At 39.9% G+C, this 72,089-nt stretch overlaps 1 protein-coding gene across 1 annotated transcript; it reads left to right on the top strand.

Annotated features, from left to right (window-relative positions):
* The first annotated feature begins 25,701 nt into the window (after positions 1–25,701).
* Positions 25,702–70,522, top strand: SUCLA2 (succinate-CoA ligase ADP-forming subunit beta). The gene is made up of 11 exons (XM_055542102.1): positions 25,702–25,857; positions 32,652–32,832; positions 40,003–40,102; positions 40,284–40,446; positions 52,225–52,353; positions 55,157–55,295; positions 63,443–63,604; positions 63,695–63,837; positions 65,304–65,424; positions 65,920–66,008; positions 69,592–70,522. Exons 1-11 carry the CDS (start codon positions 25,768–25,770, stop codon positions 69,664–69,666), a joined length of 1,392 nt encoding a protein of 463 aa, XP_055398077.1. The 5' UTR covers positions 25,702–25,767; the 3' UTR covers positions 69,667–70,522.
* Positions 70,523–72,089: the final 1,567 nt, after the last annotated feature.

The following is a 72,089-nucleotide window of genomic DNA, read 5'->3' as shown; positions in this document are numbered from 1 at the left end:
AAAGGAAAAGTCAGGATGCAATTTAGCAATGGTAAGATTCAAGATCTTACAGAGCTTGGGACTTCGCTGGTGATTAACTCTGCACTTTCAATGCAAGTGGCATGGGTTTGATCCCTGGTCGGGGAACTAAGATCCCGGATGCTGGTGGCTTAGCAAAAAAAAAAAAAGGTATTTCAGAGCTAAACTGCTCTATTAACAATACCTGAAGTTGTCATCCTTGTGGGTGGGGTTGTGGAAATGATGACATCTCCTGGAAAGCTAGCGTTACGCTGGAGATAAGGGGAGGCAGTTTCCTCTGCTCACTGGGCCTTAGAGGATTTAGGGAGCCTGAGCTCTGGTGGGTGATGTTCATGGTCACAGCCCTTCTTGGTAAGGAGGGTAGCCTACTCCTAAAACACAGTAGGAAGTCTGGGGCTAATAGGAGTGTAGATAAGGAGATTCAGAAGAAGTCACATTTAGTAGCCAGTTTGAAGTTTTCCTTTGTTCTGTGCCCAGTTGTGTCCAACTCTTTGCAGCCCCATAGACTATAGCCTGCCTGCCTGGCTTCTCTGTCCATGGAACTGTCCAGGCAAGTATGCTGGAGTGGGTTGTCATTTCCTCCTCCAGGGGATCTTCCTGACCCAGGGATTGAACGGCTCTTTTATATTCTGCATTGGCAGGCAGATTCTTTACCGCTGTGCTACCTGGGAAGCCTGAAGTTTTCCCTTACTATGCTGTAGTTTCGTTTTACTATCCTGAAGCCTTCAATAAAATCTGGTTATACGTTACAGCCTGGTCTTAACTTGCCTTGACGAGTTAGAATGGGCCTGAGTTTACCCTCCTATGAAGGAATAAAGGAAAAAGAAGGGCATCAGGCCAGAGAGCTTTGAGAGAGCATCAAATGTCAAAGCCATTTGATCAAAGTCTTTGATCTTACTGCACTATGTACTCGGAGCTGTACTTAACACATTAGTGCCCTATACTTGAATACTTGAACAAAAGCTACTGTCCACATTATCATTTAAGGAAACTAGAAAAAAAATTTTTCTCAAAATCTTTATGCTGATTGACATGAAATACAAATGGTTATGAAAGGGAAAAGGCACCGACCTGATATTTAGGGATCCTACAAGAGAAGTATAAATCAGCCCACATGGATGTTGCTTACTCTATTTGGACAATCCACATAGCACAATTCCTTTCTGCAGGACTGCCGACCCATTGAACAGGGCATACCAATAGTTACTGCAGCATTAGAACCTGACAGATCTTATCACTGCATCTCTTCTTAGTTTACCTAGATTCTCAGCTGAAGGGTAAGGCTCTCAGGCACGGGGGACTCCCATGCCCAGTTCCAGGACTTCCTGGGAGGGCACACTTCTCCTCCCACCCATCCAGGCAAAAATATTGAATACCCACCATGGAGGGTGCTGGAATTCCCCCAGACTGACTATTTTGTCCAACTTCAATACATCGTTATTTTAATGAAAGTCTTGTTTATTTTCCATACATTTTCTATTTATTATAATTGAGTCAGCTTTTTACCAGAAGGTTATCTGATCTTCCCCAGTGGCTCAGATGGTAAAGAATCTGCCTGCAATGCAGGAGACCCAGGTTCAATCCATGGGTCGGAAAGATCCCCTGGAGAAGGGCATGACAACCCACTCCAGTATGCTTGCCTGGAGAATTCCAAGGACAGAGAAGCCCGGCGGGATATGGTCCATAGTGTTGCAAAGAGTCGAACACTACTGAAGCAACTTAGCACCGGCGGGATATGGTCCATAGGGTTGCAAAGAGTCGAACACTACTGAAGCAACTTAGCACACATGCGTAGACCAAAGGAATAGAACAGAGAACCAAGATATAAACCCTTGTGTGGTTAACCAGCATTGTCCAGCTATTAGCTCCTTCAGATCCTCCCACCCTCAGTGTTTCCACTGAGGTCACCTTCTTGTGGTGTTCCTCAGCCAGTGACTGAGATCACAGTTAGAGGCAGAGGTACAAGGCACTTTATCCCACATAGAATTTATTTAACAGGCTGTTTTTGCTCCAGAGCTCCCTACTGGGTTAGCAGTCTAGTGGTCAGGTTATTGTTTGATGGCTTCCCTGCTCAATCTTTTTCCCTCACTGTTTCTTAAGAAGCATCAATAAAGCTTCAGCACTCCCAACTCAATCTCTGTATCCACTTCATGTGTCTGTTGTCAGGCGGTGGTTTGTCTGGTGACTAGATGATGTAGGGTGGCCTCCCTTACTTGTGATTAGCAGGCTGTGGTTGGGATAAGAGGAGGAGTGAGTCATGTGTCGCTCATCATTCAGAAGGGCAGCCTGGACTTGTTCTCACGGTGAGTGATTCAAGAGCAGCAAAAAGGCAAGTCTCAGCACACAAGCACTTTTCAAGCTCTTTACATTTATTAACGTTTCATGTGCCAAAGCCAGCCACGTGGCTGGCCAACCTGATTTAAGAATGGAGAAAATAGCCTCGGCTCCTCAATGGGAACGTCTGCCAACTGAAACTGCGAGGTGTGGATGCCAGGAGAAGACTGTGGCCATTTTCATAATCTACCAGAGAGACCTTGGTAGAGTTAGCCAACTCCAGCTTTCTCTTAAGTAAAATGAGAATAATGAGTGCCTATGACAGCTGAAAGGGTTATTGAAAGACTTACATAGGACACAATGAGTAGAGGGTCTCCTGTGGTATATGCCTCACAGTGGGGCTTCCCTGGTAGCTCAGGGGTAAAGAATTACCCCCTGCCAATGCAGGAAACACGGGTTCAATCCCTGGGTCAGAGAGATCCCCTGGAGAAGGAAATGGCAACCCACGCCGGTATTCTTGCCTGGGAAATCCCATGGACAGGGGAGCTTGGTGGGCTGCAACCCTTGGGGTTGGAAAGAGTCACACATGACTTAGCAGCTAAACATCAACAACAAATGCCCCACAGCAGGCACTCTTATGTAGCTGTGCCTTGTGCTCCTAAGATACAAGAATGTTTGCGTCTTCATGGCATGTGTAAGTGACTATGTTTTGTAAGAGGTTGTATTGTTATTCCCAAATATCCACAGATCCCTTCCTTGTAAAATTATTATACACTCCTGTCTACTGCGCTGCATCCCCTGGAAGGAGTATAGGTGCCCTGTCACTAGGCTTAGCCATGTCACTTTCTTTAACAACAACAACAAAACTCCACAAAAACCAAAACCAAACCAAAAGGAGATTACAGTGTGCTAGTTCTTAGGAGAAACTTTAAGAACCATTGCTCTTTTCTACTAACTCACTTAATATTGTCCTCTGCCATGAGAATGTCAGGTCCGGATAAAGACTATTCCTTCGGCGCCAGTCCTAGAATGAGAAGCAAAATGGATGAGAGCCATAGCCGACCTGCAGCCCTTCGCATGTAATATGAATGAGAAATACACTTGTTGTAAGCCATTGAGATTTGCGGGGCTGTTTATTACTGCAGCATGATCTAGCAAAATCAAGTACATATTTCTTGTTCTTAGTTGGAATACAGGGTGTATCCTTGTAGATACTTCAAGTAAGAAAAAATTCTGTTTAATTTCAGAATTTCTCATCTAGTTTCAAACTTGTAGAACTCAGACTATTTATAATAATAGTTTAGTTATTTTCCCTTGGGTAACTTGTCATTGCCTGAGATTAACTGAAAATGTGTCTTTCTCTCATTAAAGTAGCAAACTTTCTTGTAGCCTTGAATTTTCCTTCTTCTATACTGTAGATCAATAGCAATATTAAGCCACACAGCTGGTGTTTTGCAAGTTGTTTACTTTTCTAACACATTTCATTTTATTAAATGGGTATCTATTGATTCTTCACAATTGCACCACTGCTGAAGTGACTAGAGATTATTTCCTTTGAAGTCTTATAATCCCTTTAGTTTGCAGCCAATTTTGCCCTGAGAGTAGATAGTCTGAGCCTGTGAGAAATTTAGAAGAGGCATAATATTTTTCTAGTGTTTTTCTAAAAAAAAAAATCAGTCAGGTATATTCAATATAGAAAATGTAGCCATGAAGAAATGTACAAAGAGGAAAACCAAATCTACCAGCCAGAGATGACTATGGTTAGCATTTATGCTGTATATCTCCAGTTCCTCTCCTAAGACACCACTGGAAAATTAATAAGCATCTTATCTATTCTCCTTCCTTCATATAAAATGGTAAAATCAACTGGGGCTTGAATACACCCTCTTCTAACAGAGCCAACTCTCTCTCCTTTTCTCTCCACCCTCCCTCCCTCTCCCCCACTTTAGCTACTGCTCGGCCTCTACTGTAGTACTTGAAAACTCATCTTGGGTGGAGGTATCCCGGGGTACAGCCCACTTCTGGAACAATGACTTTGACCTGGAACAAGGGCACTTGGCAGAGCTTCTCTTGAGGGCAGAGACTTTCCATTTCCTTTGCGCTCTATATCCACACCTTATTTCTACTGATGGAGGTGTAACGTGTGTGTCACTATTTTTGCTCACCCATTTCCCTTCCTTTTTTAAATTTTTATTTGTTTGTTTGGCTGTGCTGGGTCTTCTTTGTGGCACAAGGGATCTTGAGCTGTGGCACGTGAACTCTTAGTTGTGGCATGTGGGAGCTAGTTCCCCGACCAGGGATCAAATCCCGGGTCTCCTGTGTTGGGAGCTTGGAGTCTTAGCCACTGGACCACCAGGGAAGTCCCCATTCCCTTCCATACTACAACTGTAGTAACCGGAAATTCATTCCTACTTTTAACAAACATGTTTCAGGAACTTGCTATCTGCTAGAGATAGTGCTGGGCCCTGTGGTTAACAAGATGCAGCCTGTCCATCCAGGTTTCAATCGAGAGATAAAACCTTAGCTCTAAGTTTTCTCTTAAGTGAGTGAGTGACTATTTATTAGACTGTACCCTGGGCTAAACCCTAATCAGCGTTTCTCTGCCATCCCTTCCATCTCCTTGTCTTAACTGAAATCTGACTCTTCCTTAGGTTAGCACTTTCCCAGCCAAGATCACAATGAACCTGGAGGTTGCATTCGGCAGACCTGAATGCCATGCCTTTTGGGCTGATACAGTCCACTGGGTCACATTTTATGGAATGATTCTTCTCATGTGTCCCTTTGCCTAGATTAAATGTTGGCTGTTTATGCCCTTATACTCCACTGGCCTCAGGAATCAGCATTCCCAGTGCTAAAGAATCCACCTGCCAACGCAGGAGACACCGGTTCAATAAGATCCCTGGTTCGATCCCTGGAGAAGGAAATGGCACCCCACTCCAGTATTCTTGCCTGGAGAATCCCGTGGACAGAGGAGCCGGGTGGGCTACGGTTCATGGGGTCGCAAAGAGTTGGATCCACTGAGTGACTAAGTTTCTGTCTGCCTTCTGTTCACTGCCTCTTCCAGACCATTACTCCCTCACTCTCCGGCAAAAAAAATTCTCCTTTACTAAGGTTCATGCCTTTTGATCTGCTCTCCCATCTGTCTTCAGGTTCCTGTCGTATGCCCTTGTGGTTGTACTCTGTCATTCAGTGAAGACTTTGATGCTCAACTCACAGCCTTCTCTACCACATGTGCCATCCCCCTCCACGGATGACCCTCCAAGACTCGATTCATTTTCAGTGGCCTTTTCTCCACTTCTGTCAGAAGCTCCTATAGCCACACCCCAAATCTTACCATCATTTGAAACTATTTCCAAAGTAACAAATTTAAGCACTGATAAATGTGTGCATGCTAAGTCACTTCAGCCGTGTCCAACACCAGGCTCCTGTGTCCATGGGATTCTCCAGGCAAGAATACTGGAGTGGGTTGCCATGCCCTCCTCCAGGCTATCTTCCTGACCCAGGGATTGAAACTGGGTTTTTTGCAAATCCTGCATTGCAAGCAGATTCTTTACCACTGAGCCACCAGGAAGCCCCCTGATAAATGTGTAAGGACCTGTAATTGTGTCCTTCCCTCTTTAGCAGCCTAGTCAGGTTCAACACTGGGAAGAAGAACCCTGGGAGAGGGTAGTGTGTGGGCTGAGGTCTGGGGCTTATCATGCTCATGGTTGACAGAGAAGCAAAATCGAAGCTAAATAAGTTAACTCTTAACCACTTTATTGATGGCTTGGTCCTCTGCCTCTTTTTCATGCTGGTTCCTCTAGCAGTGTTTCATTATCTCTTAGTATCTGTGTTTTGTGGAAGAGGTTCTATGTTTGGAGGATGTGATGAAGGGTAGCTGCCCCATCCCACCATCTTCCAGCTCTGGCCCATCCTTCCTTCCCACCTTCTGTTCAGCTGCTCTCACTGTAGTTGTTCTTCCTCCTCCTTGGGACCTCTGGTCCACTGACACCCCTCCCACTATCTAATCCATCAGGCTTCTCGTCTTGGGTTCCATGGTTTCTTAGTTCCATAACATTCTTAACATTATATTAAACTCCCTTCACCCACTCGCACTTTCTCATCTCCACGTGGCAAAAACCCAGCCCAGAGTGAAACCAACTGTGTGCTGTCACTGTGGTTGCCCCTGAGCCTCCGTGTCTGCTGGAGAAAATGACACAATAGGCAGACTGTTGTCAGTATATAGTCAGCATCACCTCCTTCAGATGGGTTCTTCTTAACACAGCCCAGCCATCCTGGGGCTTCTCACTTGACTTGCTTTCCTACAGTCCATAATGAAAGCTTCAAAGCCTCTCCAGTCTCTTCAGATCTCTGACTTTCTCACCTTCTGCCTTTTTTTCCAGTAGACAGCTGTGACTCCTCTCCCTCAGAAAATCCAAGCTTTTGGATCAAACCTTATTCAGTTTTCTGGTACAAAACCTGCCACCCTGCTACTTCCGTATCCACTCTCTCAATGCTCCCTCTTGTGGCTTCAGAAGAGGCCAGTCCCCCCACGAGGGTTGTAAGATACCCTCTCCAGAAGTGTGATGTTATTTAATTGTCTTCTCTCCTGTATATTATTTAACCTCTTTCACTCAGCTGAATTGTTCCCATCCAATCTAAATATACTCACATCTTTTCCATCTAAAACCATGCAAACAAATATGAACAGAACATAATAGTCTAGATCATGGTCCTTTTTAACTGCTCTCATTAAACTGTGTTCCTCATCTTCAAAACACACATTTTAGTTTCAGTTATTTATTCATTACTGTGGGTATTTAGCTCATGCCTGCTCCTCCAATGGAGTATAAGCCATATGAGAGGTCATTGCTGTGTTAAGTTTTTGCTTTCCATTGTCTTCCCAGGTGCCCAGATCCACAGCTGCTTGAACACAGTTGACATTCAATCAATAGATATTTTGTGTTGAATTCCTTCATCCATTCAATACTTAATTTTTTTTTCAATACTTAATTTTTGACCAGCTTCCAGGCACTGAATTAAGCACCAAAGATAAAAATTTGCCTTGCCTCCAAGAACTCAAGTTCAGTGAGGAAAAAAGATCAAACCCTTGAGTGATTTCAGTATAATGTGATATGTACCATGAAAAGTCATACACAGGTTTCAACTTCAGCCTGGGTGGGAGTGGAGAGTGAGAAAAGGCAAATAAAGGCAGTTGAGAAAGGGTTCCAAGAAGAGGTACCTACTGTGTTGAGTCCTAAGAGCCAACGAGGTGGCAGTTGCCCAGTGAGTGATGAGGAAGACAGTGAACAGCATGTACACTGGCCCCAGGGCCATGACCTTTAATTGCAAAAGACCTCTAACTGTAAGGAGTTCAGTGAGTCTCCAGACTGTGTAAGAAGGAGCTGGGAGATGAAGAGATTTGGAATGCCAAGGAACCACTGATGGTCTTTATACTTGGAAGCACAACCGCACCTCTAAAGCTATTGTTGAAAGGTTGTTGTTGAATCACGCGAAGACACTGGGATTCTTGCCCCCGGAGGAGAAGAATTCAATCCGGGGCCAGAGACAAGGCTTGATCACTCAGAGCTTTTGTGTAATATAGTTTTATTAAAGTATAAAGTATTAAAGTATAAAGGGGATAGAGAAAGCTTCTGACATAGGCATCAGAAGGGGGCAGAAAGAGTACTCGCTTGCTAATGTTAACAATGAAGTTATATACTCTCCAATGAATCCAAAGAATGTCTGGAGGTTGTAAAGACCTCACCAGACCTACTCCCATAATTTACATTTTAAGATAACAGAATTAGCCAGAAGGTTTAATCCAGAGACTGTCCTCAGGCAGGATACATTATTGTTATATAATCCTTGTAAAGACCAGGTCTACTCCCATAATTTACATTTTAGGATAACAGAATTAGCCAGAAGCTTTAATCCAGAGACTGTCCTTAATCCAGAGACTGTCCTCAGGCAGGATACATTATTGTTATATAATCCTAAGGAATGTAGAGAAGGAAAAAAAGTTTGTCCTTTCTTCCTCCTTGAGAATTCCAGACCCCTCTCTCCTTGGGGACCCCTAGACTCCTTATCAACCTGCCTAGGAAATGACTCTCTCATTGTGATGCTGTATTTGCTATATTTGGGCTTCCTAGGTGGCTCAGTGGTAAGAAATCTGCCTGCCAAGCAGGAGACGCAGGTTCAATCCCTGGGTTGGGAAGATCCCCTGGAGAATGAAATGGCAACCCGCTTCAGTATTCTTGCCTGGGAAATCCCATGGACAGAGGAGCTTGTTGGGCTACAGTCCATGGCGACAAAAAAGAGTCAGACATGACTTAGCAACTAAACAACAACAACAACATCTGCATTGATTACTCCTCTGTGGGGGATGGACGGAAGAGTGACTGGGAGAATCTGGAGACACCTTTTGGGTTCCTCTTCTTCTTTTCAAATTTATTTATGTATGTGACTGTGCCCTGTCTTAGCTGGTTGTGACATGAGAACTCAGTTGTGGCCTGTTTGATCTCTTAATCATTCCTTGACTAGGGATGGAAGGAGGGTCCCCTGCTTTGGGAGCATGGAGTCTTAGCCACTGGACTACGAGGGAAGCCCTAAGTTGACCTTTAACTGGCAACATCAGACTAGCTTCTTTCAAGGTCACAGTTAAATCTTCAGCTTGCTATCTTTTAAGATGTATTAAAACCTTAAATGAGAAATAAATGATGTTCCAGGTCAAGAGATAAAAAGACCTACATTCAGTGTACCTCCTAATCCAGGCTTCAAAGTATATCTCTGTACTAGCCTGGGTATTTGGGTTATCAGTGTATTATTCTCCCCACCTCTCCAATGTCTATTTATTTTTTGTTCTGTTTTGTTTTTATTTCTTAAGCTAAATTGACCTTTGAATTGAGGGCTACATGAAACAGCTCTAGGGAGTATTAATACTACACTTACTCTAGTTCAGACAGTCGTTGAGTCATGTCCGACTCTTTACGACCCCAGGGACTGCAGCACACCAGGCCTCCCTGTCCATCACCAACTCCCGGAGTTTACTCAGACTCATGTTCGTAGAGTTGGTGATTCCATCCAACCATCTCATCCTCTGTTGTCCCCTTCTCCTCCTGCCTTCAATGTTTTCCAGCATCAGGGTCTTTTCAAATGAGTCAGTTCTTTGCATCAGGTGGCCAAAGTATTGGAGTTTCAGCTTCAGTATCAGTCCTTCCAATGAACACCCACGACTGATCTCCTTCAGAATGGACTGGTTGGATCTCCTTGCAGTCCAAGGGACTCTCAACAGTCTTCTCCAACACCACAGTTCAAAAGCATCAATTCTTTGGCACTCAATTTCTTTATAGTCCAACTCTCACATCCATACATGACTACTGGAAAAACCATAGCCTTGACCAGACAGACCTTTGTTGGCAAAGTAGTGTCTCTGTTTTTTAATATGCTGTCTAGGTTGGTCATAACTTTTCTTCCAAGGAGTAAGCGTCTTTTAATTTCATGGCTGCAGTCACCATCTGCAGTGATTTTGGAGCCCCCCAAAATAAAAGTCTGTCACTGTTTCCATTGATTCCCCATCTATTTGCCATGAAGTGATGGGGCCAGATGCCTTGATCTTAGTTTCCTGAATGTTGAGCTTTAAGCCAAGTTTTTCACTCTCCTCTTTCACTTTCATCAAGAGGCTCTTTAGTTCTTTGCTTTCTGCCATAAGAGTGGTTTCATCAGTATATCTGAGGTTATTGATATTTCTCCCAGCAATCTTGATTCCAGCTTGCGCTTCATCCAGCCCAGCATTTCTCATGATGTACTCTGCATATAAGTTAAATAAGCAGGGTGACAATATACATCCTTGATATACTCCTTTCCCTATTTCAAACCAGTCTGTTGTTCCATGTCCAGTTCTAACTGTTGCCTCTTGACCTGCATACAGATTTCTCAGGAGGCAGGTCAGGTGGTCTGGTATTCCCATCTCTTCCAGAATTTTCCACAGTTTATTGTGATCCACACAGTCAAAGGCTTTGGCATAGTCAGTAAAGCAGAAATGGATGTTTTTCTGGAACTCTTGCTTTTTCTATGATCCAGCAGATCTTGGCAATTTGATCTCTGGTTCCTCTGCCTTTTCTAAAACCAGCTTGAACATCTGGAAGTTCATGGTTCATGTACTTTTGAAGCCTGGCTTGGAGAATTTTGAGCATTACTTTACTAGCGTGTGAGATGAGTGCAACTGTGTGGTAGTTTGAGCATTCTTTGGCATTGCCTTTCTTTGGGATTGGAATGAAAACTGACCTTTTCCAGTCCTGTGGCCACTGCTGAGTTCTCCAAATTTGCAGGCATATTGAGTGTAGCACTTTCACAGCATCATCTTTTAGGATTTGAAATAGCTCAACTGGAATTCCATCACCTACACTAGCTTTGTTTGTAGTGATGCTCCCTAAGGCCCACTTGACTTCGCATTCCAGGATGTCTGGCTCAAGGTGAGTGATCACACCATCATGATTATCTGGGTTGTGAAAATCTGTTTTGTATAGTTCTGTGTATTCTTGCCGCCTCTTCTTCATATCTTCTGCTTCTGTTAGATCCATACCATTTCTGTCCTTTATTGAGCCCATCTTTGCATGAAGTGTTCCCTTGGTATCTCTAATTTTCTTGAAGAGATCTCTAGTCTTTCCCATTCTATTGTTTTCCTCTTATTTCTTTGATTGCTGAGGAAGGCTTTCTTACTTCTCCTTTGTAGTCTTTGGAACTCTGCATTCAAATAAGTATATCTTTCCTTTTCTCCTTTGCCTTTCACTTCTCTTCTTTTCACAGCTATTTGTAATGCCTCCTCAGATAGCCATTTTGCTTTTTTTTTACTTACTCTAAGGATATTGTAAAAAATGATTTTCAGAAACTAACAACAACCAGCCCCCCAGTTCACACACATATACACACCGAACTCGTAGAAAAAGAGATCAATTTTGTGATTTTCAGAGGTGAGCAGTGGTAGAGAGCCGGGGTAGGGGGAATTGGAGGAAGGTGGTTGAAAGCTACAAACTTCCAGTTAATGTTAAATAAGTACTAGGGCTGTAATACACAATATGATGACTGTAGTTCAGCCTGCTGTATGGTAGATAGGAAAGTCATTAAGAGGGTGGATCTGAAGGGTTCTCATTACAGGCAGTGTTTTTTCTTTCTATGGTATCTATATGAGATGATGGATGTTAGCTAGACCTTTTGTGATATCATTTCACAATATATGTAAATCAAACCATCATGCTCTACACTTTAACTTATACAGTGATGTATATCTATTTCTCAGTAGAACTGAAAAAATATGTTTTCCATTATGTCCCATGTGACCTTACACTGATCCCTGTAAGAAACTCTTGCCTGATCTTAATATCAGATGTAAAGGTCCTGAGCAATGACCTATTTATGTATCTGCAATCAAATTACATAATTCACTAGTTGCATACAGAAAGGCTTATGGATCTGGTTTGGGTCCATTCTTAATAGGGATCATTATTGTCAACATACTTTCAGTGCTATTCCTGACCCAAATGTTGACCTTTTCACTCCTCTGTTTACATTTCACTTTAAGGTGAGAAGGTGAGTCAGGCAGCTTATGGGTGAAGAGCATTCTCGGAGGAAGGAATGACAGCTGTCTAAAGGTCAAGGCAGAAACATGCCTGATGTGTTTCAGAAAGAGCATGGAGGCTGGCATGCTCAGAGTGGAAAAAACAAGGGAGAGTAACAGGAGATTCAGTCTTAGTGGTTAGTAGGTCTGGACCATGGCTTTGCAGGTCATTTCGAAGAAGTCTGGCTTTTACCCTAAGACGTGCAAAGTGGCACGATTTAACTTGTATTTTCATAGGACCACTTTGGCTGCTGGGAGCAAGGGTAGAGCTGGGTTATTAGTTAAGAGGCTGTTGCAATAATGCAGGTAAGAGATGATAGTGACTTGGACAACAGTGGTATTTCTTTTTTTTAATTTTAGTTATTTGTGCTGGGTCTTTGTTGCTGCATTGACTTTTCTCTAGTTGCAGCAAGTGGGGGATACTCTCTAGTTGCGGTGTGCAGACTCCTCATTGTGGTGCTTCTTTTGTGGCAAAGCACACGCTCTAAAGCATTTGGGCTTCAGTAGTTGTGGCACTATGGACTCAGTAGTTGTGGTGCATGGGCTTAGTTGCCCCATGGCATGTGGAATTTTCCCAGACCAGGGATCGAACCTGTGTCTCCTGCATTGGCAGGTAGATTCTTTATCACTTGATACCAGAGAAGCCCAACAGTGGTATTAATGGAAGGATTGAGAAGTGCTGGGATTCTAGATGTATTTCGAAGGGGGAGTCTATAGAATTTGCTGATGGATTGGATATGCAAGAAAATGTGGGATGTGAGCAACTAGAAAAGTATACTTGACATTAACTTTCAGGAGGAGCAGGCTCAGGAAAGAAACCCAGGAGCTAAGTTTTGGATGTGGCAAATGCTACATAACTCAGTGAACCAGTACTTTTTTTCAAATGATCAATACATGCCGGTACAAAATCATGCATAGGTAAATATTCATTCAACATTCACAATAGATCAATGGATTTCAAAATAACAGGCTGAGAAATTCACTGATAGAGTTTCAGATTCTACATTGCAGCACATGTTTAAGGAACTATCATCCTTTGAGTTTCAGGGTAGTGTCAAAGACAAATATCCATAATTATCTGAAAATAATAAAAATAACAAAATACTCCCCTTTCCCCCCAATTACATATCTGTACATGTTTTCTTCACACACTTGAACCAAAACACATGTTGCAGTAGATTGAATGCAGAAATATATATGAGAATCTTACTGTTTAACATCTACTGTTAAGCCAGACATTCAAGAGCTTTGTAAAAATGTAAAACATTGCCACTCTTCTCATTAATGTTTTTTCTTTTGGAAATAATTATTTTTCATAGAAGCATACTATTTATGTTAACCTGTGATAGGTTATTTTAGTTATTTTTAAAGTAAATAAATCTAAATTTTCTCAATTCAAATTAAGATGGTACACAACATTGAGAGATAAAACCACAGAAACAAAAATTCTTTGGGATCCTCAACAAGTCTCAGGGTGTAAAAGCATTTTGAGACCAGGAAGTTTGAGAACTGCTGGTTTTGTCTGCTTTGCATAGCTAGCCTAGATTCTTATAATGATTGTAAACTTATCTCCTTTGGAATTCTTAGTCCTCATCAGGACCAGAGCCAAAGAGTTAGGGCTTACACCAGCTGGTTCTGTTACTATTCATAGGCGACAGAGTGGACACTAGAGACTGTGCCTTTACTTCTGTAGCCTTCACTTCCCAGGGTGCAATGGACCGAAGAATACAACAGCACCTGATCATGACCAGGAGCCAAAGGGAAGCCATTCTTCATGTTTATGAGATGGATTCCAAACCTTCAAACCATTTGGAATTGTCTTATGAAGCAATTTTAGATAAAGTTTCCTAAACAGAGAATTAATTTAAAGGCTCATTTAGAATAGGATATATGTACAATTTTAATATCCTATACTCCATTGAGAATTAAGTAAACCTCTTTTGTCCATTTTTCAACGGAGTTGTCTTTTTCTTTTAATGCATTAATTACCTATAATATTGCTAATTGTCACGTAAGTACCTTTATAGTTTGTAATATAAATGTGTTATGTTTCTACAGGTCAATCGACAATAATTAAAGTTAAATTTAAGGTCTGAATGGATTTATTTTCAAATGCCTGCTGATATCAACTGTACAGGAGACAAATGAATTCATTTATCAAGTTAGATACAACCTCAGAAAAGTAACACAGGAGATGTAACAGTTAATTCAGGCATATACTATCTTCTGTAGATTTGTCATAGAAATGATACTTCTGTTTCATTTGTTGCATAAATTCTATGATCAGTTCTTGAACAACGTATAGGATGGCTGCAAACCATTTCTTAACAGTTTTTCACAATGCTTGGATCACACTCTGAAATACTTTGGTTATAATGCACTTGCCCAGTGTTTTATAATTCCATGCTGAAAGTGAAAGTTTCTCAGTCGTGTCTGACTCTTTGATCCCGTGGACTATACAGTCCATGGAATTCTCCAGGCCAGAATGCCGGAGTGGGTAGCCTTTCCCTTCTCCAGGGGATCTTCCCAACCTAGGGATAGAACCCAGGTCTCCCTCATTGCAGGCAGATTCTTTACCAGCTGAGCCACAAGGGAAGCCCAAGAATACCGGAGTGGGTAGCCTATCCCTTCTCCAGTGGATCTTCCTGACCCAGGAATTGAACCATGATCTCCTGCACTGCAGGCAGATTTTTTACCAACTGAGCTATCAGGTCAACATCCCCATGCCGAAATGTCCTACTACTTATCGGAATAGGCTTTATAAAATTCTTGATCAGATAATAAAAAGACAAGAAATTAAAACGACAAATTCCCGTTACCAGTTTCATGATAAAATTCTTAAACTCAAAATTGATATTTACATTCAAGTCAACAATCTGAAAATTACCCGTGCAACTTGGCTAACCTGCTGTCTAGATTAATTTCATTAATTAAGTCATTGACTTATTCAGTGAACATTAATTGAGTGTCTAAAATACGTAATTGACTGTTAAAGGTCCTTTGTGCAGCAGGCGTGCTCAGTTGCTCAGTTGTGTCCGACTCTTTGCTACCCCATGGACTGTAGTCTGCCAAGTTTCTCTGTCCATGGGATTTCCCAAACAAGAATACTGGAGTGGGTAGCCATTTCTTTCTCCAGGGGATCTTCCTAACCCAAGGATCGAGCCTGCATCTCCTGCTTGGCAGGCAGTTTCTTTACCACTGCACCACTTGAGAAGCCCTGTTAAAGGTCCCAGTGTAATGAAAAAGACAAAATTCTTATGCTTATATTCTGTATTCTAAGTATAATCATGTAATTCCTAAGTGGGGTATTTATTTGGAAACTGAAGAACTATAAATGAGAATAATGACAACAGTAATAAGGAATATATTTTGAGAGCCATGTACCAGGCACTGTTCTAAATACTGTGTATTTCTGACAAGGAAATTCTTCTAACACATCACTGCACTCTCCTAGTTTCAGCCTCTTTCTAAAGTAACACCCTCATTATATTAGGGTGGGGAATGGAGGAAAGACAGCGACTTCTTGCGGCTATTGTTGTTGCTATTGTTGTTCAGTTGCTAAGCTGTATCTGAGTCTGACCCGTGGACTTCTTGCTGTGACTTCTACCATTTACCTTGTATGAATATGTATGTGTGTGTGTGTATGTGTGTGTGTCTGTGTTGGGGAGGGGTTGGAGAGGAGGGAGACTAGATTCCCTGTTTACTTCCTTCTTGGTAATTTTTGGTATTGTTTGTTCTTCACCACGAACTTACATTTCTGGTTTTACTAGTCACCTGGCTCCTTGGGTTTCTCTATTACAGGAAACCCCAAATTAAATTGCTCTTAGTACTGCCTAGGGGAAGGGCAAAGAGCTTTCAAGACAATGGGAGTAGAGTTGTTTGTAACAGGCAGCTCCACTTAATAACCAAACACAGAGAAACACAGCATTGTTCAATCTTGTAGTATCCTGGTACCATACCAGTCTTCTGTTTCGGGGGAGGAACTAAAATATAATCCATTTTTCAATGGAAACCATCCTAACTGAAATAAATCTGGATTCCAGAACTATTAGCTTCATATTTTCTTTATGTTCCTTCACAATTTGGGCTAACATTTGTCGAGCACTTATTCCAGCCACTGTTTCAAGCACTTTTATACAATTTAACTCACTTTGTACGCATGATGACTTTAGGCCTGGTTTTCATGTACATCTATTTCAAAGGCAGGGAAATTGGACTTCCCTGGCAGTCCAGTGGTTAGGACTCCATGCTCTCGTGCAGGACTCACAGGTTTAATTCCTGGTCAGGAAACTAGGATTCCCCATGCCACATGGGCAGAATAAATGAATAAACACTAGAGAACATGAGGCATGAACAGTTGAAGCAATTTCTCAAAGTTATAGAGCAGGCAAATCATACAGCCAGGATTTGGGTCCAGGCAGTCTAGCTCTACATCCCATACTCTTATCCACCTGATAGATGCACTGTGTCGTTGTGTTCTTTTCATTATATCACACGTGTGTAATTAATGCACTGACAAAGGTGCATGTTCAGAAGACAAACTGAAATTACCATGGAGTCATCACAGTGCAGGCAGACAAAAATGGAGTGGGGAGGCCAGTTCTTCCAGTTCACAGAGTCTTTGTTCTGCTCCCATTCTGCTGTTGAGCCTACCACCGAACTTTCTTATTTTCAGTTACTGTATTTTTCATTCCTAAAGTTTCCATTTGGTTCCTCCTTATATCTCCAATGGTTTGCTGAGGGATTTGATTTTTTTCGTCTGTTTCGAGCATGTCTATAATTGCTCACTGAATCATGGCTGCTTTAAAATCTTTGTCAGGTAATCTAATGTCAGTATCAACTCTGTGTTGGCATGTATTAATTGTCTTTTATTCATTCAGTTTGAGATTGTGTGGTTCTTCATAGAATGGATGCCTTCAGATGGAAATCTGGACAGTTTGTATGATGTTATGAGATTCGGGATTTTATTAAAACCTGTTCAGCTGTTTGTTTTTTTGACACTGCTCTGCCAAGGAAAAGGGGGTGCTGCCTAGATACTGCCAGGTAAAGGGAGAAGACCAGATTCTCCTCTTGGCCTTCACTGACCCCCAAGGTGGGGAGCTCCTTATTATTGCTGGGTGGGAATGGGAGTCCTGATTTCCACCAGCACCAGGGAGGAGGCAGTTTTATTACCACTGTACAAGGATGAAAGTACTGACTCTCTGTCGGGTCTCTTCTGACACCACCCCAGTGGGGAAGGAGGGAAGAACCTCAATACTTTTGGGTTGGGGCAGAAGACCAGGTTCCCCATATGATCTCCACTGAAACTGAGGGGTGAGGGGGCTCAGTGTCAGTGAAAATACGGTTCTCAGTGTTCTTTTCTGACACCACCTTAGTGGGGTGCTGGAGCACCTACCTGTAGTTTGCAAGGATGGAATCCTACTGCCCCCCCCCTCCCCGCCATACTTATTTATTTAGTTGGCTGTGCCAGGTCTTAGTTGCAGCATGTGGGATCAAACCCAGGCCCCCTGCATTAGGAGCATGGTGGAGTCTTAGCCACTGGATGGCCAGGAAAGTCCCAAGGATGGAATTCTTGAGGCTCTACTCAGACTTTGTTGGCATTGGTGGATGTGGGCCCACGGTTTTTCTTGTGGCGTTTGGCCAGAGCAGAATGTTGTCTGAAAATTTTCTATCTTGTTAGGCTGTACACTGCTTTGTAGTTACAGAGAACAGACTTTGGTGGGGGTGCTTTTTTAATTTTGGTCTGTACCCAATGGCATTTCTGGCTTGCTAGCTTCTTTAGCACTGATTTGGGATATACAGGACAGAAAAGAAAATCCAGAGAACTCACCGCCATGTTGTTCCTTGGTTCTAGGGATCCCTGGCTGGCTTGTCTTCTCTCCTGCTCTCAGAGTCTTGTTTTGATTGTTTTATATATAATGCCTACAGTTTTTAGTTGAACTAATTGGGGAGAATAGGAAAAGTACTTGCACTCCATATTCCCCACTGTTATTTATTTTGCTGTTCAAATTGTCTCATAACTGGCCACTGGGAGACCCTTCATACTGGCCTCTGTATATTTCTGATGTACTTCCATCATTCTTTGAATACACCCTAACTTTCTGGGCTAACAAAATATTCCAGGCTCATCATATACTTTCCCTGCTCAATCCTTAAGCAGCCATTTCTCTAAGAACTCTGAGTTCCTTCCAGTGGAGAAGGGTGGTTATACATGGGCACTAGATGTGCTTGCTGGTATTGATGGTTGCTGCTCTCAGGTCTTCTCCGTGAACAGAGCACACATATATATTTATATCTGTGATAGTCAGTCTTACGTGTCAATTTGCCTGGGCAATGGTGCCCAGATACTTGGTCAACCACTATTCTAGATGTGTCTATGAGGGTGTTTTTGTATGAGATTGACATTTAACTCAGTGGACTTTGAGAAAAGCAGACTGTCCTCCGTACAGTGGGTGGGCCTTACCCCATCATCTAAAGGCGTGACTAGAACAAAAGACTCACCACTTCCGAGAAAACGGAAATTCTCCAACTTGATGGACTTTGGACTTGAACGAAACATCTCTTTCATGTGTCTGCTGTCTGCTGGCCTTTGAACTTGAACCACTGCGTCAGCTCTTCTAGGGTTTCCTGCCTGATGACTCACTCTGTAGATTCTGGTCAAATCCAGAATCTAGCTCCATTATTGAATGAGCTAGCTCAAATGGTAAAGAACCTGCTTGCAATGCGGGAGACCTGGGTTCTATCCCTGTGTTGGGAAGATGCCCTGGAAAAGGGAAGGGCTACCCACTCCAATATTCTTGCCTAGAGAATTCCATGGACAGAGGAGACTGGTGGGCTACAGTCCATGGGGTCTCAGAGAGTCCGACACGACTGACAGACTAACACTTTCAATTTACCAAAATGAATCTCTCTCTCTCATTCATATCCTATTGGTTCTGTTTCTCTGGAGACTCCTAACAGTATATACTCCTAACACATATTTATACTTATTTATATATCTGTATATCGAAAACCATGAGTTTATGTAACAATTAACTCCAATTAAGAGAAAACTCTTTCCTTCTATATTTTAACTTCCTTCTTTGATAGAGAAAAACCTGGATCCCACAATTTTTAATATATTCACTATTTGCTTAATTCCTCGTACAAGTCTTTGAGAGATGGTAGTATGTATTTTGTTAATTTTCCAACAGGCAGAAGCGAAGTGTCCTGAGGATGGGGTCACTTTGCTTTCTAATTCGATAGGAGACTATAGATGTGGGGTGATGCTGGTTCGACCTCCAGGGAAGATATCCCAGGAGAGGAGCTGGGAGGTTGCCAAGGGCATAGCACACGCCCCTGGGGGTTTTAAAAGCCAAGTCATGGAAACTGGCAATAATGATTACAGGTTGTACAATATTTGTCTAACATTTTAAAGGAACTTTCAAATATTTGTTTTAGTTTGCTCCGAATTACCTTTACCTTACTTTTTTTTTTTTTTTTTTTACCTTACACAGCGAAAAGTACTTGGCCAATCTGATTAAACTAGGGTTTTGAGATGAGATCATCTTGGACTATGGTTGGTTCTCAATGTACGTGTATCCTTGTAAGAAAAGAGCAGAAGGAGATTTGACACAGATTGAAGAGAAGGAGGCAGAGGTTGAAGTCACATGGCTACAGGCTAAGGAGAGCTAGCATCCACTGGAAGCTGGAAAAGGGTTCAGAAAGCCCTGGCAGACTCTCCCAAATACTGAGAATATGATTCAGCTGCATCTGCAGGGAAGCACCAGCCTGCCAGAGGTTCCCACCCTCGTGCTATCCCTGGAGTCAAGGATTTTCAGTCTCCTTCTACTGCTCCTTGTTTTAGATTCCTGAATCTCTGTGGGGATAGAATTAAGTTTTGGCCTGGAGATGATGGCCTTGGCAAGTACACAGCAAGGGGACCTTCCTTAAGGAACCACCAGAGTGTCTTTCTTTCCTTCTACGTTCGTCTCCATTTTCTTGGGGGGCAGGATCCTTCCAATTCCATTTCTGAGGCATAAACTTTCCCTGAGTCCTACTGGACTTTGAGTTAAAGTTCCGTCTCTTGCATTTCAAAGCTCTTGAACTTGCAGTTCAAAACCTATCCTCTGCTGATCTGCATTATCATCCTTTTCTTTAGATGATGAATACTTTTAGCTAAATAGTGTAAGTAGTAAAGGATTAAAGAAAATAGGAGGGTATAAATCTCAGTTGTTCTCTCAAATACTCATCCTGCCACTGAGAATTGGGTTTGAATATTGTGCTGGAACAGCTGAGTAAAGCTATGACACTGGACAAGTTACTTATTGTTTCTGAGCCTTAATTTTCCCTTCTGCAAAATGCAGGATTTGTTGTGAGAATTAATGTGCAAATGTATGTATCTTGCTCTGTTGGTATTGCCATTCAAAGGTGGTCTAGATGAGTGTTCCCCCTTTTAACATTTCTGAGACTTCAAGAGAACTAAGAGAAACCTTGTGTAAACATCCAACTGTCTCATGTTGTGTTACTGATCTTCCTTCATCCCCAGACTTTAGTTCAAGAGACTGTATATATCCGGTTAGTTTCTCTTGCAGAGGCTGGATGGGTAAAATGGAGTAAGATGAAAACCAGAGAATTCTGGAAATGTCTCATGGCAAAATGAAGGATAGGAGAAAAAAGAGAAAGAAAATATGTAAAAGAATCTGGCATTAGGGACTTACCTGGTGATCCCATGGTTAAGATTCCGGCTAACACTGCAGGGGCCATGGGTTCCATCTCTGGTCAGGGAACAACAACAAAAGATCTGGCTTTAAGTGTTCAGTGAAAGTGAAGTCGCTCAGTCTGTCTGACTCCTCTTTGTGACCCCGTGGACTGTAGCCTACCAGGGATTTTCCAGGCAAGAGTACTGGAGTGGGTTGCCATTTCTTTCTCTAAGGGATCTTCCTGACCTAGGGATCGAACCTGGGTCTTCCGCATTGCAGGCAGACACTTTAACATCTGAGCCAAGTGTTCAGTAGATGGCTTTTATTCATCTCAGCCCTCAGAAGTTTGGGTTGAGGTAAGCAGATATATTGCAAGTTGTTTCTATGGCACTTTGTAATTCTATTACTTCTATAGTTAACATATAACAGTTTAGCCAAGGCTTTGCTCTGGGCATCAAAATGTGGAGGGTATATAACTTTAATGTTTTTAAAGAAATATTAAAAGATTAAAGACACTCTGTCTCTCAGAAAATTTCTTTTCCCTTTTCTCCCCTGCATACCATCCTACCATTAATTTCCTAGTAGAAAAAAGAGACAGACAAAGTGGGAGACTAAACGTGGAGGAAATCATTTCTAATGGGGTGGATGAAACTGGAGTGTATTATACACAGTGAAGTTAGCCAGAAAGAAAAACACCAATACAGTATGCTAACGCATATATAGGGAATTTAGAAAGATGGTAACCACAACCCTATATGCGAGACAGCAAAAGAGACACAGATGTATAGAACAGTCTTTTGGACTCTGTGGGAGAGGGAGGGGGGATGATTTGGGAGAATGGCATTAAAACATGTATAATATCATATAAGAAATGAATCGCCAGTCCAGGTTTGATGCAGGATACAGGAAGCTTGGGGCTGGTGCACTGGGATGACCCAGAGGGATGGTATGGGGAGGGAGGTGGGAGGGGGGTTCAGGATGGGGAACACGTGTACACCTGTGGCGGATGCATGTTGATGTATGGCAAAACCAATACAATCATCAGATCAGATCAGTTGCTCAGTCGTGTCCGACTCTTTGCGACCCCATGAATCGCAGCACGCCAGGCCTCCCTGTCCATCACCAACTCCCGGAGTTCACTCAGACTCACGTCCATCGAGTCAGTGATGCCATCCAGCCATCTCGTCCTCTGTTGTTCCCTTCTCCTCCTGCCCCCAATCCCTCCCAGCATCAGAGTCTTTTCCAATGAGTCAACTCTTCGCATGAGGTGGCCAAAGTACTGGAGTTTCAGCTTTAGCATCATTCCTTCCAAAGAAATCCCAGGGCTGATCTCCTTCAGAATGGACTGGTTGGATCTGCTTGCAGTCCAAGGGACTCTCAAGAGTCTTCTCCAAGACCACACTTCAAAAGCATCAATTCTTCAGCACTCAGCCTTCTTCACAGTCCAACTCTCACATCCATACATGACCACAGGAAAAACCATAGCCTTGACTAGACAAACCTTTGTTGGCAAAGTAATGTCTCTGCTTTTGAATATGCTATCTAGGTTGGTCATAACTTTCCTTCCAAGGAGTAAGCGTCTTTTAATTCCATGGCTGCAGTCACCATCTGTAGTGATTTTGGACCCAGAAAAATAAAGTCTGACACTGTTTCCACTGTTTCCCCATCTATTTCCCATGAAGTGGTGGGACCGGATGCCATGATCTTTGTTTTCTGAATGTTGAGCTTTAAGCCAACTTTTTCACTCTCCACTTTCACTTTCATCAAGAGGCTTTTGAGTTCCTCTTCACTTTCTGCCATAAGGGTGGTATCATCTGCATATCTGAGGTTATTGATATTTCTCCTGGCAATCTTGATTCCAGCTTGTGTTTCTTCTAGTCCAGCGTTTCTCATGATGTACTCTGCATATAAGTTAAATAAACAGGGTGACAATATACAGCCTTGATGAACAAAAAAATAAATAAACGTGGAGGACTGGAATGCCACTGTACCTGAAGAACAATTCTTTCTTTCCCCTGTTCCTCAAATAGTCTTCCTTCTACCTCCCCCAAGTTAAAAAAAAGCAAACCAAAACCCCTTAGCGTCTATTTTACTTAATCGTATTCTGCTATCCTTTACAGCCCGCTGTGTGCGTGCTAAGTCGCTTCAGTCGTGTCCAACTCTTAGCGACGCTATGGACTGTAGCCCACCAGGTTCCTCTGTCCATGGGAATCTCCAGGCAAGAATACTGGAGTGGATTGCCATGCCCTCCTCTAGGGGATCTTCACCACCCAGGGATCAAACCCATGCCTACTAGTTTCTAAAATCCTTGCAGGTAAGGACTGCAAAAGTTTTTGCTGTGCCAAAAGTAGTTTCTTGACAAAGTGATTTCATTTTTTAAGGCTGGTTGTGTGGTGATGAAGCACTTAGGTAGGAGGCCCACCATCACGTTACCTACTCAGTTCTTTAAGGAGGTATCCAGAGGTAGAGAGGTCTGAGCAGAGCCAAGAAGTACTGTGGGAGGAATCTGCCCCCTCCCCCTGCCTTGTGTAGGCTTCCAAAAGAGCTGGACCCCAGGGGACCTGCATGTTCTCTTTCTCACTCCTGCTCCTATTGGGTACTTCTGCTGTTGCTGTTCTTGCTTTTGAGCCAGTATTACAGAGGGCATGGCAGTGGAGATGTTTTCCTTTAATGAATCAACTATGACCGACTTGAAGCTTGTGAAGCAAAGTTAACCCAGTCAGGATCCTAACAGGGCTATAGCATTACATCTTATTTTAGTATGCTGACTTATTCTCGTTTTCCCCGGGTGCCCTTTAAATAACTGGCCTTGGGCTCAGATGGTGGGTGGTACTTGGTAGCTCAACTTCTGTGTCTACTAAGAGTTAAAAAGCTGGTTTGACAATGTGCGAAGTCACTTCAGTCGTGTCCAACTCTTTGCAACCCCATGAACTGCAGCCCGCCAGGTTCCTCTGTCCATGGGATTCTCCAGGCAAGAATACTTGAGTAGGTTGCCCTGCCGTCCTCCAGGGGATCTTCCAGACCCAGGGATAGAACCTGTGTCTCCTGCACTGCAGGTGGATTCTTTACCGCTGAGCCACCAGGGAAGCCCCAATAAGTATGCTATATTCATATCTAATGGGATATGTGTTCCTAACAGAAACTGGCAGGTCTCAATGCCGATTTGGGGGACTGGTTATCCAGATTTTATTTGATTGGTTAGATTGGGCAGTAGAAAGGAGGAGCAAGAGACATCTGAAGTACTAATGTCTGTTTTCCGTTTCCCTGTTTCTAATTGCAAAGAATATCAGTTAGTGCTGAGCCTTGAGGTCAGTCCCCCATGAGTGTCAGTGAAACAATAAAGTCCTTAAGACCTTCCCTGCCTTTAAGAACTTAAGAGCTTTGGGGGATGCAAAAAGCTCCTCTCCATTCTCTAAATCGATAGTCTCCTTGTTTTGGATTCACTTCCTGACCCCGCTCCATAGATGGGTTCTGGTGAAGGTGTTTTTCACGAAAGTCCCCAGGGACTTCCTTGGTGGTCCACAGGACTTCACCTTCCAATGCACGGAGTGCAGATTCAAGCCCTGGTCAGAAGCTAAGATTTCACATGCCTGGGGCCAAAAAACCAAAACAGAAGGAATACTGTAACAAATTCAATAAAGACTTTTAAAATGGTCCACATAAAAAAAAAAAAAAAAGCTTTCCAGGTGATTCTGGTATACCCTCTGGGTTGATAATGTGGAATGTCACCCCCTGATTCCACTTCTAAAGGATCAGGCTATCCTAAACCACTGCAGCCTTGCACAGGCACACACACCTCCTCTCCTTGGTGTGCCCTGAGGGGAAATCAGGATGGCAAAAAACATTCTGTGCTCTGGATACTGGCTCTAGATAGTTAAGGGGCTTCCCTGATAGCTCAGTTGGTAAAGAATCCACCTGCAATGAAGGAGAACCCCCCCGCCCCCACCCACACCCCCTTCAGTTCCTGGGTTGGGAAGATCCCCTGGAGAAGGGATAGGCTACCCACTCCAGTATTCTTGGGCTTCCCCTGTGGCTCAGCTGGTAAAGAATCTGCTTGCAATGCGGGAGACCTGGATTTGATCCCTGGGTCCGGAAGATTCCTCTGTGGAGAAGGGAAAGGCTACCCACTCCAGTTTTCTGGCCTGGAAAATTCCATGGACTGTAGGTACAGATAGTTAATATGCATTTCTGAGGAATAATTTCAATAAACCGAGATCCTTATATCTTCCTATACCTAGAAAAGCTCTAAAATCATTAACTTGAGATGTCTGTTCTTTAATTAGCAGTGACTGTTTTATGTTTAACTGCATGGTCTTTTCCCCCAGCAAAAAAAGTCCTGTACATCCTGGCTCCTCTTTACCTTTTGGGAGCAGTTCCTCAGAGCTATCTGAGAAGTTATGTCCTGGCTAGGATCCTCAGTAACTAGTGTTTGATCATCTTCCCTTTGAGGACAGAATCATTCTGTTGTACGTATTCAGTCAGTTCAGTCGCTCAGCCCTGTTCCACTCTTTGTGACCCCATGGACTGCAGCACGGCCAGGCTTCCCTGTCCATCACCAACTCCCGGAGTTTACTCAAACTCATGTTCATCCACTCGGAGATGCCATCCAACCATCTCATCCTCTGTTGTTCCCTTTTGTCCCGCCTTTGATCTTTCCCAGCATCAGGGTCTTTTTTCCAGAGTCAGTTCCCTGCATCAGGTGGCCCAAGTATTGGATACTTTGGGATACTGGACAAAGTATGGGATATTTTGGGACAAAGTACTGGATATTGGATTTGGGATAAGGCAGTATTTGGCACAAAAACAGGAATGCAAGTTCTTGTTTTCTGAAGGAACCCCGTTTTACAGCTGAGGCACCTGAGACTCAGTTATGTTAAGATCACACAGGTAGTGGCCTTGATCATCTCCATTACATTTCGCTAGAAAAGCTCCGGGTTTCTGAGCGCCGACCTCAGGTCTGATGTTCAGGCTGCGGTGTCCAGTTACAAAGGTTAAAGTTTGCTCTCTGTCCGCCTACGCGAGCTTGTCAACAGTAACACCTGCGGCACTCGCCCAGGGCCACCACTGCAGAGTTAATCCGAGGCTCCGCCCCCTGGGCGGGGCTAGGGGCGGTGCGCGCGTAGGGAGCCGCCGCGTCTCCGGCCGTCTCGAGGTTCTGCGCCTGCGCGCGGCGCCCAGGGGACTTGGTCGGAGTGAGAAATGGCGGCCTCCGTGTTCTACAGCCGGCTCTTGGCTGCCGCCACCCTGAGGAGCCACCGACCCCTAACGGCGCTGCCGGCCGCCGCCCAGGTATTGAGGCCCTGCCCGCTCTCGCTTTGAGGGTTGGCAGGAGAAAGGGCGAGGTGGAGGGCTGGCTCCTGTGGGCGAGGTGTGAGGGGGCCCGGGGCCCGGCTCCGGGTCACTCCGCAGTCGGTGACATTGGGTGATAGGGGGGTGCCCCGCCGGAGTGGCGGGCGGCTTGCCCGGGAGTGCTGCCCGCCAGGCCTGCGAACCGGCTCATGTTTGCGCCTTTTTGCTGCAGCCTGAAATCTGCGAGGAGCTCCGGCTATCTGGCCAGGGCTGCTCACCTTGTTACTCAGAGGGCGGCGGCGGCGGCGGCGGCGGGGAGCCCTCTTTTTGGAGCCCTTTTGGGGGGGGGGGTGGGCTCCGAAAGGAGAGGCGGGGGCTGGGCACCTTCTCCTGCTTGCTCCTGCCTCCCGCGCGTTGAGCCGAGGCTTCCGCGGCTCTTTGAGGAGGAGGGCATGCCCTTCAGATACACTTTTGTGTCTCTTGGATGCTTCGCAGAACCAGTACTGCTTGCTGACTGGCCTTTCCTGAGACGAGGTCGGGAAGCTTCCCAGGTTGTTGTTTAATAGTGAGAATGAGATGATGTTCACCAGCTTATCAGTTGGGGAAATAAAATAATCTTTTGGATCACTTTTTTTTTTTCTGCATACACCATAACATCATAGCCTCAAAGTGTGTGTGTGTGTGTGTGTGTGTGTGTGTGTTTAAGTTTGTGTGTGTTTAAGTAAAAGTAACGGAGCAAGGGCTTGAGTGTCCATGGCACAGAAAGCCAAATTCTGACGGGTTGTTTGCAGTAAACTAAGGGTTTATTTGCAGGGCGCCAGGTAATTCACAGATCTACTGCAACTTGATCTTTCAGTTAGGAGTTCGTTTTTTTTTTTTTAAGGAGTTGTTTTTAAAGGGGGAGAACAAAGAAGCTGGGAGTAATCATTGGCTTGTGTAATTTCTGTGACATTTCTGATTCTAGTATCAGGGAGTTGAGTTGTCTATGATGTACGATTCTCTGATCAAATGGTCCAAGGCTTGGGGCCTATTAGGTCATCTTTCCCTGAAGAAGCAGCCTGAGTTTGTTCTTTACTAATGGTAACTGCAGTAGCCGGTTTAGGACATTAATGATGTCATCAACACAGCAGTTTTAGTCATCAGACTCTGGTTGATTAGTGTTCAGATAGCACAGGATTGAGGTAGCGGGGGACAAGAAAGGGGATAAAGTTTTGGGTAAAGAGATTAATCATAAATTCTGTAAGGGAATTTGGTGGTAGGAGGCCTTGGTTTCCTGTGTGTTGGAGCATTTGGTGTATGCCAGGAACTGTGCCAAGCATTGTACATGTAGTCTTTCATTAGGCTTTTGAGCAACACTGTAAGGAAGTCGTTAATCTCCGTATCACTGATGGAGAAACTCTGGCTGAGAGAAGGAGTAATTTGGTCTAGATCACCAAGCAGTTGAGATCAGAACTGAGCCTTCATTCCGGAAGCATGTAGCTCCAAAGTCTGTGTTTGAATCTGCTCTACAGTCTTTTTCTAGAACATAAGAATTAGACAATTCTTCCCAATATATGTTGACACTAATAAACTTGTGGAAGGGTATGATTGGCTTCATAAGTCATTTCCAGAGCTTTTGGTTGTGTTCTGAAGTAACCTCAGACATGCTGTAAATGAATTTAGATATTTTTATTTTCTTTTTAAAGCTATTCATTCTTTCAATCTAGTGAATTCTGTGAATTTGCTTCCTAATAGGGGAAGTGATTTTTTTTTTTTTTTTAGCCTTGAACTTCCTTCTTTTGGGTCTTAAAGGGTGCTGTCTGGTTTTTAGAAAATGAGATTTTGGTGAACAGAACTGTTTCCCTTCTAATCATTGTCTTTATACTTTTGGAAATTCCTTTAAAAGTCTTTATTTCTTATAGAGATGCCTGATACATTGTCTTAAACATCTCTTCCACCCTCACATTAAGAAATACAGCTTTGGAATTTGAATTCACCTTAGTCTAACCCCTTGCTTTTGTTTTTAATTTAATCTTTAATTTGTATTGGAGTACAGTTGATCTATAATGTTGTGTTTCAGGTACAGCTTAGTGATTCAATTATATATATATATATTATACTCAGTTATATTTAATATATCAATTATATACAGATATATATGTGTGTGGTATACATATATATATTCATTCTTTTTCAGACTCTTTTCCCATCTAGATTATTACAGAATATTGAGTAGAGTTTCTTGTGCTATAGAATAGGTCCTTACTGATTATCTATTTTATATATAGTAGTGTGTATGTGTTAATCCCAAACTCCTAATTAAGTGTTCCCCAACCTTTCTGGCACCAAGGACCAGTTTTGTGGAAGACAGTTTTTCCATGGGCTGGGGGGCGGGGATGGCTTTGGGATTATTCAGGTGTATTACATTTATTGTATACTTTATTTCTATTATTATTACATCAGCTCCACCTCAGATCATCAGGCGTTAGATACTGGAGGTTGGAGACCCTTGTCCTGATTTATCCTTCCTCCCCAAGTTTCCCCTTTGATAACACTGTTTTTGAAGTCTGTGAGTCTGTTTCTGTTTTGTAAATAAATTCATTTGTATCTTTTTTTTTATTCTGCATGTAAGTGATATCATATATTTATCTTTCTTAGTATAATAATCTTGAGATTCACCCATGTTCATGCAAATGGCATTATCTCGTTCATTTATGACTGAGTAGTATTCTATTGTAAAGATTTACCACATCTTCTTTATCCAGTCCTCTGACAGTGGACATTTAGGTTGCTTCCGTTATCTTGGCTATTGTAAATAATACTATCAAGAACATTGGGTCTAACCCCTTGCTTTTGTAGATGGGGACATAGAGGTACAGAGCTTAAGGAATCTTGTTCAAGGTCACCCATTGAGTTTAGCAAATTTGCTTAAACATTTTGTTCAGTGCTCTGACCTTCTTCTTGTTTCTCTGTATCTTTTGTCTAGTGTATATTTGATAAAAATAGTTCAAGTTATGAGCATATTAAACAATTTAAGATATCTTCTTTGTTCGTTGTGAATCATACTCCCTAGTAACTACACTTCCCCACTTTTGAATAAGTATTACTTACACTCAGTATGGGTTGGAGAGGTGGTGGTGGAGGAGTTTGGCCAGGAGTTGGTGGCCTTTTGGCAGGAGGAATCTTCTAAGTGATACATCAGGAAAGAAAAATGCATCAGTGTGGGGAATCTTTGTGATTATGCAGGGATTTGTATTACCATCATGATTCCCAGCTGATGGTATTTCAAGTTATAGCTTCTAGTGGCACAAGGAAAGGATTATCAAAATATTTCTGATATTTTAAAAAAACCTTAATATGGTCTGAAAAGCTGTCAGCAACACCTTATGAGTACTACTAATTCTTTTAGACATTTGAAAGAAACCATAAAAATAAAGTTTTGTGTCATGGATTTATCATCAAGCTTTTTTGGAAAAATTTTAAACTGATAGGTATGTTTCAACTATACATTGAACACCCGTACTACCCTCACCTTCATTTAACATTCTGCCACATTTTCTTTAAAAATTTATGTTATTCAATTTTTATAATTTATAAAAATTATATCATTTAAAATATTATATATATAATATATATAACTTATATACATATGCTGCTGCTGCTGCTGCTGCTAAGTCGCTTCAGTTGTGTCCGACTCTGTGCGACTCCATAGACAGCAGCCCATTAGGCTCCCCCGTCCCTGGGATTCTCCAGGCAAGAACATTAGAGTGGGTTGCCATTTCCTTCTCCAGTGCATGAAAGTAAAAAGTGAAAGTGAAGTCGCTCAGTCGTTTCCAACTCTTAGCGACCCCATGGACTGCAGCCTACCAGGCTCCTCCGTCCATGGATTTTCCAGGCAAGAGTACTGGAGTGGGGTGCCATTGCCTTCTCTGATGTACATATGCATGTATGTATAAATTACATTCATATATTTTTGTTCAAGTATTTGAGAATAAGTTACAGCTATCGTGGCACTTCATCCTTAGATATTGCAACGTATGTCTCTTAAGAATGAGAGACACAAATAACCACAATATAGTTATCATACTTTAGAAATATAAAATTGCCATAATACTAATATCTAATGTATAGGGCAGATTCGTATTTCCCCAGTTGTCCCCAAAATGTCCTTTTTAGCTGTTAGGTTGTTTTTTTTTTAAAACTGGGGTCAAGCCTCTAGTATTTTTTTTCTGGTCTGTCTAGATAATTACGTACCACCTGGTGATTATGCTTGCTCTTAGACTTGTTGCAGCTGTTTATTTACACATCTGTGAACTCTGTGGTTGGGACCAAGTTGATCTCATTCTTTTAGTGTTCCTAGTAGTTGGACTATAAAGAAAGCTGACCACCGAAGAATTGATGCTTTTGAACTGTGGTGTTGGAGAAGACTCTTGAGAGTCCCTTGGACTGCAAGGAGATCCAACCAGTCCATCCTAAAGATCAGTCCTGGGTGTTCATTGGAAGGACTGATGTTGAAGCTGAAACTCCAATAGTTTGGCCACCTGATTCGAAGAGCTGACTCATTTGAAAAGACCCTGATGCTGGGGAAGATTGAAGGCAGGAGGAGAAGGGGACGACAGAGGATGAGATGGTTGGATGGTGTCACCGACTCGATGGACATGGGTTTGGGTGGACTCCAGGAGTTGGTGATGGACAGGGAGGCCTGGCATGCTGCGGTTCATGGGGTCACAAAGAGTCGGACACAACTGAACGACTGAACTGAACTGAACTGAGTACAGTGTCTGGTATATAGGCATCCAAAAACTGTTTCAGTGTATGACTATTTTTACCAAGCTTATGCTAGGTACTCTCCCTTGGCCCCCTTATTTTTATTATTTTGAGGTATAATTTCTGTACAGCAAAGTACATAATTTATGTATAACTTCAGTTTTTGCTGTTCAGTTGCTAAGTTGTATCCGACTCTTTGTGATCCCATGTGAGTAGCTAGATTAATTTGTATGTATGGATCCATCTGTGTAGCTGCCGTTCAAATCGTGGTGTGTGTGTGTGTATAGTGTTTTTAGTCTTCAGAAGGCACTCTCTTTATCAGTACTCAGCAACAGAAGGTAGCCAACCACTTATTCTGACTTCCATCACTGTATGTTAATTCTGAGTTTGAACTATATTTTAAAAAATCGTATAAGTTTGTGTTGTTGTGTCTGGCTTCTTTCCCTTAAAATTGTACTTGTGAGATGAATCCATTGTTGTGTGAGCAATACGTTTTTCCTTTTTTGCTCTTGATTTTTCTATTGATATAGTACATTGTACCCATTCTTCTATTTTTAAAACAATTTAAATTATTTGTTTTTCTGTTTTGGCTGTGCTGGGTCTTCACTGTGGTGCTTAGTTGCCCCAAGGCATGTAGGATCTTATTTCCCCTACCAGGATTATTAAACCCATGTTCCTTGCATTGAAGGGTGGATTCTTAACCACTGGAGCACCAAGGAAGTTCCTACCCATTCTTCTGCTGATGAGCAGTTGGGTCGTTTCCATTTTTTTGTCTATTTTGAATAACCCTGCTATATATGCCTTTTGATAGACTAAGCACTCATTTCTCTTGAGACTTTACCCAAGAGTGGGATTTCACAAGGTAGATGTACACTGAAGTTTAGGAGGTTGTTAGTTTTTAATACTAAAGTGAAACTAAATCAGGGAATTGAGCTACCAAGAGAAATTTTATCCAGGGTTTTAGCTTACCAAATGAATCAGAAATAGCTTGCTATTCTATATGATTGATTTGTTAGACTATTTGTTCTCAAACTGTAGAGTGCTTAAGAATCAACTGAATAACTTTACAAATGCAGATTTTTTTGAGGCACAGTTTGTCCCAAATTGGGGTGAGGTGCCAGGTATTTGGGCTTCCCTGGTGCCTTAGCGGTAAAGAACTCACCTGCTAATGCAGGAGACATAAGAGACGTGGATTCGATCCCTAGGACTCGAAGATCCCCTGGAGAGGGCATGGCAACCCAGTTTTTCCAGTATTTTTGCCTGTAGAGTCCCATGGACAGAGGATCTTGGCGGCCTCAGTTCATAGGGTCACAAAGAGTCGGACCCGACTGACTGAGCGACTGAGCATGCACACGCACATGAGGTTTTTACATCCCTACCTTAACTCTCATTGGCCAGTCGTTGGCTATAGGCTGACAGTGGGAAAGGAGTATGACTTTGGGCAGAAAGGCTCCAATGAGGGGACTCAGCTGAGGCCTGTCGGCTGCCAGCCCTCCCAGCAGCTGGGGCTATGAATGCCTTGGTCCTGAGGGGGGATCTGGGTGGCACACCACGATGTGTAGTGCTGATGAAGTTGAGGTTTGAATTTTGAATGTATGAAAGATTGATGGTACCACATCATACAGGTGCCTCATATCTCGTGTTAGGCAATTTGTTGGGTGCTGGAGGAATGATGGAGAGAAGAAAGATGGGAAGGATTTTTGATTTGGTGGAAATAGGAGATTGGTTTTAGATCTGCAGAATTTGGCTTTGAGGTAGAAATGCTCTGTAGATCATTAGGGATATGGTAGTAAAGCTCAAATGAAAGTTAAAAACTAGAGATAATGAGGAAAAAGTTAAAACTATAAGGGTCGCTTTTGACATTTAGCTAGTAGATTTAGTTGTTAGTTTTGTGCTGTAATTTACCCTGAATATGGTATTTTGATGTTTTACTATGACAATTTTGTTATAGTTTTGAAGAATCAAGTATTCTAAAGTATTTTAAAGTGTTTTTAACAAGAATTCCTGCTAAATCACTCTTTATATAAATATGTCCCCAATTTCTCTAGGTCCTGGGAAGCTCTGGATTGTTTAACAACCATGGAGTCCAAATACAGCATCAACAGCAAAGGAATCTCTCGCTGCATGAATACCTGAGTATGGAATTGTTGCAGGAAGCTGGCGTCTCCATTCCCAAAGGACATGTGGCTAAGTCACCAGATGAAGCTTATGCAATTGCCAAAAAATTAGGTACTAAATTAAGAAATAGGTTCTCAGATAAGATATGAACTTTACTTCTGGCTTAATAACAACTTTTGGCTTTTCTTTTATATTTTTAAAAATAAGTTTTATTAATGTAAAAGAGAAGACAATTGTTGACATGCTAAAATTATTGAGATTTTCTGAGCTCCCATAGTGCCCATAACTTAAGAATCAAAGCTTCAAGAAGTTGAAGTCCTGTTTTTAGTTTTTTGAGCTGAAGTCCTTTAGGGAAGGAAATTCTGGCTGTGTCGATTCTTCAGGGAATGGTGAAAGATCTTAGCTGTTTATGTATTTGTAAAGAGAAGTCTGGGGCTTCCCAGGTGGCACAATGGTAAAGAATCTGCCTGCCAGTGCAGGAGACCCAAGAGACTCGGTCGAGAAGATCCCCTGGAGTAGGAAACGGCAACCAGCTCCAGTATTCTTTCTTGGAAAATTCCCCAGAGGAGCCTGGCAGGCTGCAGTCCATGTGGTCACAAAGAGTCAGATATGACTGAGTGACTGAGAACACAAAGAGAGGTACAGTGTTTCCCCATCTTTTTTTTGGACATGAAAAATAGAGAATCAGAAGAAGAAAAAAAGAAGTTTAGCGTTAGAATGTAAGCTCTATGAGAGCAGGGTTTCTTTGTCTTTTATTCACTGATAGACCCCAATCTCTTAGAAGAGGGCTTGACACTTAGGTAATCAATATAAATGTTAATATTTTTAAATGAATTAAATAGTTCCCCATGTTTATTAGATTCTTTTATTGATAATAGAAACCTTAGTAGCTTTGATTAATTTGAATTTATGTTAATCTCAATTAAAAAATAAATTTGGAGTTTGGAAAGTATGCTTTATATTTTTAAGGATCTAATAAGAGAACATGTTAATGAGTAATGTACTAGCTATACACTGCATTTTCTTTTAGTAGTATTTAAAATCACACCAATTTTATGTATTAATAATTATCATAATCTCTCTTGTATGTACATTTGATTAATATGCCTTTAAATGTGCTTTGGTGAAGACTTTGCTTTTATTATTTTTTTTAGGAAAGATGTGGAACATTTTAAACTGTTGAAAATTGTAAAAGTTTTTGTCTCTATACTTACTTGTTTCTAGGATGGGTTTTTGTTTTTCAAAAGTGAAAGCATGTAGAAGACTAGAAGGTTGTCATATATCATATGATATGTTTTTGAATGGGGCACTCTTGATTTCCTTGTCTTGGAAGTATGATTTTTAATTTGCAGTTTTGTTTATTCTTAATCAGAAAAACAGTTCTTTTTATTCAGATTACAAACAAACTTCTTTTTATTAGTAAAAGTCTGATGTAAATTCATACTAATTTGGGGAAAATTTTTGTTAATTAATGGTAACCTGAAGTTTGAACTTGTCCATGGTAAAAGATGTACCTCATTTTAACCTTTAAAACATCATGTATATTAGGGGCTTTTAAGGGTCACGGCTTAAAGAAAACTCATGATTATATTTCTGTAGTATTTCTTGCAAAGGCACTTTTTAATAACTACCCTCTTGAGATTCAGTCTTAGATATGTGACCTAAATGTTAATTTCTAAAGAAGACCCAGATAACTAGGAAGCAAAAGTTTTTCTTATTCTACCCTTTTGTACTTAAGGATGAATTTCAGACATTTGATTTTCTTCTTTTAATTTTGTTAATTTTTTGAGTGATTCATTTTTTGTTTACTCGTTCTTTCCTTCTTCATAAAGCTGAAGGCATAAAGTGTTTTCCATACACTTTATGTGATAAAAGGGCCAGATTTAATGAAGTCAGTTAAAGCTAGTGTTTCTTTTTTCTGCTTCCAAATTATTATAATTGGTTTTCTTAGTTTTCTGTATATTTTCTCATTTAGTCAAATTTCACTGTGTTGTCAAAAAAAAAAAATCTATGTACAGACTTTTTCATAAAACAAGCAGGATTTATTCAGATGCCAGTCTCTTGATTTATTTACTCACTGTAAAAATCTTTAATGATTTCTAGCTGTGGAAGAAAGAATAGTTAATATGTAGGATATATTATAGCTGTGAAATTTCTGGCAAGTTCTCTGGATCCAGGACTTAGAAGTAGTAAGGAGCAGATAAGCAGCTCTGATTTTGAGGCCCTTGGAACAGAAGGCATCATGTTTATCTAGAAAGTGTGCTTTTGTCAAAGAAGGCTGCAAATGATGATTGTCATATGGAGCGGGATTAGTGACAAATAGGACCTTTAAATCTAAAGAATCAGAAACACTACATTTTAAAAGATGCATTTCATAGCTGTTTGAAGAATGTTTGAACAATTTTGTTTTTTGTGGTGAGTCATTAATATCAGAAGATACCGATTATGGGATGTAATTGTACAAGTTGTGTTATGAGGTGTGCTAGAAATACACCTGATTCTTTCCATCTAGCTAGCAATTTTCAGTGCTGATTTTGGCTAATTTTTGCTTCTCAGTTACTCCAAAATTCATAAAATGTTAATTCCCATTTTTTTTTTTTTTTTTAAAGTCTTACCTCACCAACTGATAAACTTAGGGCAAAAATGTGTTACAGATGTGACAAAGTATTGCTTCCCTTCAGTCCTGTGGGTGGCAAGAGAAGTCTGGTTAGCATGAGGCCTGGGACCACTGAGCCCTGTAGCTGGTAACTCCTTCCAAAAGAGCTCTGACCTCTTTCCCCAGTATTCCCTACAAATTCTCTCATTTTCTGGCATGATGTGATAAAAGTTTGAAAACACTGCCCTAGGGGCAAGTTTTACCTATTGTGAATAATTGAAGTTAGGGATAGGAGAATGGTTGGAAAGAAATCTAATTCCAGTATTTTAAGACTCATAGGAGTCCATACAATGAAGGGTGATGAGCTGGAAGATAATGGAGGCATTTCTGGAATGGATTATCAAAGGGTTGTTAAGTACAGAGAAATGAAATAGTTATCATTTGGGGTCAGTTCTAAGAGCAGGTTCCCATCTCCTCCTTACAGTTACTGCTTTAAGAAAACATGATTTCACTAAGGCATTTGGTAGAATTCTTATGATTTCCCTGTTGATTGTAGAAATATAGTTTGGATTCTAGTATAGTTGAGATAGAATTTCTCTCTGGATAAATAAACATGCGGAGGGTGCCGATTAGTGAATGTCAGCCTGGAGGCAGATTTCTTTTGGCATACAACAGGACTTTGCCTCCTTTTCCTTTTACCCATGTCTTACTAAATGACTGTGTATGAGGAGTGCTTAACAACATTTGTGAATGACTAGACTCCCTCATGGCTCAGATGGTAAAGCATCTGGCTACAATGTGGGAGACCCGGGTTCAATCCTTGGGTCAGGAAGATCCCCTGGAGAAGAAAATGGCAACCCACTCCAGTACTCTTGCCTGGAAAATCCCATGGACAGAGGAGCCTGGTAGGCTACAGTCCATAGGGTCTCAAAGAGTCGGGCACAACTGAGCGACTTGTCAATGTCAATGTCAAAAGCTAGGTGGGATGGTGAATATACTTTAAAAATAATCTTGAGACACACAAATTTTGCTCTTGTCTGACTAGAGAAAGGGCCAAATCCAGTAAGACTGAGCTCTCTGCTCATTGTTGTATCAAGAACTCTAGCACAGTTATCTCGTATTTAGATGTAACTGTTGATTGAATTAATGGAATTGAATAAAATCTTCTTTCAATCATTTGTCCTCAGATTTATCTTCTAATTCTCCCTGTTTTGCTAGATGATGAGATTGTATGTCAGTACTTGTGTGTGTGTTTTTTTTTTTTTCCTCTTCTTTTGTTGTGAAGGACTTACTTAGAAGTAACTTTTGAAGAATCTTTTGTGCCCTTAAGGAGTTTATTTTCCTAAGAAAACAAAAATTGACACTTTGAGGGAAGAGCTTTCTGTTTTGTAAAATGTTTTTGAAGAAATAGAACTTCATTACTCTTACTTAATAGATCAGTATGTTAAGTTCCCAGCTTGATGAATAGGAATGTTTGAATTTAGCCCAGCAAAGCACCAGTTTAACTGTTGTCCATTTTTATATTACATTTATACTGTTTGGATTACAGATATCCTCTTTGGATTTAAATGAATATTTAAGTACTGGAAAACTGACTCAACAGGTAACCAGAAACAGGTAAAATGACTAGTGGCTGCTGCTTTTATCAATAATTTGGGCATGCACTCTAATTTGCTGTAGTCCCCGAGGCTACCTTTTGTCTTCTCAATAAGGAAATGATTATCAGTTTTAAGGAAATTTCTCAACTTTCTCTAATCTTTATCTAAAATTAGTTGTTACATTTGGGAATGGTGGGGACTGTGGCAAATTGAAATAATGTCTTATGTAAACAGAACACTTTTAGTCATTTCTGGGTGTAGGGCCCAGGATTTCCAATTCAGATTTTTCAAGAACAGTGGAAAATCTGGATTCATAAGAATTCTCTTGATTTGTAACTGTTCTTTTATTCATCATTCAGAATATATTGTGTACTAGGAACTCTCCCAGGACCTTATAAATATCACTGAACAAGATTCTGCCCTTCTGGAGTCTACATTCTAGTGAGGGAGCAAAACAAAAATAATAAACATGAGAAATTATGTTTGAAGGCAATGGCTTCTATAAAAAAAAAAAAAAGATCAGGGTAAGGCGGATTGGTGGTGGGCAGTTGGAGTGTTAAGTAGAGTGATCAGGGTGAACCTGAACCTTCTGGACAATTTAGACTTAAAGAAAAACTGAAAAGGAATGGGTACCTCTCCTAAATGGATACCTGTATGCAGAGTATTCCAGGGAGAGGTTGCTGGGAGCCAGATCCTGAAGGAAGAGAGGAACATGCTCAGGACCAGAGAGACTAGAGTAGCTGGTGTGTGAACAGTGAGGGGGACGTAATACAAGGGGCAGGGGTTCTGGGGGATTACACGGAGCCTTGAGGCCGGTGTAGGGACTCTGCCTGTAACTCCCAGGGAAGTGGGCAATCAGTGCAAGGTTTTAGGTGGAGGAGTTTCATGCTCACTTTGGCTGCTGCCAAGAATGTCCTCTTGAGGATGAGGGTAATCTAGGTGAGATGTCATGGCGGCTGGGATCAGGGCCGAAACTGGAGGTGATGACAAGTTGTCAAAAGACTGGATATATTTTGAAAGTGGAACCAGTATGGATTCCTGACTGAATGGATGGTGGAGTGTGAGAAAGGACTTTTTTAAAAAACACTGCCTGGACTGACTCACAGGGTTGTCTACTGACTTGTGTACATTTCCAGTGTGAACAGATTCATAGCATTAGTGAAAATTGCTCAGTCGTGTCTGACTCTTTGCCACCCCATGGACTATACAGACCATGGAATTCTCCAGGCCAGAATACTGGCGTGGGTAGCTGTTCCCTTCTCCAGGGGATCTTCCCAACCTAGGGATTGAACCCAGGTCTCTCACATTGCAGGCGGATTCTTTACCAACTGACCCACCAGGGAAGCCCGAGAATATTGGAGTGAGTAGCCGTTCCCTTCTCCAGGGGAACTTCCTGACCCAGGAATTGAACCGGGGTCTCCCGCATTGCAGGCGGATTCTTTACCAACTGAGCTACCAGGGAAGTCTAAACATTTTGTAGTAATTGTCCCAGTGTAAACTTTTGATCATTTCTTATTTGATCACAATCTGTATTTGTTACCTCCTTGATCAGGTGAGGGTGCCCTCTCATTTGGCTTGGTATATGCATGTTAGAGACTGGCCTTTCCTGCTGGTAGAATTCCCATCTTTAGCCTATTCAGATACACATTTATGGAGTGGTCGTTACTTCCCAGGGACCTCTTCGTACTGAGGATACAACAAATAAGATGACAATGTCCTTAATCTGACCTCAAAGGGTAATTGTTTTTCGTAATGTAATAGTGATGTTACACTGCTGTAACAGTTTAACAGTGTAATTGAGCATGCATCTGTGCTCAGTCATGACTTTGAGACCCTATGGACTGTAGCCCACCGGGTTCCTCTGTCCATAGATTTTTCCAGGCGAGAATACTGGAGTGGTTGCCATTTCCTCCTCCAGGGGCTCTTCCCCACCCAGGGATCAAACCCTTGTCTTCTGCACTGGCAGGTGGATTCTGCAGATTCAGGCGGTAACACTGCACCACCTGAGTATGGGCAAAATACTCTGAGACGCGAAATGAGGAGGTTCTGAAATTCTGCCTGTCTTGGGAGACAGAATGCACCTCTAAAAAGTGTTGCTCTGGATCATGAAGAGTAGTACCTAAGCTAAACAGCTAGTTTGATAATTTTCTTCATCATGTTAGAAAAGGAAAGAAAAGAGATCAGTTTACCTGTTAAGAAAAATTCAATTATTTGCTGAGAAAAATGTCTTAAAGACTTGGAAGCATAACATTCTGGAATCTTTGGATTAACATGCCTTAATTCCCGTCACCCCCCTCACAACAGTACAGCTGGAGAGTGTCAGTGGGATGATGTGAGCTGGTATCAGTAGTGGAACTTTCCCTCAAAGTCATGGTACGTGTCTACTCAAAGCAGCATTTATACCTCAAAGTTTCATAGGATAGCAAGGTTACATATCAATAGGGAGGGAGGATGGAGAAGGCAATGGCACCCTACTCCAGTACTCTTGCCTGGAAAATCCCATGGATGGAGGAGCCTGGTGGGCTGCAGTTCATGGGGTCGCTAAGAGTTGGACATGACTAAGCGACTTCACTTTGACTTTTCACTTTCATGCATTGGAGGAGGAAATGGCAACCCACTCCAGTGTTCTTGCCTGGAGAATCCCAGGGATGGGGGAGCCTGGTGGGCTGCCTTCTATGGGGTCGCACAGAGTCGGACACGACTGAAGCGACTTAGCAGCAGCAGCAGCAGGGAGGGAGGAAACTGTTAGGAAGGTATTTAACTCTCAATTTTGTAAATTTAGTACCTTGCAGAGTAATTAATATTTAAAGTATCAGATAAAGGTAAACTTGTTTTCAGTATGCTTAAGAAATGGTTTAATATGAGTGGCTGATTTTTTAAGTTTGTGAATCTTTAGGTGGTAAATATTTTAGTGTCCTAATCTAGAAAATCTGTACGTGGAGTGCCTCATTTTTCAACATTGTGGGTAAATGGATCTTTAATTTACTATGTTTAGTAAGGTTGCTAAATATGTATGTTTAATAGCAAAGTATTGTGTGTTGTGTGCTGCTCCATGCTTCGTATCTAATAGAAATGTTTTTCTTCTAGGTTCAAAAGATGTTGTGATAAAGGCGCAAGTTTTGGCTGGTGGCAGAGGAAAAGGAACATTTGAAAGTGGCCTCAAAGGAGGAGTGAAGATAGTTTTCTCGTAAGTTTTTTTTTTTTTTTAATCATCACTATTAAATAATGAATATTATAAAAGATGCCCTTATTGAATTGATAAAAATATTGAGATTTAAGTAGTAGGCGAGATAAGGTTTTGGCTGTCATGTACTTATATTTATCTCATTTGGAGGAGAAAAGAGTTTGAGTTCTTTTTCTTATTTTAGTCCAGAAGAAGCAAAAGCTGTTTCCTCACAAATGATTGGGAAAAAGTTGTTTACCAAGCAAACAGGAGAAAAGGGCAGGATATGCAATCAAGTATTGGTTTGTGAACGAAGATATCCCAGGAGAGAATACTACTTTGCAATCACAATGGAAAGGTCATTTCAAGTGAGTAATTGTAGACATGATACATTTAGGATGATCTTATTACATTCAGTTTCAAAAGTTGATCATTATTTCTATTTGTATGGGAAAGATTAAAAAGGTATGGTCCATAATCTATTTGTGTATGTCAGGAGAACAATGTTTTTGTTTAAAAAAACAACATGATTAATGCCATAAAACTTAATAGAATCTTGTAATAAAAATTGTAGGTAAAACCATGCTGAAATAAAACCCACAGAATTTCTAAATTGTTAATTTGATAAGAGCAGCTTAAATCATCTCTGATGCACCTTTAGATTCCATAAACTGAGAAAATAACTTCTAGCACAGTAAAATAGTCTAACCAAAGAGAAAGTCTCTGTATCCACTAAGAGAATGTGTACCCCTGGCTTCATCTTTGTCTTTTTCAGCTTTTTAGTATTTTTATACTTTGAGGTTTGTTTCATGATGACCTGCTACTGGGTAAGTTCAAGGAAGACATTGAGTAGCAAACAGTATGCTTCTACAAAACATAACCTTATTCTGCCTTGCTTTCTTTGTGGAACTTAATATGCTAGCAATGAATTTAAGGCATCACGGGAAGAGACATTTTTTTCGTAGATCCTGTGCTTGGAGAGGGTGTTGAGTCATTTTATAGTATAATTATCTGGCTTTCTGAGTGCATTGGTTAAGTTTTATGAGCTGAATCTGTGTGCTAACTAGCTTGTCTTTTGAAGACTGGGTTCATATTTGGTAGCCCTGGTCAAGATTTGATGTAGAACATCACTAAATTATATAATTGGTAATATGACAGAAATTTTAAGAGTCATGAAACTCTTTTCTTATATAAAACGTCTTTTAAAAAAATAGCTGTTTTCCATACTGTGTCTTTTTTAACATTTAATTAAGTCTTCTAATAATTTTTGAATGATATTATAAAATGTTTTTTGTAACTTTTAATTTTTATAAGAAAGTATTTCTTGAGGTATAACACTAGATGGTAGTAAAAACCCACTCAGGATATAAGATAAAAAGCATTGTTTTGTTTGGAAGTGATGTCTTTACCTCTAGGTTTCTTCATGTGATAGAATTTGCTTTTGTAAGTTGCCTTAGAAATCCCATGACAGTAATCTTGTATATTACAAACATTTATAAAAATTATGTTTTTACAAATTCATTTATGTTTTTCTACATTTTCTTTTCCTTTTCAGTGATGTTATATATCAACATCTATCATTCTGTTAGTTATTATGTTTTTACTTTTTGTTATAGCCAGGAACAGGATACATGTGCCTAAACAGTTTGAAATAATGAGTCCTGTTATATTGCACATTCAGAGTAGCTCATTTTGATGGGAATAAATGTAGCAAACTCAATGTGTTTTAAAGATACAGCTATAACACTGTGAATATGTTTTATTAAAGATATGTTAAAGCAATAGAGAAAATGATCAAATTTGAATTCATTTTAAGAACTTGAATTTTCAGAGAACTCAGAGTCTTATTAAGGAAAACTGTTTTTATTTCATTTGTACAAGTAATACATAGTTGTAGTAATTCATGCTAAAAATTCAGTAGTACTAGTTGAACCATTCAGCCAAAGACATTATAATGTAGTTTGATACTATCATGTTAGACCAATGTGGAGTTGGTTGGTGTTACTTTTGGGGGTAAAATGAACTATTTTGGGAATCCCTGTTGATAGTTGCTTATTAAACAACAAAAAATAAGTCAGCCATTTAAATTAAAAAGAAAAGCACATTTTGATTGAATTAAAGTCAAATGCTTCTGAGTTAATAGCTCTTTAAAAATTGATTTGGTTGCTTATCTGTTTTCAGGAAATGAATCATAAGCTCTACTGGTCTTCTTTAGTGTGTATCACATAAGGAAGCCTGAGCAGATATGTACCATAGGGTTGATGTGCCCCCCCAAAATTGATTTTAAGTTCCTCTTCAGTATTTTGGCACTTTAAAATTTCTTAACATTTGCCTAGTACGCGTTGGGTACTTTTGGGCTGAGACAAATCTGATTTAACAAATCATATTTGCTACTTAATTTTTCTAGTAAAACATTGCAGGCTGCTGTAAATGAATGGTACATTTAACTCTGTCCGTTTTTTTTTTTTTTTTACTTTCTTGGATTAGATATAAAATGTGCTGCAAGAATTCCAAATTTTATTTTCCATACTTTTATTTCTTTAAAAAGATATATAAAGTGGCTTCTTTGTCATATAATTTTAAATTCAGTTCCATTTTAAGGCAAAACCTTTCGTAAGACTGACAAGAAAAGAGAAATTTAGGCTAAGAATGTGAAAATAGCGTTATTAATTTATTTGAAATTATAATTCTTTGCCAGAACTTACTGTTCTGAAAGTTTATCACTAAAATTTCAGAGTTGAAAAGCAGATTATTTGAACTACCAATTCATTCAACAGGCATGACCATATGCAAAACTACAGCCATTGTTTTAACAGATCTCTTTCTTATTTTCCTATGTAAGCTTTCTTCTGAACAGTTGACTACAAATTTGAGGGTTTCTTTCTAATTAGTCAGGGAATTAGTACAAAGAGCAGTTCACTTTCAGTTCAGTTTATAAGCAGTTCAGTTTACATATTTAATTTCTTCTGTATTTTTTTAGATTTTTCTCTTATAGCCAACTCTTAGAGATCTAATCATTACTTTAGTGAGAATTTAATATTAACTATTTTCCCCCAGTAGCACTGCATTTTATGTGGCTCTTCACTTCTCTTATTAGTAGATATGAGAAGAAAAGGACTGTAAAACTAAAATAAAATGTTCAAATAAACTCTAAAAGTTTATTTATTCTACCTCTTCTTTTGAATAAAATAATATTTGGGAGTTATCTGTAGATTAATTCATCTATATTATACTTCAGTAGCAGGACAGTAGTAGATAGACTCTTAAATCTGAATTTTTTCCTCTCTCTTTAGATCTCTGTAAAAGCTTATAATTATGAATTGCCTTTCTAGGGAGGAAATGAAGAATGCCTTTTCATTTGAAGTTTGTAGAGTGTTGAGGTCCTTTAATGGACCGGAACCTGGTGGTCCGAAGTCGACCGAAAAGAATGTAGAGAGAAAGAGGCTGATATTCTATGGTTTACGCAGAAAGCCAGTAAAGCCCCTGGCATGGGGCTTGCTCTGTTCACGGAGGCCTCAGGCGCCCTCTCAATGCGGTGAACGTGCAGAGAGCCTTCTTGAGGGGGTCTTAGAAGTCTGGGCAGGAAAGTGAACTCAGAGAGCCTCTGCGCTCCAAAGCCTGAGAGAGAGAGAGAAAGACAGACACGGGGACCAAAGCTCTAATGGAGCAGAGGTGTTTTAATCAACATGGTGTGGGCATATATACTGTAGTTTTCTCAGCAAAGATAAAGATTAAAATTCCAGACTTAAAAAACATAGGCGATCCATAATAAAGAGAGAGGGAGTTGTAAATAATCACTTTTACCATATGGTTCCTGTGTATGCCCCCTTTTAAAATTTTTTTATTTGCAATTTTAGTGTGTGATGTGCTCGTTTGACTATACCTTGTACCTGTGGATTATAAGCAATACCTGTAATATGTTTAATAGAAGAAGATTGTAAAAATTGTTTAAAGTGTCTAGAAATATAGGCAGGGCCATTGTCTGTTTTTATAGAACTAGGAGTTCCTGTTACAGCAAAACAAGCTAATAAGTGAGTTATAATGTGTTGTGTAGCCTCACCACGAAGAGGTGTGGCCCAAATAAAAGCATTAGGTTGTAAACCACGAGGCTTAATACCTTGTGTGATGGGTAGAGGTCTGTTAGGAGACGCCATTTGTTAGATTTCTTTTTTATAACAAAAATAGGAGAGTTCCAAGGAGAACAAGATTCCTCAATATGCTTTAATTCTAGTGTGTATCTATAAGTTCCTTAGCTGCCTGTAATTTCTCTTTCGTGAGGGGCCACTGCTCTGTCCAAATAGGCTTGTCATACTTCCAAGTTATTTTAATAATTATATTGTTTGTTAAATGAGCAGTGGCCCCCAGGAAAAATGTGAAATGTATATCTGAGTTTGCCATATCTTATATCTTTTTATTAAAAGCATATATCTAACTTTTCCTTAGCAACTATGAAGTGTCTTATATATTAGAATTTTATAGATTGGTGAATATATTTATTATAATATATATTTATTATGTATAAATATATTTATATATAATACATTATATAATATATTTATTAATAGTTTAAAATCTTTCATTTTTCTGTAAGAAAAACTTTTTGTAAGAGGAAGTTAATGTTCAGTAATTAATGTTTTAAAATCTTATTTTATTTGGAAATGACCTAGTTATTTAATAAACTTTTATTATTTAGTTTAGTACAACTCTAGAAATTTAAGTTATCCCAGTCTTAAGAGATTATTTTTTTGGGCTTCAAAATCACTGCAGTTGGTGACTGCAGCCATGAAATTAAAAGATGCTTACTCCTTGGAAGGAAAGTTATGACCAACCTAGATAGCATATTCAAAAGCAGAGACATTACTTTGCCAACAAAGGTCTGTCTAGTCAAGGCTATGGTTTTTCCAGTAGTCATGTATGGTTGTGAGAGTTGGACTGTGAAGAAAGCTGAGCGCTGAAAAATCGATGCTTTTGAACTGTGGTGTTGGAGAAGACTCTTGAGAGTCCCTTGGACTGCAAGGAGATCCAACCAGTCCATTCTAAAGGAGATCAGCCCTGGGATTTCTTTGGAAGGAATGATGCTAAAGCTGAAACTCCAGTACTTTGGCCACCTCATGTGAAGAGTTGACTCATTGGAAAAGACTCTGATGCTGGGAGGGATTGGGGGCAGGAGGAGAAGGGGACGACAGAGGATGACATGGCTGGATGGCATTACCGACTGGATGGACGTGAGTTTGAGTGAGCTCCGGGAGTTGGTGATGGACTGGGAGGCCTGGCGTGCTGCGATTCATGGGGTCACAAAGAGTTGGACACGACTGAGCGACTGAACTGAACTGAAGAGATTATTATAATAATAGATTATTCTATTAAAATATAATTATTTTAAATAGAGTTTATCTAAAAGTTTTCATCTCGTTTATATATATATATATATATATAAAGAGTTACCTTTTTGTTGACAAATTTAGTTTACCTCAAACCTAGGCATAATAAAAGTATTATATAATGATGACTTAAGACATGTCTTAATTAGATTAGCAAACAATTATATTTAAATTATATTTAAATAAACATTATATTGAATATTTTTCAGTTCACGTGAATTTGAATTTAAATAGAGCTCATTAACTTCATATTATCTAAAAACAAAGCTGGTATATCGAGGGCAGCACTGCCAGATGTTGAGGGTTTGAGAGAAAAGATGGCATTTGCCCCAGGTTTTTGTTGAAGGGGACCCAGGGGGTCCTCTGCTTGGAGTTTTCTGGAATAGGTTTTCTTTCAATGTCAAATTGAGACTTATAATCTTTGGCCCAATGCATTTCTCTACAGCAGCGAGGGCAGATTTTTGGAGGTTTTTTATATTTTTTTCTTTCTGTTTTTTTTTTTAATCTTTCTTAGGGCCATCCCTTTTTAAATGGTTCTTATTTCCACATGTAAAGCATCCTTTATTTCCCTTTATTAAGGCAGCAGCTATTATTTCAGCTACCATTTGCATCTTTTGAATTTCTAATCCTAGATTGCGACAAGCCTTCAAATAATCAATAATAGTCCCTGTCTCATTAATTGGAGCTATAGCTTTTTGACATTCCTGTTTGCATTTTCATAAGCAAGTAATTTCTCTAGTTGCCTTTTGGCTGCTTCTCCAATTACAGTATGGGAAATAGCAGTTTGTAATCTAGCTAAAAAATCAGCATACGTTTCATTAAGTCTCTGAACTTTAAATAAGTGATGAAGTAAAGTAGGAAAGTGATGGGGCTTTCCAGCCGTTTTACCCATGTCTTAATACTTACCGGCCTCAATAGGCCCTGGGGTTACTCCGTCCGAATCTGCATACGTGTACCAAGCTCCTGTTCTGGGCGCCACTTGTTGAGGTCCTTTAATGGACCGGAACCTGGTGGTCCAGAGTGGACCGATAAGAAAGTAAAGGAGAGAGAAAGAGGCTGATATTCCTTGATTTACACAGAAAGCCAGTAAAGCCCCTGGCACCGGCCTTGCTCTGTTCATGGAGGCCTCAGGCATCCTCTTGATGGGGTGAAGGCACAGAGCACCTTCTCGAGTGGGTCTTAGAAGCCCGGGCAGGAAAGTGAACTCAGAGAACCTCTGCGCTCCAAAGAAATAGCCTGAGAGAGAAAGAGGGAGGGAGAGAGAGAGAGAAAGAGAGAGAAAGAGAAAGCAAGACACGGGGACCAGAGCTCTGATGGAGCAGAGGGGTTTTAATCAACATGGTGTGGGCATGTATACTGTAGTTATTCTCAGCAAAGATAAAGATTAATATTCCGGACTTACAAAACATAGGCGATCCATAATAGAGAGAGAGAGAGTTGTAAATAATCACTTTTACCATATGGTTCACAAGAAGGAAGAGGGTACTTATCACCGTATAGAAAAACTAAGGAAAGAAATGCCTGGATTCCTCAGCCCCTGGGAGAGGCTTGCCTCTCCTCTTAATTCCTGAATATTCAGGAATTAATAAGGAACAGAATTCCTGACAGATCCAAAACAGCACACAGGAAGCCTCCTGTTAAATGCTTCCTGACAGTAGAGAAAGTAAAAATTATACTTTTAATTTCAAACATTTCCCTTTACTTGGGCTTGCGTCTGTTTTCTTCTTTAGTTTCAGAAAGGCACAGTGAATTCTTCTGTTAAATTGTGTGTGTGTGTTGCAGTGAGTTCTGACACCAGGATACCCAGAGTTGAGCCAGACTTCACAGGTTAAGGGCACATTCCTCTGCATGACTGCCCTCAGTTCAGATATCAGTTGCAAGTTTAGCGTCCCCAGGTCACCCTCACTTCTGACTAACTGGCAACAAATTTAGGGATTCCTAGTATCCCTCAGGTTCATAGTTTGCTAGAATGACTCACAGACCTTAGGAAAATACTATATTTGTGATTACAGTTTTATTATAGCCAAAGGATAAAAGCCAGAACCAGCCAAATGGAGATGCACAGGGCGCGGTCTGGGAGAGTCCCACACATAAAGTTTTCATTTGCTTCAGGGTTGTGTCCCCTTGCTTACATACTGATGTGTGACAACATGCAGAGTATTGTGCAACCTCAGAAGCTCACTGAACTTGTGGTCTAGAGCTGTCAGTTTTTAAGGTTGTGGTCAGAAACATAGAATATGAAATTTACTGTCTTCAACTGCTTTTATGTGTATCATACCTAAGATCATGGCATCTGGTCCCATCACTTCATGGCAAATAAAGGGGGGAAAATGGAAAAAGTGACAGACTTTATTTTCTTGGGCTGCAAAACACTATGAATGGTGACTGCAGCCGTGAAATTAAGATGCTTGCTCCTTGGAAGAAAAGCAATGACAGACCTAGAGAGTGTATTGAAAAGCAGAGACATCACTTTTCCGACAAAGGTCCATATAGTCAAAGCTGTGGTTTTTCCAGTATTCATGTATGGATGTGAGAGTTGGACTATAAAGAAGGCTGAGCGCAGAAGAATTAATGCTTTCAAATTGTGGTGTTGGAGAAGACTCTAGCGAGTCCTTTGCACAGCAAGGAGATCAAACCAGTCAATCCTGAAGGAAATCAACCCTGGATATTCATTGGAAGGACTGATGCCGAAGCTGAAGCTGCAGTACTTTGGACACCTGATGCAATGAACCGATTTATTGGAAAAGACCTTGATGCTGGATAAGATTGAGGGCATGAGGAGAAGGGGATGACAAGGAATAGGATTGTTGGATGGCATCATCAACTCAGTAGACATGAGCTTGAGCAGCCTCCTGGAGATAGTGAAAACAGGGAAGCCTGGCATGCTACAGTCCATGGGGTCGCAAAGAGTTGGACACAACTTAGCCACTGAACAGTAACAACAATATTGAAATCTAGTCACGTAATATTACATTTAAAAGGTACAAAGATGTACAGGGAAGTATAAATCTTCCACCCACCCTTATTCCTCTACCACACAGTTTTTTTTCCTTGAAGACTGATACTTTTTAAAAATCTTTTTTTGCCTAAGTATAATAACTCTCTTAAAAAAAAAAAATAAATAAATACTCCCAGCCTCATCTCTTTGGCTATTGCTGTATTTTGAGGATTTGAAACACTGTATTGTTCTCCAAACAGTACTGAATATTTTGGTTTGGCCAAAAGGTTCATTCAGTTTTTACCATTAAGACAGCTATAGTAGTGCTTAGTTGTTTTTAATTTCATTTGAAACACTTTTGTTAGATTTGTGTTGTGACAGCTGTCAGATCAGTGAGCTTTAAAAAAAAAAAGACACATCACAATTGGTGAATTTTTGTATAGCCATTTTAATATTGAAGATGGAAGAAAAAAGCAGTGTTTTTGGCATATTATGTTTTATTGTTTCAAGAAAGTAAAAATGCAACTGAAATACACAAAAAAGATTTGTGCAGTGTATGCATAAGGTGCTGTGACTGAGTGAATTTGTCAGAATTGGTTTGTGAAGTTTTGTGCTGGATATTTTTCATTGGACAATGCTGCTCGGTCGAGTAGACCAGTTGAAGTTGATAGAGATCAAATGTGCCTTTTGCTGCTGCTGCTGCTAAGTCGCATCAGTCGTGTCCGACTCTGTGTGACCCCATAGACGGCAGCCCACCAGGCTCTGCCGTCCCTGGGATTCTCCAGGCAAGAACACTGGAGTGGGTTGCCACTTCCTTCTCCAATGCAAGAAAGTGAAAAGTGAAAGTGAAGTCACTCAGTCGTGTCTGACTCTTCGTGACCCCATGGACTGTAGCCCACCAGGCTCCTCCATCCATGGGATTTTCCAGGCAAGAGTACTGGAGTGGGTACCATTGCCTTCTCCGAAATGTGGCTTTTATTTTTACTTAAAAAACCGGATGAAGATTTTGGCCAACTCAATAATATTATTTCTTTACTTTATATCTTGAAATGAATTTGTTACTAAAACATTTAGATGCTGGGGTAGAAGAGTGAAATTAGTCTTTAGGTTTTTTTTTTTCTTTCCTGAATTAAGAATCGTATATTCACTGTAGAAGTTTTTTTTTTTTTTTTCCAGAAAATGTTGTTGCTCAGTCGCCAAATAGTGACACAACAAAATAAAATAATAGAAGTCTTATTTAATGTTTTACTTCTTATCTTTTTTCTGTGTCTGTGAATAGTGGGAGGGTGCACATTTAAACACACTTTATGTTAAAAAAAAAATTGAGTATAGAATCAAGGGTTTTGTACCTTTTTTTCTCCATATTATACTACTGAATCATTTTCCTTTCCAGAAGCATTAAATAATCTTCAGTAGAATGTTTTTACTGCTTCCTATTTTTGCATATTAAGATTATTTCCAGTTTTGTGCATAGATTGGCAAATCTATTAGATAATTTTGCTTCAAGGTTTTTTCCTTAACTGATCTTCAGTTCAGTTCAGTCGCTCAGTCGTGCCCGACTCTTTGCGACCCCATGAATCACAGCACGCCAGGCCTCCCTGTCCATCACCAACTCCTGGAGTTCACTCAGACTCATGTCCATCGAGTCAGTGATGCCATCCAGCCATCTCATCCTCTGTCGTCCCCTTCTCCTCCTGCCCCCAATCCCTCCCAGCATCAGAGTCTTTTCCAATGAGTCAACTCTTCGCATGAGGTGGCCAAAGTACTGGAGTTTCAGCTTTAGCATCATTCCTTCTGAAGAAATCCCAGGGCTGATCTCCTTCAGAATAGACTGGTTGGATCTCTTTGCAGTCCAAGGGACTCTCAAGAGTCTTCTCCAACACCACAGTTCAAAAGCATCAATTCTTCGGCACTCAGCCTTCTTCACAGTCCACCTCTCACATCCATACATGACCACAGGAAAAACCATAGCCTTGACTAGACAGACCTTTGTTGGCAAAGTAATGTCTCTGCTTTTGAATATGCTATCTAGATTGGTCATAACTTTCCTTCCAAGGAGTAAGCGTCTTTTAATTTCATGGCTACAATCACCATCTGCAGTGATTTTGGAGCCCAAAAAATAAAGTCTGACACTGTTTCCACTGTTTCCCCATCTATTTCCCATGAAGTGATGGGACCGGATGCCATGATCTTAGCTTTCTGAATGTTGAGCTTTAAGCCAACTTTTTCACTCTCCACTTTTACTTTCATCAAGAGGCTTCTTAGTTCCTCTTCACTTTCTGCCATAAGGGTGGTGTCATCTGCATATCTGAGGTTATTGATATTTCTCCCGGCAATCTTGATTCCAGCTTGTGCTTCTTCCAGTCCAGCATTTCTCATGATGTACTCTGCATATAAGTTAAATAAACAGGGTGACAGTATACAGCCTTGATGTACTCCTTTTCCTATTTGGAACCAGTCTGTTGTTCCATGTCCAGTTCTAACGGTTGCTTCCTGACCTGCATACAGATTTCTCAAGAGGCAGGTCAGGTGGTCTGGTATTCCCATCTCTTTCAGAATTTTCCACAGTTTATTGTGATCCACACAGTCAAAGGCTTTGGCATAGTCAATAAAGCAGAAATAGATGTTTTTCTGGAACTCTCTTGCTTTTTCCATGATCCAGCAGATGTTGGCAATTTGATCTCTGGTTCCTCTGCCTTTTCTAAAACCAGCTTGAACATCTGGAAGTTCACAGTTCACGTATTGCTGAAGCCTGGCTTGGAGAATTTTGAGCATTACTTTACTAGCGTGTGAGATGAGTGCAATTGTGCGGTAGTTTGAGCATTCTTTGGCATTGCCTTTCTTTGGGATTGGAATGCAAACTGACCTTTTCCAGTCCTGTGGTCACTGCTGAGTTTTCCAAATTTGCTGGCATATTGAGTGCAGCACTTTCACGGCATCATCTTTCAGGATTTGAAATAGCTCAACTGGAATTCCATCACCTCCACTAGCTTTGTTCGTAGTGATGCTTAGGAGACTTAAAAGTTAACTTAATTGGTTGTATTTATGTCTCATTATATTCATGATAATAGCTGGAGCTCTTTGAAGGTAGATAGCTTTCTTTTTCAGAGAAGGCAATGGCAACCCACTCGAGTACTCTTGCCTGGAAAATACCATGGACAGAGGAGCCTGGTAGGCTACAGTCCATGCGGTTGTGAAGAGATGGACACGGCTGAGTGACTTCACTTTCACTTTTCACTTTCATGCATTGGAGAAGGAAATGGCAACCCACTCCAGTGTTCTTGCTTGGAGAATCCCAGGGATGGTGGAGCCTGGTGGGCTGCTGTCTATGGGGTCGCACAGAGTCGGACATGACTGAAGCAACTTAGCAGCAGTAGAAGCAGCTTTCTTTTTCACTGACCTCCAGTAGCCTAGAGATTATAAATCTGAACGTTTGTTCATTAGATTTTCCCTTTTAAGTATCAGTTAAGTGTTTCTATTATTTTTTTAAATGTTCTTTAAACAATACTTTAATGTCCCTTCAGTTCTTGTGAGAAATGTAGAGGTTATATTTCACATATACGTATATATTTATATTGTTTGGTATACATTTTGTGTATATTTTTAATCCTTTTCCCCTCACTGGTCTTCCTCCTCCTTTTCCATTATTTCAGTTGAATGTTTAGAAGAACACTGTAGGAGATGCAAGGATAAATTCTCAAGGGGGTTTAAAAATAGTGGGAAGTGACAGATGTATAAGTTTAATAGTATGCATGAATAGATTTTAAGATTTTATTGATGGGTCCAAAATAAAATCTAGATGTTTTTTCTGTTTCCCTTCCTGCTAGGGTCCTGTATTAATAGGAAGTTCTCACGGTGGTGTCAACATTGAAGATGTTGCTGCTGAGACTCCTGAGGCCATAGTTAAAGAGCCTATCGATATCGTAGAAGGCATCAAAAAGGAACAAGCTGTCCGGGTATGTTGTGTTTTGAAACATTTCTAGCTTTTAATTGGATTATTGCAACACTTAAAGAGAATTAACTTTATGTAAGTGAAGTGCTTGATAAAACTTCTGAAAACATTTTTTTTTGAGTGTTAGGTATGTTAAATCTTGTTTGAAATGGAAACTTTTTAGAAGTATCTACAGCATTTTACTTCATATCCTCCATAAACATTTTAATATGTATTTTTAAAAGATAAGGATTCTTTTAAAAGAGCCACTATACGTACCATAGCCATACCTAGTAAAATCAGTATCTTCACTTACCCAGTCATTCCAGTTCCCTAGTTGTCTCATGTTTTTTTTTTTCTTTTAGAATCTGTTTGAGTTGGGATCCACATAAGTTCCTTCATTGCAGTTGGTTAATAGGTCTCATAGGTCTTCTTCTGTTAATAGCTTATAGGTTTCCTTTTCTTCACTTTCTTCATCCATTTTCTTTCATTTGTTGAAGAATCTGGAGTGATACTTTGTTTTTCATACTCTGGATTTTACATCTGCATGGTGGCATTTAATATGTTCCTGTCCCCCCTTTATTTCCTAAACACTGTATGGAATGGTAGGGACACTGTCTCATATACCCATATGATAGATCAGTGATTTTATTTTGGGGGTCTTAATGGGTGCTTTAAAGATTCTGATTAAAGCTGTGGGCTTTCTCTCAGTGTATTCACATGCACAATACATTTTGCCTGCAATTTCACTAGTTTTCTATACCATCCTTCTTGTGTGCCTCTGCCTCTCATTACATTCCCCCCTCAAAAAGAGCTCTCCAAGACAAAAACTTAAGTATGAAGTTAATTATGGTGTGTGAGAGTTGCTTGGTAATGTTAGTAATATTGCTATTAAATTGTTTATATATAAAAAATAAGTGACCCATCTTAAAAAGAAGTTTGAGTATTAAAGTTTGAATTAAATTAACATCTCTTATCAGGAAACTGTCAAACGAAGCTAATGGTATTGAAGTACAGTAGAGCAGGAATTTTGACTGATACAGAGACCTCCCTGATAAAGCGTGAAGCAAGTCATTTAGGCAAGTGAGTGGTATAAATGTTTAAAGGGGACAGAGATTTGACTCATTAGATAGTTATATGAGAGTGGTAACTAGAGTCTTGAATTTAGATGAGAGAGAAAACACTTGATTTACAACAATATTTGAAGGAATAATGTACTAAGTTTGTAGCTTTTTGAGTGATGGATGAACAGAAATACTACTCAGTATAATGCGAGACAAACTGATGTCATACTGGGCTGATCAGAATTCTTTTGCAATTCTCAGATGTTTAAATTTAAAACAGTAGATTGTGACCTCTGAAATCTTTCTAAATGAAATGGTACTTTTAATTCTTCTTATTCTTTTTTTTTGAAATGTCTTAACCCCAAATGGCATTTCTCAATTAGATCATCCACTTTATTTGTATTTAATTGTTTGCATTTGACTTCTTGCAGAAATCACATTCACTTTCAAAGAATTTAATATTTTCTATTATTAAAAGTTAAATGTATTGTAGTATTAGATAACAATTGGAAAACAGGAGAAAACTCCTCCAGAGGGTTCCTGAGCAGCTGTGGCAGTTACGATTAAAAAAAGAGACATGTAACTTCCATACATGTAGCTTCTTCTGTAGGTTCAAAATTGCTTATAAAACTTTAAAAAATTATAGATTTTTGATCGCCTGTAGAACTTGTGAACGATAGCCTCTGGGTTGAGACCTTGGTGTATGTATTTTTTAAAAAGCTCTTCAGGTATATTTAGCAAGAAATTGTTGCTCAAGACTGTGAACTCTTATACTAGATTGGAAGCTTGAAAGTGAAAGTCGCTCAGTCATGTCTGACTCTTTGTGACCCCATGGACTATATATAGTCCATGGAATTCTCCAGGCCATAATACTGGAGTGGGTAATCTTTCCCTTCTCCAGGGGATCTTCCCAATTCAGGGATCGAACCCAGGTCTCCCATATTGCAGGTGGATTCTTTACTAGCCGAGGTACCAGGGAAGTTTAAGATATCTTTTGAATCTAGCATTTATTAGGTGCTCAGTACTCTTGCCTAGAAAATCCCATGGATGGAGGAGCCTGGTGGGCTGCAGTCCATGGGGTCGCGAAGAGTTGAACATGACTGAGCGACTTCACTTTCACTTTTCACTTTCATGTATTGGAGAAAGAAATGGCACCCCACTCCAGTGTTCTTGCCTGGAGAATCCCAGGGACGGGGGAGCCTGGTGGGCTGCCGTCTGTGGGGTCACACAGAGTTGGACGTGACTGACGCGACTTAGCAGCAGCAGCAGTAGATTTTTGAATGAATAGGATGATACTCATTTTACTAGTCATTTTACTGAATGTAGACACTCTTCATAAATTACCTAAAAGGTAAAATAGGGTTAGTATTTTGGCCATTGTTTTTAGACCAGTGGGATTAGTAGTCTACCTTTTATATGTAGTTTTAATAAAATATAAGCCTCTTTTTTCAGTTTAGGTTGGCTATAAGACTCAGTGGCAGTATGGAGGGTATGGGATAAACACGAGAACAGAAATTGAGGTGAATGGCAAGTCATTTGACCTCTTGGAATCTCTTTCTTTGTAAAATGGGCATACTACCTGCTTGGTGAGGATTTTGCATAGTTTTGTTTAACCATTTATTGGTAATAGTGATTAATATTTGATCATAAATGATTCATGCTTATTATTTAAATGATAAACTACAAGGTTATCTATTTGCAACAATTTAATGTTGATTGAATGTTATGCAGCATTCCTGTAACAAAGAAACATATTGCTTTCAGCTTGCACAGAAGATGGGATTTCCAGCCAGTATTGTGGATTCTGCAGCAGAAAACATGATCAAGCTTTATGACCTTTTTCTGAAATACGATGCAACCATGGTAGAAATAAATCCAATGGTAGAGGATTCAGATGGAGCTGGTAAAGTATCTTCTTTCATCAGACATTGATTATCTATTTAGCCCCTATCATATGCTTCACTGAGGAATTGAACTCATAAGGAAGTGAACTCATTGCTATGTAGAAACTTGTTTTATAATGAAAAGAGTGAATGGGAACGTTTGAAAAGAGTGAATGTGAACAAAGAGACACATTAAACAAACACTTTATATATTTACACACAGAGGGATTAAAGCTGTACTGTATGGCAGCTAGCAGTCACATGTGGCAGTTAAAATGAATTGAAATGGTATAAGGTTAAACTGTTTTCTCAGCTGCACTGGTTACGTTTCAGGTGCTCTGTAGCCCCATGTGATTAGTGCATTAGCACACACACAGAACAATTTCATTCTTGCAAAAAGTTCTGCTGGGGAGTGTTTTGTTAGAGTATTTAGCACGGTAGTGGATAGTTACAGTTTGGGATAATTAGCCATTTTAATGTCCCCAGGTTTCAGACTTTAGAGACATGATTGTTTTTGTACAAAGAGTATATTTTGATACTGCTGCTGCTGCTGCTAAGTCGCTTCAGTCGTGTCCGACTCTGTGCGACCCCAGAGACGGCAGCCCACCAGGCTCCCCCGTCCCTGGGATTCTCCAGGCAGGAACACTGGAGTGGGTTGCCATTTCCTTCTCCAATGCATGAATGTGAAAAGTGAAAGTGAAATTGCTCAGTCGTGTCCGACTTTTACCGACCCCATGGACTGCAGCCTACCAGGCTCCGCCGTCCATTTTGATACTGGAATCCTTTTAATATTAGGGAAAAAAGATTAGCTTATCACTTTGACAGCTTTCCTTTTATATGTGTTTAAAAGGTAAGTCAGATTTTGAATTATCATCCCTTCCCTGTACAGATATTCTAAAAATATAAGCTGCTTTATTGTAGCCTAAGTTTTTCTTGGTATTTCACATTAATTGCTTCTTTTACTGTGATTTGTTAGATTTTGTTTCACATTTCTTTGGACATTTCTAATCTCCTTAAGCATTTGTAGAACCCTTTAACTTTTGTACTTCCAATGAGTTCTGTTATCGTAGATATCAATTTTTAGGTGGTCATTTATAAGGTAGTGTAAAGACAAAGGAGTAAATTCTCTTGTGATTATAGAGGTAGTTTATAAAACTAAAATTAATTAAATTTTTTAAAGAGTGAGGGCTGAAACACATTTTAAAAATGAAATTTTAATTGTGTAGGAGAATTAATCTGTATAAAACTTTTTTTTTTTCCTTTTTTTTTTTTTAGGGAGGCAGTTCTTAACCTATTTATTCTTTTAGATTGGCATTACTTGACCTGTTGTGGGTCAAGGACAAATTTTAAGAAATGCAGTGAAAATTGTATGAAAGCGAGTAACACTCACCAAGGAATCGAGCCAGTGTTGCCCCGGGCGCGTGTGCATGTGCACTGTGCAAGTCTAAACTTTGATGCGGTTTAGAAATCCTCAGCTTCCTTAAAGCCTTTAGTCCTGCATTTGGTACTTGGATGTCAAATTACTAATTCCTATTGCTAGGCAACCTTTAGAATCTTTTTTTCATGTTTCAAAACCAATCATGCTGGAATTGTATTGGAATTGTATCATCCCTATAAATTGCTGGGGAAAAATTGACATATTTCTAGAAGTCAGGTTTTGCAACTAGAAATACAGTTTTTTTCCATTTATATTTTTTAAAATAAGGCATCTTTTGGAAGGTATTTCTTTTTAGATATATTTGTAGAAATATATTTTTTGTTGCTATTTTGAATAGGATTTTTTCTGCCATTGTATTTTCTTACTGCTTATTGCTGCTATACAGAGACTTTTGATTTTGTTCTTCATTTGTTGATTTTAATTCTGTCATTATATTTGTTTTCCTTAGTCTGAAAAATATCTCTACTGTGTTTCAGCTTGTCTCCCTCCCATGTTTGGGTTTGTTTTCAGTTTCTTCTTTCATAGTACATAGTTTTGAATTTTGATCGTACAAAAGAGACATTTTAAGTATACTTTGGTTTCCTACAGTAAAGTTTTTTCTTTTTTTAAAATATTTTCCCTCCATAAACAAAAACATAGCAAATACTTTGTGCCAGGCACTGTTGTAAGAGCTTTTCAAATATAAACCCTGTAGTTCATTAGATGTTTATAACAGTTCTGTGAGGGTAGGTCCTATTACTATCCTTACTTTATAGGGTAGGAAACTGAGTTATCAAGAGGTTTAAGTGACTTACCCAGGGACACATGGCTAATGGTAGAGCTGGACTATGAATCCAGATAGTCCACTGCAGAATTTGTACTCTTAGATATGACACAGTTGTATGACAGGGATATTTTGGGTAGAGAGTAGTCTATCAGCAGTATTGGAGAAGTAAGGGATTAGCTGTTAGGGTAATCTTTTAGTCTGGGACTTCCCTGGTGGCTCAGTGGTAAAGAATCTGCCTACCAGTACAGGAGAATATGTGTGCTGTGTGCTCAGTCCAATTCTTTGTGACCCTATGGACTGTAGCCCCCTACCAGGCTCTCCTGTCCATGGAATTTCCAAGGCAAGAATACTGGAGTGGGTTGCCATTTCCTTCTCCAGGGGATCTTCTTGACCAAGGGATTGAACTCGCATCTCCTGAGTCTTCTGCATTGGCAGGCAGATTTTTTACCATTGAGCCAATGAGGCCAGGTTCAATTTCTCGGTCAGAAAGATCCCCTGGAGAAGGAAATGGCAATACACTCCAGTATTCTTGCCTGGGAAATTACATGGACAGAGGAGCCTGACAGGCTAAAATCCATGGGGTTGCATGACTAAACAGCAACAGCAGTCTTTTAGGCTAAGAAGCTTAGTAGTAGTCCAAACAGAAGGCAACAGAGGCAGTGGGAATGGAGAGGAGAAGGGTTTATTTTACAGACGAGTTCAAGCTCAGGCTCTGTTAACGCATCTACATTTCTCATAGTACCTTCTTTTATGTATTTTGAATGGAGGCTTCGGATCAGTGTACTCTGGGTAGTTCTAAACATCTACAGATTGACATGTTTTATTTATGAGGTACGTATTGAGTTTTGAAAGTAATATTTAAAAAAATAGGAAATATTATCTCCTTTTGTACTAAGTTACCATATGACAAGGTAGTATATACATTTGGGGAAATTATCATAGTATTCCTTAAAATAGTAGTTTAAGGACATTTTGATTGACTAAATTTGGAATTATTTCCTTTGTGCACTGTTCTTTTGGAACATATCTGCTGCATAGAATTGAAGTATACCTGTTAATTTGTACTGGTTTAATTGTTTGAATAATTTTAAGGGCAAGCTTGTAGACTGTAGACTTACTTTCCTAGTAATGCTCTGAAAACATAGGGTAATATTAAAATATACATATGTATTTGAATAGAATTGCTTAAATAGCTTGTCATACCATTGTTATCGTTGGGATTTCTGAGAGATCTTCCAGTGACTACCCGTCTTCCCTGCCTGAGTTCTAATTAAAATGGATCTGACAGCTAAATTACAATTAGACAGACTTAATAAATCTATTCACATATGAGGCTTTAACAGGGCAGTCCTTTCAGGGATAGGCTATGCCTTGTTAATAGCAGTTGGAAATGCTTGTTCCCTGTGGGAAGCTTACTCCCAAAAGGAAGAAAGTTTGAGCTAAATTATGCATGTCTCCCCATCCTGAACCCTCCTCCCTCCTCCCTCCCCATTCCATCCCTCTGGGTCATCCCAGTGCACCAGCCCCAAGCATCCAGTATCGTGCATCGAACCTGGACTGGCAGCTCGTTTCATACATGATATTTTACATGTTTCAATGCCATTCTCCCAAATTTTCCTGCCCTCTCCTGGTGTGAAGCATTTTGAATGACCAGTGTGGGATAATGAGCACAGCACTAAACTGCACCGACTCAGGTCAGTGTCAGCATTTCGTTTCTAGTGAAAAATTATAACTGGGCTCAAGTGCTTTGCTTCCGTTGCCTAGATGAATTACAGACACTTGGAGGAGATCAGAGCAGGCAGCGGTGTGGTCTCAGTAGGTTAGCTCTGGTGTGGTGACACGTGCAGAGCTGGAGTCAAGAAGAATCTTCACTTGTTTATGTCGCTTGCTAATGTCTCTGGTTCTTTTGTAGTTTGAGTGAGATTGAAAAGAGGAGGGGAAGGGATGGAAAAGAATGTCATGGAAAGATTACTGCCACCTTAACTTTCCCACTAGTAGACCTAGAAGCCTGTTTTCTCTCCACAGATGAGAAATGAACTTAATTCTTCAGAGACTGAATTCCAGAGAGTCTGTTAATAAACTATGGAAACTGGACTTGGAACCAAGGAAAAATACTATTTACCTGTATGATTGCTGATAATTCTTTATTTTGAGGAGATTGTTCATCTAGTTATTAGAGATTTCTGTCCTGGTTTATTTGATAAATGAGATAATTAAATCATAATTACTCATCCATGTAAAAAAAAAAAAAAATAAAAAAAATAAATTATGCATGTCTGGTTTTATAATATCTAGATTAACTTGACAGTTAATTTACTTCCCTTCCTCTGGGAAGAAGTAAGTAAAGAGACAGTGACGAGACAGATGTTACACTAAGTGAGCCCTTTGGATGTGAAAGGAAACATCCAGAGTCGGGGATTTGCTCAGCTGCTCCCAAATATTCCACAGTATTTTCTTTACCCACTGAGCTCAGCCATCAAGCCTGTGATCTATCAGGGTGGATGTGGAAGTTTTGAGGGAGAGAGATTAGCTATCTGTTTGCATAGTCTTGTTCTACTTTTGAGGCTGTCATTCCAGTGCCAGCCGTTGTTCCTTTGGATGTTATGGGCACCCTTATAGGTAGTTTGAATTTTTACCTCCAGAAATTTCCAAAATGGGTCAGAACAGTATACCAGTGTCAGCCGTTTAAGAAGGTGTTAGGCTTAATTCTGGAAATTTTTCTGTTTCTGACTCCAGATTATGTCCAGTCATCTAATGGAGTATCAGAAGTTCATGGGTGAGATTAGATTATATAGCATTAAAATTCTCTGAAATACTTTAATAGTAAACTGCATAAAGACACACCTGAGACATAAAGACACAAATGTGATAAAGTCCAAAGGACCTAGAGAACTGAAGTCCCAAGTCAGATTCTTTTATCTGAGTTAGAAATTCAAAGAAATTAATGTTCTTACTAATTTCTTGACTATTTTCATTGAACAAGAGGTTGTGAATTCTAGATACAGTTTAAATTCTTTCAGCCAGGGCAGTTTGGATTTTTTTTTCCCATAGGAATATTTTCTGTAGTCTCAGAAGTTGCATTATTTGAATTTCAGATCTCTTATGGGCCTCAATTCTAATGCTGTACAACAGGTTAATAATACATATAAGTTTATCACAACTTTGACCCTCCATTACCAAATTTGGAAAAAAAGAAAAAACAAACAAACAAACCCAGGCCATTGCCACTGCCAGGAACAGTGATCTCAGGCACAGTTATTTCTCAGAACCATGTACTTCATTTTATGAAGGGTCATGGCAGAAACTCAGCCTTCCCTGGTGGCTCAGACAATAAAGAATCTGCCTATAATGTGGAGAGACCTGGGTTCAATCCCTGGGTTGGAAAGATTCCCTGAAGGAGGGCATGACAACCCACTCTGGTATTCATGCCTGGAAAATCCACATGGACAAAGGAACCCAGTGGGTTACAGTCCATGGGGTTGCAGAGTGGACATGACTAAGTGACTAAGCACAGCACAGCATGTGGCAGAAACTCAGTGAAAGCTGAATAAAGGAGAGTGGATTGATTTTAGTCTCACCAGGATGCCGGGTGATTATTTTACTTGTGGACTTCAAATCAGTTGAGAGAAATCTGTGAGCAGCAAATTAATTTTGGCCTAGTAATGGCACCCCACTCTAGTACTTTTGCCTGGAAAATCCCATGGATGGAGGAGCCTGGAAGGCTGCAGTCCATGGGGTCGTGAAGAGTCGGACACGACTGAGCGTCTTCACTTTCACTTTTCACTTTCATGCATTGGAGAAGGAAATGGCAACCCACTCCAGTGTTCTTGCCTGGAGAATCCCAGGGACGGGGGAGTCTGGTGGCTGCTGTCTATGGGGTCGCACAGAGTTGGACATGACTGAAGTGACTTAGCAGTGATTTTGGCAATTAATTTGGCATTTGTGATTTATAGGGGTGAAAAACCGAATATGTACATCTCTTAAAAGCTTTCCCTCTTTTGAACACTATGAATTGAGTGTGGGCTCTGTTTACTGGTATTACACACACCCTTGCATAGGTAGCAGAGTTGTCAGTGGCTGATCCTACTGACTGTTACAGAGCTCAGGCCTAGGAAATGTGCTTCCTAGGTATTTCACCCCAGGTTGTTTTTATTGGAGAATCACCCTCAACTGAGTGAACCTGTCTTGATTTTGAGTCTGTATGCCTCGGAAGCCTACTAAGGATTGGTTCCTTAGTAATGTAATCCATGTAATCCTCATTTTTAAAAAATAGATACACAGTTGATCATTGAAAAACTTGGCATTTGAACTGTGAGGGTCCACTTATATGCAGATTTCTTTTTTTCCAGTAACTATGTACAACAGTATTACACAGTCTGTAGTTGGTTGAGTCTGTGGATGCAAAGCTACAGATATGGAGGGCTGACTATAAAGTTATATGCAGATTTTTGGGGGGGCGTATCTTGAGCACTTTTTGTGTTTACTGAAATATTCTTCTAAAACATTTACTTTAATGTTTGTAATCCTGTCATATATAGATATGCCACAATTTATAAATTTGTAAGTGATTATGAAAATACAAGGGATCTGAAGCATTACAGTCTAAGAAACATATATATTATCATTCACCAGTGATTTCACATACTGTACTTTGCAGTTTAGATTTTCAATATGTTTCGTTTCATAGTTTTATTATCTGCTGATATTTCTTACCTAGTGCTTTATTACGAACATATTTTCCTTTAAGTCTTTTTAAACATGTTTAACTTCACAGTTCTCTGATAATTTAAAATTTGAGTCATCTTGGGTTTTGTTTCTTTTGACTGCTTTTCCTTTTTACCATTTGTTACATTTTCCTGTTTCTTAAGAGATCTAGGAATTTTTATATGGACATTTTGGGAGGCTGAATTCTGTCTTCCTCTGAAAGAATGGTTGGCTTTTGTTGTTGTTAGTTAACTTGGCTGACTCCAAACTTTGTCTCTTGTTTTGGGCAGCAGCTGAAACTGCTTGATTCTTTTCACCTCTGTCTGTTTAGGAGTAAGGAGAATGTTGTAGTTAGATTGGAGCAAGGAAGGGATAAAATACTGAAAGATGAAGTCAGAGAATTAGCCTTCGTAAGGACCATTTTGGTAGAGTGCTGCAGGTAAAAGCCTGATGAGAGTGAATTTAAAAGAGAATGGCAGGAGGAAAACTTGGTACAGTGAGTTAAGCGCAGGTATTGGCAGATAATAAGTATTTCAGGCTTTATGGGCCATGTATAGTCTCAGTTGCTGCTGTTTTTCTCCTTCTTCATTTACCCTTTTTTCTTCTTGATAACTTTTTATTCATAAAAATGTAAAACCCTTTGTTAGCTCACAGGCCATTAAAAAACCAGCACAGGCTGAGTCTGGCCCACGGGCCATAGTTTGCTGACCCCAGGTTTAAACAGATAACTTTTTCTGTGAATAATGCTGTATAGGAAGAGGAGAGTAAGCGGGGAGGTAGCGGGTAAAAGAGTTTCTTCTTTCTTTTTATTAGGTGGGGGAAAGGATAGCTTTTTTTGCAAGCCAGTTTAATTTAGCCCATGGAAAAATGGAGTGGAATTTATGGTGCTGGAAAAGCAGAATTGCTGTGGCAGTGCCCTTGAGTTGGGACCCAGAACCCAAGCAATGGAACTAGCTAAGAGCATGGACTGCTGTTTCTTGGTAATTAAAAAGAACATTAAATGCTTCTGAGGTTTTTCTTTCTTCTTTATCAGTTGCTTAGGACAGATGTAGAAGCAGTAACTTTGATGGGACAGTTTTAAATTCTCACATATTCTTATTCAGGAGATAGTTTGAATCAGTTGTGAACATGAGTTGAAATACTTTCAGTAAGTAACCAAATGTGTTTTTCCCCTAAAGTAAAAAAACATTTGATTATTGTATAGTTTTTTTTTTTGGTCTATCTTGAAATTAAAATCGCTTTCTTTTTTTCCTTTAAAGTGCTGTGTATGGATGCAAAGATCAATTTTGATTCTAATTCAGCTTATCGTCAGAAGAAAATCTTTGACCTGCAGGACTGGACCCAGGAAGATGAAAGGGACAAAGATGCAGCTAAGGCAGATCTCAACTACATTGGCCTTGACGGAAATATCGGCTGTCTAGGTACCACGTGTTCTTGTGTTAGAGTTGGATTGGTTAATCTTATTTTCTTTATGTTTGTCGCTTACACAAATCATTTTCCTCTCTTGGTAGTGAATGGTGCTGGTTTGGCTATGGCTACAATGGATATAATAAAACTCCATGGAGGGACTCCAGCCAACTTTCTTGATGTTGGTGGTGGTGCCACAGTCCATCAAGTAACAGAAGCGTTTAAACTTATCACTTCAGATAAAAAGGTAAGGGCAGAACCTATGTTTTAGATTTGAATGGTAAGAAGTAACTTGATTAATTAGTAGAGTACATAGTTTTACTTGTTGAGCATACATAGGTCATTAATAAATATTTGTTATTGATGGTGCTCTGTATTTTTTCTTGGTGTTAGATTCTAGAATTGTTTAATACAATTTTTTATTTTATTGCTCTTTCCCTTTGAGTCTGTGGACTTATTTGCCATATTCAACTTTATAAAAAGCATTAAACTAAAATGAGATACAAAATATGCTTTGTTTCTTTTGTTTTATAATTATTATTTTTAAAATAAATTTTATTGGAACTATATTCCTATAGCTTCCTTTGGCAAAAACTCTAAAAGCAGAGCATTATTTAATTACCTAACTGTTGACTACTTGTCTGAGCCACCAGGGAATCCCAATAATGTGAGTTCATATTCTATTTCTAAGCATGGCTTTTTAGGCCTGTGTGCAAGAATGGAGAAAAGCACATGAAGAGTTCCTGTGCTGGGGCATTGGAGTTAGAAGCAGGCCAGGAGCCCGGGGTGACAATGTGGATAGCATTGAAGTAGCTGTATACATATGTCCCTTTGTTTTGGACACTGGGCTTGGATTTAGGAACACATGGTTTTTTCCTTCAAGGCCTTTTATAGTGTGTTGAGGCTAATGAATTGAATGTAGTGCTATAGAAGAACAGAAGACAGGGCTGATAAACTGGGAGAATCAGCATGGCCTGACTGTGATGATGAGAGAATGCTGACCCAGATAAGCCCTGAGGTTTGGATGTGGTATGTATTCAGGAGTGGTCACACTTGTTGAGTGCTTTGGGGGACCTCGTGTTTGTGGAAAGTGGTAGAGTTGATGGGGAAGAATGAAGAGACGGTAGTAAGGACTAAGCTGGAGATCTTGCATATAATGTTGTCTTACCACATGGCCTGGGGTAATGGCTCTGCTTAATAGGAAGCAAGTAAACGGAATCGGGAGGGAGGTCTTGTTAATATGGAACAGGAGAGAAGAAACTATGAACTAGGTGTTGAAATTACCCAACGAGGGGAAGGAAATTTTGGTGGGTGGTGGACTGCCAGACTTCAGTGGTGAGAGCTGCATGCAGAGTATGGCTGTTTGGTCTGAAAATGTTTCTGTGGGGTTAACTTCTATAAGGCACAGGTAGGGCTTCCCCAGTGGCTCAGCGGTAGAGAATCTGCCTGTGATGCAGAAGACACAGGAGATGCAGGTTCAGTCTCTGGGTGGGGAAGATGCCCTGGAGGAGGGCACGGCTGCCTACTCCAGTATTCCTGTTAGGAGAATCCCACAGACGGAGGATCTGGTGGGCTGTCGTCCTAGGGTTGCAGAGAGTTAGACACCAGTGAAGTGACTGAGCACACACACAAGGCCCAGAGTGTGCTCCTGAGAAGGAAGGAAAAAGAGTCATTCCTTTAAAATTTTAATCTCCCAAAACATTTTATTGACAGGTACTATCTATTTTGGTCAACATTTTTGGAGGAATCATGCGGTGTGACGTTATTGCACAGGGTATAGTCATGGCAGTAAAGGATTTGGAAATTAAAATACCTATTGTGGTACGGTTACAAGGTGAGTGTAAAAGGTATCTTGTAATTGTTTCACTAACTCTAAAAGTTAAAAGTTCATAATTAAACTTTTATTTAAACTTTTAAAAGATCATTATTAAAAGTTCATTAATTCCAAGGGGTTTATTTAAATTTAGTTTTGAATAGCTATATTTTTAAAATGAGAGTGTATAATAGAGAATTTTTTAAATGTGAGTTAAAAAAAAAATCTTAACATTGGGACAAAATTGTTGATAGTTTTGTTTGGTATAAGTTGATACATTATTTGGTATGCTTTGTCTTGAATTCTGACTTGTCTGAATTACCATTAATGTGATAAGGCAAAGTATTTTGCAAGATGGCTCCAGGTTTTTACAGTATTTTCTTTGGTTTAGAAGCATTTGTATTAAATGACAGAAGTTGGTTGAAATTTTATATTTGTGGTATATTGTGGCAAACATTTTAAATGATTTTGTGTATGTATTTAAAGCACCTTTATATTTGCATAAATCATTTCCAGGTACACGAGTTGATGATGCTAAGGCACTGATAGCGGACAGTGGACTTAAAATCCTTGCTTGTGATGACTTGGACGAAGCTGCTAAAATGGTAAATGGGTTATGTTGATCTAAGGAAAAATTTGCAGTGTCTGAAAGGTTTATAGGCACTTAGATTCTAAAGTGAACAGCTAATACTGCTAATAATTAGTGTTTCACTTAAATACTAGGAGTATTGAATCCCATATACCTATCATATCCCATATCCCAACATCCTAAAGAGTTACCAACTCATGCCCAACCTTGTCTCATCTAATTTTTACCTACTTCCTTCCATTGCCCATGATTATTTTGAAGCAAATCCCAGATACTGTATCATTTCATACATACCATCATGTACCTATAAAAGATAAAAGTATTGATGATATAAAGGAATTATTGTCATTTTAGATGGGATAGTGGTATTATGTTTATATTTTATGAAAAAGAATCGAGTCAGTGTTGAAACATCTCTGATTTTCTTAAATATATTTTGCCTATAATCTTTGTTAGATTTAGGCTCAAAATAAATCTGTGCTTGCAATTGGTTAATATATCACTAAATTTCTCCTTATAGAGTCCCCCTTGCCCATCCCCCACCCCCCTTTTTAAGTTCATTTGTTGAAAACGAAACAGGCTGATGGGCTAGTAGTGTCTCCTGTAGTCTGGATTTTAATGATTTTATCTATGGGGTGTCATTTAACAATTTATTGACCAGAGGTGTGTTAATACATTGTTACCTGAGCACTATTCACTGGAATGTTTCAGTATTAACTTACATAACATATTGCTGGCCACAGGCGTTAGTTTCTGCAAAAAATCCCCTGGTCAGTAATGCGTTAACATGTTCCTTTGCTCCTATACTTCCTGTAAACTGGTAATTCAATCTATAGGCTTGAGGGATAGTAGGAGTCTGGCTAGTTCAGTAATTAGATGTGAGGTGAGGTGAAGGGAATGAATAGGTTAGAACTTTTCTCTGAAAATATGCTTGTTTGCAGTGAGAGCCTGAATTAGGAAAAGCTTTTTGGACATGGAAAGAAAGGATAAGAGTCAGTAGGAGCTTGATCAAATAGACTGTGAAAGATAAAAGTGAACAGTTGATTTAAGTTGTATCTGTAGTGTTTTTCTAGTGAATAAGAGGTTATGGAAGTCATGACAGAATTAATAATATGGTGATAATATTAGCAATTGCTACCATTTATAATTTATTATGCATGCAATGCTAAGCCTTTTTTTCCCCTTCCACTATTACCTGACTTAATATAAGTTTGGTGATATAATATCCACTTTTATAGATGAAGAAACAAAAGCTCGATACATTAATCTTATTCAGGATCACATGTTGTAAACATCAGAGTGGGACCTGAACTCAAGGTGTCTAACTTTAAAACCTTCTCTTAACTATTCTGCTGGAGAGGAGAGAAGCTAAATTTGTTGTTTGGTTTTAGATATGTTTAATTTGTATATTTTATATGGTACCAGCTGAATATTCTCAGATAGATTTATAGAGAGAACATTGGAATTCAGGTTGATAATTGTTAACTTACTGACAGAAAGTAAAATAGTAACTTCTAGATTCAAGCTCCTATCCCAACATTCTAGGATTATATACATATTTTTAAAATCAGCTTTTATTTATTTATTTATGGCCATACTATGTGGCTTGCAAAATCTTAGTTCTCTGACCAGGGATTGAACTTGGGCCCTGGCAGTGAAAACTATAAGTCCTAACCACTGGACCACCAGGGAATTCCCCAAACTTTTATTTAGATGTGCTTTGCGTTGTGTATTATCCAGCCAAGACAGTCACTGTTTCTATCGTCAAAGATAGTTAAGGGCTGCTGCTGCTGCTGCCAAGTCACTTCAGTCGTTTCCGACTCTGTGCGACCCCAGAGACGGCAGCCACCAGGCTCCCCCGTCCCTGGGATTCTCCAGGCAAGAACACTGGAGTGGGGTGCCATTTCCTTCTCCAATGCATGAAAGTGAAAAGTGAAAGTGAAGTCACTCAGTCGTGTCTGACTCTTCGTGACCCCATGGGCTGCAGCCCACCAGACTCCTCTGCCCATGGGGTTTTCCAGGCAAGAGTACTGGAGTGGGGTGCCATTGCCTTCTCTGATAGTTAAGGGCAGCAGATGTAAATAGACATTTCTCCAAAGAAAACATACAGATTGATGGCTGCCGTGCACATGAAAAAATGCTCAACATCGCTAATTATTAGAGAAATGCAAAACTACAATGAGGTATTACCTCACACCAGTCAGAATGGCCATCACTAAAAAGTCTATAAATAACAAATGATGAAGAAGGTGTGGAGAGAAGGGAAATGTCCTACAGTTTTTTGGTGGGAATGTAAATTGGTGAAATCACTATGGAAAACAGTATGGAGGTTCCTCAAAAAACTAAAAATAGAACTACCATATGATTCAGCAGTCCTACTCTTGGATATATCTGCAGAAAACTGTAATTGGAAAAGATAAATGCACCTCTGTATTCATAGAGCAAATTTACAATAGCCAAGACATGGAAGCAACCTAAATGTCCATCAACACATGAATGGATAAAGACAATGCAGTGTATATATATATGTGTATGTGTATATATATATATACACACACACACACACACACACACACACACATTCAATTGAATACTACTCAGCCATAAAAAAGAATAAAATAATGCCATTTGCAGCAACATGGATGGACCTAGAGATCATCATACTAAGTGAAGTAAGTCAGAGAAAGACAAATACCATATGATACCACTTACATGTAGAGTTTAAAATATGTCATGAATGAACTTACTTACAAAAGAGAAACTGACACAGACATAGGAAACAAGCGTAGGATTACCGAAGGTGAAAGGGAGGGGGAGGGGAATAAATTAAGAGTTTGGGATTAACATATATCCACTATTATATATAAAATAGATAATCAGCAAGGACCTACTGTATAGCACAGGGAACTATAGTCAATATCTATAAGGGAAAAGAATCTGGAAAAGAATCTATATATGAATAACTGAATCACTTTGCTGTGTACCTGAAACTAACACAACATTGTAAATCAACTAAAATTCAATTTAAAAAGAGGAAAAAAATAAAGATAGATATAAATAGGGCAATGAAAAAGAGGTATATACATATATCAGACATGTATCTATTTAATACCTTGTGATTTTATATATGTGAATAAAATCGAGTGTGGGTTATAATATGCAGGTTATGAAGTGTTAGATTTGACTGTCCTTCTAGGAGTGGCAAGGGCTTCCCATGTGGCACTAGTGGTAAAGAACCCTCCTGTCAGCTCAGGAGAGGGAAGAGATACGGGATCGATCCCTGGGTTGGGAAGATCCCCTGGAGGAGGGCACAGCAACCCACTCCAGTATTCTTGCTTGGAGAATCCCACAGATAGGGGAGCCTGGCAGGCTGCAGTCCATAGGGTCGCAAACCATTGGACACGACTGAAGCAACCTAGCATGCATGCATGCCGGAGTGGCAAATGCTTCTGAGACTGTGAAGTGGTTTATACCAATGTCAGAATAGCCAGATGTTTTAAATGAAGAGGATTGCAGATGCAGTTAATTTCGCATTGACCAATTGTTCTGATTCTATGTTTTGGTGAAAATAGAGACAGATTGTTTTCTTTTCCTTTCAGGTTGTGAAGCTCTCTGAGATCGTGACCTTAGCCAAGCAAGCCCAGGTGGATGTGAAATTTCAGTTGCCAATCTGATCCGAGAATCCAGTGGGCAACTGAGGAAGTTAAATGTGTTATAATTGTTAAAAATACTGTGTTCCGTATTACTATTGTTCCTTTTCTCTTCAGCATGTGAAGCTTTGTAATTACCACCTGGGCATAAAAACTAAAAGCGTTTGGTCCGCGTTTATTTCTATTCAAAAGGGGCTGTTTGTATAAAGAATGTGTAAGGCAGTTATCTAGTTTGTTCTGTTGCAGCTTTCTTTTTCACTTTTACAGAATATGCCAGTTTATTATTGCAGTATGCCAGTTTATTATTGTTGGGTACAGCATTCTTCATTGATAAAGAGTCTTATGAATAAAATAAATATGAAGATAAAGCTTTATTCTTTAGTGTATTATATCTAATAAACTAGTTTCATCAGTAGAACAATGTATTAAAACAATGTTTTATATAAGAAGTGTTTATCTTCAGCACCAAATACTTAACTAAGTATATCAGTCACTATTTATAAGCAGATCTTTCAAACACTCCCCAGAATATTCTTTTACGTATTTCAGTGAAGTAACTTATGAATTATTTGAACATTGTTTTAATCATTACAAAACTCTTGATAACTGCTAGTCCTCATGATGATCCTGTGTTATTGAGAAGCTGGAAGTTTGTATCAAGTAAAGGTATATTTACTAAGGACTTGGCAGACAAAATTAACAATGTCAATTTAAATTAATAAAGATCTCCCAGTGTGATTTGGATTAATTTTTTTTCCCTTTTTAAGTAAACACAGTAAAAAGTGATGTGTTTATCATTGCACTAAATACCTCTGAGGAACTGATTTGTAGATTATGTACTAGGAATGATACTTGCATATAATAAAGCAATCTAAAGATATTTCACTTGAATTCCACTGTTTATGTGTGTGCCATCTGGTACTCTTCTCCAGAAAAGCCTACACTGTCCTTTGTGTCCCAGTTCATATATGTGTGTGTATGTGTGTTTATGTAGATGTCCATCTTCATTGCATAGGACAGTTGATAATTTAACTATTAACAGGTTAAGTACCATGGGAGGAAATACCAGCCAAGGAGTAGACTTATGTATGTAAACATACTGGTGAATTTGAGAACTTCTACCTATTTCTTGAAATGTGATCACACACACACGAGAGGCAGCATAGCACAATGAGGGAGCACAGAATTTGAAAGTAGACTATGGTTTGAATCTTGCTTCAACTACTTACTAGCTATATAAGCTGGTCAAGTTTCTAAATTTCAGTGTACCTTAATTTCCTTAGCCCCTTTCTCATCCTTGCTAGAATTACTTAGTGGGGAGAGGGAGATAGAGGCAAAGAGAGGAAGGGGGGCAGTTATATAGGGAGAACACATGAAATATACATACATTCAAACCACCTATATCATATGGTCTGTCTTCCCAGCCTGTACATTAAAAGACTAAATCAGAGCCATTGAACCATTTAGAATTGTGATAGTTATAATTAAAAGTCCAAAGCCTTTAGCTTTTAATTAAAAAAAGAAATCATTCCAAAAAATGCCAGCCAGTGATTAGCTCAGAAAATACTGGCATTTGTTTTGGTTGGGTCTAGTCAGGAATTAAAGACTGCTTGGTATGTCAGAGAGGATGTAATACAGGCCCCTGGTAATACTAGTTTTTCCTTATCTATTCTTGCATAATAGATTATCCCCAAACTAGTGATTTTCAAATAACAAAATTTTAACCTCATAGTTTGTATGTGTCAGAAATTTGGAAGTAGTTTATCTGGGTGGTGGTCCTGGTGATGCACTTCCTTGCAGGTTTGAGGACTGCTTTCACGATGGCCCCAGCTCATGGCTGTTGGCCTCCGTTTCTCCCCGTGTCGGCCTGTCTTCGGGGCTGCTTGAGTGTCCTTGTGACAGGGCAGCTGGCCGCCTCCTGAGCGTGTGATCCAAGGGAACAAGAAGGAAGTCGCCCTGCCTTTTGTGTTCTAACCTCAGATATTTATGTTCTCATCTCATTGTCCCTTCTGTGACACACCATTAGAAATGAATCAGTAAGTCCAGAGATTTCCCTGGTGGTCAATGGCTAAGACTCTGAGCTTCCAACACAGGGGCTCTAGGTTCCATCCCGGGTTAGGGAACTAGATCCCACACGTCACAACTAAGTTTTCATGCTGCATGCAACTAAAGATCTCGCATGTCGCAACAAAGAGCAGATTCCAGGTGCTGCAACCAAGACCCAGCACAGCTAAATAAATAAGTATATTTTTTTAAAAAGACCTTAAGAAAAAAAGAATCACTTAAGTTCAGTCTACAAGAAGGGAATTCATCTCCATTCTTGAAGAGGGAAATATCAAGGAGTTTGTTGACATATTTTAAATCACAATGTGTGCTGGGTACTGAAAGCAAACCGTGGATGCTGAGTTCAGAGATCCATAGCTGCTCAGACTGAGATGTAATGAGCA

The sequence above is a fragment of the Bubalus kerabau genome, chromosome 12, assembly GCF_029407905.1.
Source record: "Bubalus kerabau isolate K-KA32 ecotype Philippines breed swamp buffalo chromosome 12, PCC_UOA_SB_1v2, whole genome shotgun sequence".
In the NCBI taxonomy this organism is placed as follows: Eukaryota; Metazoa; Chordata; class Mammalia; order Artiodactyla; family Bovidae; genus Bubalus; species Bubalus kerabau.
This window is presented reverse-complemented; position numbering and strand designations above follow the sequence as displayed.

Excerpts from the sequence above, each read along its gene's own strand:
- SUCLA2 (XM_055542102.1), top strand. The coding sequence starts at position 25,768 with ATGGCGGCCTCCGTGTTCTACAGCCGGCTCTTGGCTGCCGCCACCCTG. Across the intron at positions 40,103-40,283 it reads GGAGTGAAGATAGTTTTCTC|TCCAGAAGAAGCAAAAGCTG; the intron begins GTAAGTTTTTTT and ends TTCTTATTTTAG. Across the intron at positions 66,009-69,591 it reads TGGACGAAGCTGCTAAAATG|GTTGTGAAGCTCTCTGAGAT; the intron begins GTAAATGGGTTA and ends TTTTCCTTTCAG.